Source organism: Aegilops tauschii, chromosome 2 (genome assembly GCF_002575655.3).
Source record: "Aegilops tauschii subsp. strangulata cultivar AL8/78 chromosome 2, Aet v6.0, whole genome shotgun sequence".
In the NCBI taxonomy this organism is placed as follows: Eukaryota; Viridiplantae; Streptophyta; class Magnoliopsida; order Poales; family Poaceae; genus Aegilops; species Aegilops tauschii.
Window position 1 is genome coordinate 118,610,791 of NC_053036.3, and position 71,827 is coordinate 118,682,617.

Consider the following 71,827-nt stretch of genomic DNA (forward strand, 5'->3'; position numbering starts at 1 on the left):
GCACAATGTGGCGACTAAACTCATCTAAGTAGTGGATGCAAGGCTCACCTATGTTAAATTGTATAAAGCTATATCTTTTAGCAGTTGTCGTGAGAGTTGTTGGAATGAGAGGAGTAATGTGGCCCTTAACACGGAGAATGTACTTTCCTGCCTTTAGATGGATTTTTTGCCTTTCAATCCTGCCCAATGAGGCGCACTCGATCCCACATATATTCAAACCTGCATGAACTCTAGATGAACCGCTAGCTGCATTCCACTCCACTCCATTCCACCCCCACCCTCTCTACTTCCCCTCCGCCCCCAAACTCCTTTCGGGCGATCTCCGGCATGGGGGTCAGCGGATCCGAGTCCTACGCATCTTGATCTGTTGACTGGAAACTCGTCCCACGCAGCCTCTAGGAGAAGAGATGGTTGTCCGCATTGTGCTCCGTCGATCTCGGGAGGAGTCTGCCCAACATCGATCGTACTCCATCTAGCGGGAACCCATTGCGTCCACCCAAATGACGCATGGATCCAGTGCGACGCGCGTCGCCACTGCCTCGCTGGAGGCGGTGTGATCCGTCTGGTGTCTGAACGCTATGGCGGATGCTCAACCGCTTCATTAGTGCACCGAGGCGGAGGTGCACATCCGCTTCATGTCAAACGCAAATATGGCGTTGTGTTCCCACCATGCGAGGCAGTGGGTGTGGGAGCCGACGATAGCCCTCGCGACAGACATGGGCGTGACGGAGTCGCACTCTTCGACGCTGCAGCGGGTGATCGGTGACCCCTGACGCCACAACCGCGTCGTGATGGACGTGTCGGCCTTCGACCCCGATGGATCCATCGTCAAGCTCATTTCCACCAGCGACATGCAGGCTCCAGGCTCTGACAAGAGTAGGTCATGGGATACATCAGCACCTCGAGTCCCATGAGCTGATGCGTGTCCCATGTCCTACTCTACCTCGTCGGTGACCGCACTTCCACTTCAAGGGGCACAACCAGCCGTTGGACATGGACACTGCCAGAACAATAATGACGGTCACCGGCGAAATTTTAGAATAGTTTCATGTTACATGTAATTGTATAAATTTGATGATTTGCAAATGGGACATCCGATTGTGGAAACAATTTTTATGTGTTGATCAATCACTGTCTGCAGACACATCCGGACACGTCCATGGACCTTTAGATAAGGATTTTGATACTTGTGGTTGCAGATGCTCTTATATTAAGATAAGTGGGAATAAATTTGACGAAACAATACAGATTATACCAGTTACATAAAGTACAAATTAGCACCAAAGATAAAAATACAACCGTGACATTGTGAGAAAGAACCACACACTCTGGAGTCTGGACACCTATACACACGGGTTGCACATATGACGCCAGAGATAACCACGTGGTGGACTGTTAGCCTTGATTCCATCGATCAGTTCATCCTCTTCCTCTCCCCACTGTATTGGAGAAAACACCTGGTGAAGGCGATTCACGCTGGGCTCCATCTTCACGGTGGATCACGCTGCAGCTTCACGGGGGAGCGGAACACGCTGCAGCTCGAAGGCACTGCGGCTCCAACTGCATCTCGGCGGCCCGCCAGCTCGAAGGCGCAGCACCGCAGCTGCTCCATCTGCATCTGGGCAGCCTGGCAGCTCCCGCTACAGCTCGGAGCTGCGGAATCTGCACATGGCGCCGCTGTCACTCGTATCGGCGAGCCAAATCCTCACGGTTGCTGTTGTCGCTCCCTGCCGAAGGTTGCGTCTCTTCTGGCAGCCTGGCACTCCCTGAAGCTGGTGACTTTCCATGGCTAGGGAGGCTCCAGCAAGCCCACGGCAGTCGCCGTTGCCGCTCAGGTAAAAACTAACCTCCTTCGGTGTTTTATGAATATGTAGAATTTTTGTGATTCAATTCCACTGTAGCACGAGGGGCATCATGATCTACTATTTTGCTCAGATTAGTGGCACGGCAAAGTACATATTCATTTTCTGAAAAATAGAACAAGATGCAGGGACTGATCACTCGTAGAAGTAAACTCCAAAAGGAGAAGCTTATAACTTCACTAAATAACTATACCAGGAGCAACATTACTGTCTGCATCCTCATGGTCTCGTCATTTATAACAGGCCCAGTTGGAAAATGGCCTGTCAGGCCATTGACGTTCCTGACGTGGTGCATCGGCCCACATCGGTGAACCATCGCCGGAGTTGAACTTGTTGATGGACAGTGACGGAATGCATCCACTGAACAAAGTAAGCACTTTCCTGTTTGTTTATCTAATCTCTCATTCTTACCTTAGACATACAAATGAAAAAAAAGAGGTACGGGAGACTAAACAAAGAGAAACCAAGATACCGAATGAATACATAGTGATATGAAAATAGAAAACGAAATGTGAATAGAGACCAAAGACTCGGAAAACAGAGAGTAAGAACGAACACCGAGGACCTAGCACTACTATGTCAATAGGCAAGTCGTGTTGATACTTAGATGAGTGATTCAATGTTGAGTACTAATTAGTGGCTGGGACTGCTCTAGTCACTGAGCTGGGTATATTGTATATAATACATGGTTGAGTGATGGCCTTTAGATGTTTCAGATGCTAAAGAGTATTTTCTAATTAACATATACATTATGCTATGCATCCTGACATATGCCCTGTTCATCATTTAGTGTATCTAAGAAAATTCATTGTTGGTTTATCTAAAAAACACTACATACCAAGAGATGAAAGGGCCAAACTGCGCCAATTAAGATTGCAATATTTGTTATCTTCTTTTATGAAACAAATGAGTTACGTGCTGACCAAGTTAAACCAAAGTTTGTCATCCTTGTTCTATGCAAACGCAAGGGAGGTGTGGCTATTCTCTAAAATGCAACAAACTCACATACATTCTCATATATACAGTCTTTGATTCACTCGCACGTTTTTCATAATATTTAGAAGCACGAGATAATAGTAGTAAAGGACTAAAAGAGAAAATAATACCAGAGGTAATGAGCATTGAGCAACACCAAAAAACCTTGTGAAAAAAGGCTTATTGTATTTTTGGCATCTTCCAGATGCTACAGATAGATACCACAGCCCGACAAAAATCAATAAATCTACCGCAATAGTTAATCTATTGTACTGTATCAATTTCTTGTGCTAACCAAAATTCATTGTTGGTGTATCTAAGAAATACTATATACCAAGTGATGAAAGGGCCAAACTGTGCCAATTAAGATTGCAATATTTCTTATCTTTTTTTTAAGAAACAAATGAGTTCTTTGAATGCAAAGAACAGATAAGTGCTAACCAAGAATTAAACCAAAGTATGTTCTGATGTAGATTTCTTACCAGCATCTCTAGCATAAAGGAAATCAATGTCAATAACAGCCTCTAAAATCTCAGTACATAAAAATTAAGATGCTTCTTAAGTGTTTTTCTGTTTCCATAGTAAATCATCGAGCTTATTATAGCAGCATGAACAGTCAATACACTTCGTTAGTACGCAGACTGAAATACATACCACATATTCTTGCCATCTCTTACACTTGATGATCACATATTGTACTTCTGATTGCACAGTCCTCTCTTTCTCGAAGAAAATACATCACTATGAATCAGTGGGTTCCACATAGTCCGTGCAACGTCATGGAATTCAAAGCTGGTGCATAAATTTGTCCTGTAGATCCACCATCCATATGGTAAAGTAGACATGCTTGTGTACTGGCCTTTACATGAACATTCTCCAGGCTGAACATTGACACATCTTCAGAAAAACTCGCTGAAAGAAAATATAAAATATATAGAAAGCTCTAAATATGCCAATGTTCAGTGGAAATATATGTTGACCCAACCATGATCTCTACTGGAAAATGCTACTTTATCTAAAATATACGTACTTCAGTACTTAGAAAGTGCAAACAATATGTACATTGAGGAATCTACCTTGGCCTTCAGTTTTTTTTCGAGAAAATGCAAATGGCTTTTGCGTTTCATTGCATTGGAAAGAGAGGGAATTTACATCCTCCTAGGAGGCAGATTTACACAGCCAGCTTTGACAAACTTTTACACATTGCTAATGTAACTTGTCAAGGAAAAAAAACAGGCCACCATTTTTCATTGCTGGGAAACATCTAATGCTAAATATAACCAAACTTAGCTAATTATTTATGTACACTAAATCCAAATAAAACTAATGAACATTCTCTCTCTTGGATCATTATAAGTGAAAGTGTAACGCGGTTGTGTGAGGCTAGGACTGAATATCAACAAAAGAAAGAGCAAGAAAGAACAAATAACATCTACCTCTTGGCTGAACTTGTTCTAGCTAATTAGTAGGCTTAACGAACTCAGTATGTCTCCAAGCAAAATGACCAATGAGCATATGATGTAGTTCTACTATTTAGTTTCAGGCATAAGCAGTTTCTGCTACCTATGAACTTCATATAAGCATTTTATCTTAGAATTTTGTACGGTCTCAAAGAATATGCAGCAGTAATTAATATTCACAGCCATTCTTACCTCAAAAATGGTATCTACTGGATCCAAACAAGCTTAGATGATCCTCATAACGTAGCTTCAGTTGCTTTCAGTAGCATGAAAACTCCTACTGAAAACTCCGAAAGCATAATCTATTCTCAATCCTGTATAAGAGTCTCGTTTAAAGCCTCCTGGTGCATCCGATTTTGATTCCTTGCAGTCAAAATAGAAATGTCACTCTGCACCAAAGTTATTCTTCCACTAAGCGACCTGAGCGAATAAACACTCCTGACCAAGACCAAGGCCTCGACCACTGAGACACGGTCATCTTTTGAATATGTCTTCAACTTAAGTGCCTTTGTGGGAGAAAATATGTAGAATCTCTTGTCATCGGACTTACTATCCCGAAATGAAGACACCTAGAGACATAAGAACAAATTAGGACCACTATGTTAATGACGGAGAAACCTTTCGATGAAATTTCATCTAAACCACCAAATTTTATCTGAATAACATAGGATTTTAAACAAACTGTTAGTGCACAACAAGATGATGGCGGCATGGAAGGAAAATCATAATTAGAGGTCTACCTTTGAGTGGTACCATAGATGTACTGAAAAGAGTTGTGGCATAGATTTTGTTGTTCGCATATACCCTGCAACGATACTCGGCCTCTGGAATTCCTAGACTTGTCAGCATCAGATGCAGTTTTATTTATCCTACAAGGAATTCTGCCTTTTGTTGGGATATTCTGCAACTTTCAGTAATATAAAACAACAGTTTCAGCTGAGGGTTCAAATAACTAATGATTGTAGATACAGTAAGCAGGGTAAAGGGACTATACTCACGAAAATATGGATGTCTCTTATACATACGAACACACCTGGTTTATACACAATTGGCTACTATGCCTATATAGGATCACAGGTACACAATCTATCTACTTTGGATGAGACAAACTTACTCTTTATTTACCAACTAAACAAAATAGCTAGAGTACCAAGGTATATCGTGTAAACTATCTACTCCAGTATTTTTCATATGGAATGTGCTATTTGTTAACCAAGCTGATTATACTATCTTTACCTGGGAAAGGAGAGCAATTGTAAAATGGGTTAGTTACAGAAGGAGAGCTAACCTGAGTAATCGTTTGGAGTTGGCTGTTAGTTGATGATGCAGGACCTGCCGAGCCTTGTTCATATAGTCCTCCGGTAGCCATGGTCTTCTTCTGTAACAGCAACATAGAATGGTGGTCAAAGTCACCTCTAATTACCAGTGTTAATCTTCTATTAAACTCCATATGGGCACCAAACGTTGACGATGACAAACTTATAACAACATATACTCTGAAATCACAGAAGGAGAGCTGGCTAGAGAAGTAAATCATTCTCAGATGCTACAACAACTATGATTATAAGACAAACTATCAACCATTGCACTATATCTCAAGAATTTATAGTGTAATCACCAAACAAAGTGGTAACCAAGGCAATATCAATCTGACAAATTCAACAACTGCCGACCGATGATGTTTTAGTCCTTTTGGTTTACTAACTCAGAGGAACCGTAACAAAATCGCTTTTTGGTCAATAGCATCAAGTGATTCTTTGAACTCAGAATTAAGAAAGAATGCCAGAACGCAAAAATCAGAACACCGTGCAACATCACAAAAGAACTCTTAACATTGTCGCCGTTTCTTTTGAACTAAAAGTTCATAGAATTCATCACACTGTAAGCAACTAATTTTGAAAAATACATGTTGTACAAACATAAGCAATTCAATAGGAAGGTGAGGTCCTTGACAGTAATGCTAGCCTAAAGACCATGCTCTCCTGAGTCGAGATTCATTTAAAAAAAGAAAAGAGATGGAAGCAGAGCACATTGCACAAGATTCCAGAGTTGCACAAAGAGAGAGGGAGGGGAAGAAGGATTGGTTGAAGCCCACCTTGACATGTTGAAATCAGCCAAACTCGCCGGCCAGTTGCAGTTGCCTCGGGTGCCCCGCTGGGACACACGACGGGCACCTGCGCCGCAAGCGGCCCTACCCCTCGAGTGCCTCATCATGCACCCGGCAGCGGAGGTCGTGCCCGCCACCACGGATGTAGAGCCGGTCCAGTGCAGCAAAGATGTTGGCCTGCTTTGCTCTGAACTCTTCTTACACCCAGAAATAAGTTTAAATAGCATACAAGTGCGAGCTGAAAGAAGGCTTCAAGAAATAGTTTAAACCAGAAAATGAATAATATTAAGCTAAGCTTCGAGGGTGGGACGTGAATTCCGAATTAGATGACCGTGAGGTTGCCAAACTCGCTACTGCTTGAACATCAACTATAATTATTAAGATCAAAATCAGCATCTTTTGCAACTAATGCAGAGTGTGAATTTCTCTGCACACAAAAAGGCTTTGTAGATTCAGTATAGTCGACACAATCATAATGTATTAACTGCTTTCCTCAAGATCCCATGACTAAAAGCTATGGAAACCAAATTGTAAAAACATGAGCATTAGTACTTCTTAGGTAGCAGAAGAAATCGGTGGCACTTCAACAAGAGCCAAACGGAGGGGAGGACACGAGCACAAAAATTCAGAGGATGGAGGCGAGGACGCAGGAACAAACCTCTAGGATGGTCGGACGGCGGCGTGAGGGCTGGACAGATCCGGACGTCTCTACGGCCCACGCTCCTCCTGCTGTGACGGCGATGGCGCCATGGACCCGCTGCAGCTCGAGCTTCTCCCTTCAATCAGCAGAAAGTTAGCACATATTAGAAAGGTAATGCCCCAAACAGATATCACATAATAAAGTGCCAAGAAAATATGCAATTGATTACAACTTTCATCAGACAGAAATATTAAAAAGATCCATCTCACACAAGGATCATCACACAAAAATATTAGAAATATTAGTTATTGTTAGAGAGAAATGGGCAGAGGCCATGTGCCGCGGCAAGGTGACACAAGGAGGGGCAGGAGACATAATTAGCACAGTCAGGTATGCACTCATCAAGGAACCGAAGAATCAACCAGTAAAAACTGGGAGAAAAAGATGGTGGGGACGCAAATGTGCAGCCGAGATCGGAGAGGAGTGAGAAACGAAGGGGAGGAGGGGAGAAGCGAAGGGAAGGCAGGGAGATTACCTGTCGATGTGTGCGGCTCCATAGGGTCGCTCGCCTCCGCCCCTCGCGTGCACTGCCATGGCCCTCTCCAGATCAAGCGAAGAAACTCGGGCGACCGCCATCCCAATCCACGAGGCCCCCAAGCCTCTCCCGCTTGTATGCGTCTGCCGGTCCCTTCCCCTCCATCGGGGTCGCTGCCGGTCTGGTCGACGCGCCGTTGACGCCCGCCAGACCCCCGTCGGCCGCCAACACCCAGCCCCTGCTTCCGCCGACTCTCAGGCTCTACGGCGCCCCCACTGATATTCTCTCACGGTCGTCCCGCTCGCCGTGGATGGGAGCGAGGCCGACGGGCGTCGGCAGAGCACGGGCCGGCCGAGGCCGAGGCGACGGCGGCGGCAGGAGAGGAGGCGGACGAGGCCGAGGCGGCGGCGGCAGGAGAGGAGGCGGCTGCGGGGGCGCGGGCTAGGTCTGGCTGCCTCTTCTCTTTTCTCTCGCTGTCGCTTCCCCTTTTCTTTTCTATCGTGCCCGCTCGCCCAGGCCGCCCGCTCGCTCGCTAGCCGCGCACTCACGAGACCGACAGATGGGTCCGCCGCGGCTGAAGCGGAGGCGTCGCCGCTGGGTGCAAACGAGGACGGTAAAAAAACGCCCTGCCAACCCACGACACTGGCAACCCACGATCAATCGCCAATGCTTTCACCCCGACAAAGGCACGCACACGCCCTGTCGCTGCTAGGCTGGCCCGTGCGCAAGGATGGCCCATGCGTCAGTCGCTCTAGCCCGATTACGCAACTTACACAAAAACAAGCGCCCAGATGTTTACCACGGCGATGAAAAGTACGATGCCAATGGACAGCAGTGCAAATCGAGCGTACAGGATGAATTTCAGACAGAGATGACGCTAGAATGGCGGGTACTCTAGCAGCATTTATATGTTCAATGCACAACATGTGCCCGGGTTTGCTGTTATTATGCACCGAAGCCTACGCCAAAAGCTCCTAAAATTATTATCATTCTGAACAAAGGATTGATGGTCGCTGTCAGGATACCCTACATTCATCCCGATGCACTGCCTGAGAAGCGTGAAAAGCTTACTATGGCTGCCTGCACTCGTGCCTTTGCCGCTCCGTGCCTTGCCCTTGTTATTTACTTCAAGACCCTAGCTTTGAGTCCCTTCTCCAATCGCTAGATATGTCGTCTGACCACCCCTAGATTGCATTCATGTCTGTTGTTCGCCATCACAATGGTTGGCTCCGTGGTTTGTCCGTGGACACATGGTGCTAGGCCCACATTTGATGCGGGCACCTTCGAGCTCGGTGAGTAGAAAGGGCAACCCCATGACCATGGTGGAGGTCACGGAACCAGAACAGCCTGCAGCGAAGGAGGCGATGGCTATTGCCGGGGCGTCGGTGTTTGAGTTCAGATGGCTGTTGGTGGAGGCTCGGCTTGCATTGCCATCATGACCATGGTGGAAGCGGTCCCCAGGCATTGTCGACGTGAACCGGGCGTTTCTCGCCTCCATACAAAGCGCACATATGGTCCGCCATGAGGTAGCACCACAAAATGTGGACTGTCTGGCTCTTCGAGTAGATGAAGAATGAGGATAAGGAGGCATTGAAGCAGCACGACGACGATGCAAACCACGCCGGCCACCAACGATGACGAGGCTGGACCGTCTGGCGTGATGGTCTTCGTCCTCACCTCCGACAAAGAGTAAATCCAAAATTCAATGAAAATAAAATGCCTGCGGTCTTTGAGTAAATCTTTACGGCTGGCTGTCCACGGACATTTGGAGATGTCCATTTGGTAAACCATACTAGAGAAGCCTTAGTGCTACATTATACATATTTTGTCGAATTATGGGAGCATCTGCCCTCCTGAACAAATCCATCACCTCTGGCACCCCGAACCCACTAGAATGTGAGCGAGAATGGGGGATGCCGCTAAGGCATCTTTTGCTTTTCAGACAAAGGATGTCGGTGGGCATTTTCGGTAGAAGTGAAAAATGTTCATAAGTGGACCTCTCAAAGGTATAAATAAGTAGACATTAGTCTTACTGGTTCGGTCTTTTTTTTTATGATGCCCACATTTCATACTTCTCAATTCTTATTTATTCAAGGGTTTCGTATGTACTCAGTGACTCTCTATTCAGATGCAGCGTCAAGAGAGCTTTATTCGGCCTTTGTATGTCCGTCTTCCCTTCCTGTCCATCTCCTTCGGTCAGGCAGTTCTGCTTCTGATGCCAGAGGAGCAGGGTGGTATAGAAGGGTAGTTATGTCTGAGCTTGGAGGTTCCGCACAAATTCAGAGGTGTCCACATGCAGTCCAGAATTATGTGACCTGTTCTGTGCAGTCATCTCTGCCTGTTGCTCACCGTGACAACATGTATACGATGTTGCCAGGTAGCTCTGTACGCGCAAACCCGAAATATGCCTGTGTATCCGAAATATACACATGTCCAAGTATACAAACAGGCAACAAGCACTCGTCAATGAGCAAAGTAGCCCATATAGCACAATCAAACCAAATTAGCGCATGTTCTTTCCCAGAATTTTCAGTTGTGCATCAAATGAGCATCACTACAAAGTTGTCATACATTATTACACTTCAGAAATATACATAAATCATGGAGTGTAGGTTCTTTTCATAGCGCCGCCATCACCACATGATCTAAGTCAGCATTCGCGTGATCACATCTACAGGGAGCAGGCCTTGGAGCTGACATAATTCAGTCTGCAATTGAAAACACCTACCACACCTTCTATTGCGAAAGGATGTTAAGAGTTGTAAAGTTTTTTTTAAAAGACGTACAACAGTCATAATATGAAGAAAAGAAATCCCACAAACTGGTTACAAGCCAAGATGCTACCACATGCTTACAGTGACCGTAAACTTGGAACATCAACTGCCAAACATGCTGAACTCTATAAACCACACAAAATCCTAAGATACTAAAAATTGACTTGGTCAGCACATTAAGAGTATTTGCATCGCTATGTAGTCTGTACATAATAGCTTTCTAAATGGTTTAGAAAGGTATTGTACTGACTTTTAAGTTCCACTTATCTTTCAAGACTGTATCATCACATCAGAATTTATTTAGGCCTGAACTAAAAACAAAGAACACCCAAATGTCTGTTGCTACCACACTTTTGTAAAGATATGTTGTGGTTGAATAACATAAATCATGGGCAAAGACTCAACTAAAAAAACATTCTTTTTTCAGATCCTAGCATGCAGAAACATGGACCGGAGTAGTTTAATATTTTATTATTGATTAACAGCTTAAGCAGTGAACCTCAGCTGGATCATTTGAACCTTACTTGTCAGCATAACAAGAGTGCATGCAGCAAAATGATCACCAGCGTCATCAACCCCCACCAGCATCACCATCATCATCTCCATCACCAGCACCATCATCATCATTAAGGGATACAGCACAAACAATATCAACGGCAACAGCAAGCAACTTGTGTGTTCACCCTTTATCAACCAGCACCTCTTCACCACATCATGTAACTAGAAAGGTGCAAATTACCATTTATAGTAAGTGCCCAACACTGGAAAGGAAATAGTAATACTTAGTGCTAATAGACAAGATTGAATGGGAAGAAGGTGAAGTAGTACATATAGTTCTAACAAGTATCCAGACATCCACAAAGCAGCATCTGTAGCTTGAAGTAGTCACTGATGTCAAGCACCATAACATTTTTAATTTGTAACTGCAGATTGTTCATGATAAAGCAACTGAACAGCCTCCGATATGAGCAGCTATGTTCCATTGATCCTGTAGACAGAAGCACAAGTCATGTTATCGCATGCTAGGGTATCAACTGTGATGACGTATATAATTTGAACAGTTTAGAGACCTCAGTTGTTTGACATTCAGCTCATGTTGAAGGGCTACGAGAGTCTGGAGACCGGTCATCATTGCGCCTAACAGGAGAACGGTCATCATTGCGCCTAACAGGAGAACGGTCATCATTGCGCCTAACAGGAGAACGGTCATCATTGCGCTTAGCAGGAGATCGATCATCATTGCGCTTAGCAGGAGACCCCTCGCGAGGAGGTGGTGTCTTGCGAGGGGAGCGACTAGTGCTTCTGCGTGCAGGCGACAAACTGCAATAATAAAGGGCATCAGGTAAATTCAGTAAAACGGAACAAAAGAGATGATTCCTGGATGTGCATACCTGTCTCTGCCACCCTTCCTGTCATCATCAGGGCTGTAGCTGCGGCTCCTGCTACGACTAGGACTTCTATGTGCAGCCAAAAAATATATAATTAAAGATGAATGTATGGTATATAACCCAGCATAAAACAACAATGATTATCTGGATCTGTATACCTGTCTCTGCCACGCCTCTTGTAATCATCAGGGCTAGTGCTACGACTCCTGCTACGACGATGATGATCCCTCTCTCTGTACCTGTCACGTCCATATCTATCTCCACTCCGACTCCGACTTCGCCTTCTAGAATCTCTGCCCCGATGATCATCACGGTACCTGCAGATGAGGTATGCACGTGATTTTTTGGCATTGTGAAAAAAAAAAGCAACAAGAATGGAGGAAATCCGAATAGAATCCCACTTTGATAGATAATCTTATCATTAGGAACATGGCTTCGTCCATCGACGTGATCAATAGACATGGTAGCAGTCAGCAAAGCCGACAACCATGGCATGTCCATAGTTTCATGCTGAAGAACTTACTGGAACCTCCGTTACTTACACAACTACTGAACTACAGCCCTATTTCTCTTGCTTTCTTTCTTTCTTTATAATGTGCTTCAATTGAATCCCAAACCAGATAAGCCGCCCACGTGAAATACGGCACATGGGGCTTGTGCACAAGCCAAAGTTCCCTCCGAAAGGGCTATACACATGTGCATGGTAAATGAAATGTACAATATACTACAGTGGGAAAACGACAACGAAGAAATATATGATAACATGTATATATATCTAGGAAAAAAATACCCCCGTCTTGGACTGCGGCTTCTGGAACGACCCCTTGGCTTCGGGACCGTTTCCATGATTCGCCCTTTCTGACTGCAAAGTTCAGGCAAAAGAATATTAGGCCATTGGCTTCAACACTAACAAACAGAACAGCTTTATGATAGGTGCTAGTTCATTCTTTTACATAGAGCAATTTTCATGAACTTCTTGGAATAATCAATTCTGACTACATAGTGTATATGCTGACAAAATATGCATAGCTTACTTTTCTCACTATAGAGAAAACAATGTATGAGAAATAAACTTTATCAGGTAGTATTATGGTTAGCGCATGCCCACTTCTTGCTGATTACCATTGCCAACAGAAAATTACAAGAAAATGATTCCTAGACAGAGTACCACATATTCACACAAGTTGTAAGTTGTAACCTGGTACATAATAAGAGTTAATATGTTGAGATCAGCAAATTGTGTAATTAAAACAACATCATAATTGCTCTAGTATTGAGTAACCTAATATTGCACCATACTGATGTAACCTAACACTTTGGGAATGATGGTTCATAATCAAAGATAATTCATGGCATCCAAATGTAGCAAAATCTTCAAAACCATCGATCCCTTTGCTCTAGTGTCTAGTACCGAGTAATCTAACTGTTGCACTAGACATAGGGTATGTAGTGTCTAACACATCCAACCAGGAAGTTTACATCTAGCAAATGACCGGTTCATGCCTAAATATCAAGACATCGGCATTGGCTAAAAAATAGTCCCTCCGTACACAAATATAAGATTTTGTAACTTTTTTTCTGGATGGGATGTATATAGACACATTTTAGCATGTTTATTCACTCATTTCAGTTCCTATGTAGTCCATATTGAAATATCCAAAACACCTTATATTTGTGAACCGAGTAAGTGTCAATATCAAGATTTCCTCAATAATTATGCCAGTAGTCAGGAAAGACGTTGAATCTTACATCCGCTCAGCATTTGGGCCGTACTTGGCAAACTGCACCATCATCTCCCTCCCGTCCACCAACCTCCCTGGAAGATAACCAACAAAATGAAGTTGAATCCAATCCTAAAACATGTATCACAGAAATTTCAAATTCGCATGGAGGAGAGGAACCCACCGTCCAGGCGATCAACTGCCTTCTGGGCCTCGTCCTCATACTTGTACCTCACAAAGGCAAACCCTCGCGAGTCGCCAGTCCTGCAGAAAATAGATGCGCCAACAACATGAATCAACTCCCAAAAACCTAAAAATTCCGTGTGCAGATGTACAAACAACATGAATCAAATCCCACAACCCTAAAATTTCCGTGTGCACACTCCGCAGCCCTACAGGACACCCACCCAATCTACACACGAACACAGACCAACTGCCAAACCAGCATACGAAGAACCTAGGGTTTTATTTGTCTTTTTTTGCCTACCTGCGGTCCCTGGGGATGTAGATGTCGACGACCTCGCCGTACTTGTCGAAGAGCGGGAAAAGGTCATCGGCCGTCGTACCTGCGAGACACGCACGGGGAGGATTAGAGCAGCCGCCTATTGGAGGCGTACCTCGGAGAGAAGGGAAGAGCGCGGTGGAGATGCGAAGGGGTCACTTACGGAAGGTGATGTTGAGGACGAGGAGGGAGTAGGTGTCGCGGATCGGCGGCGGGCCGGAGCGCCCGAAGCGAGACATCTCGCCGGAGCCGGAGCAGGAGGCGGCGCGGGGGGCGGAGCGGCGGTTGAGGAGAGGCGAGGCGAGCGGATTGGGGGAAACGACGAGCGACGAGATGTGGGGGGAACGCGAGGGTGGGTTGGGTGGCCACAAGAAGGTGCCGATCCTTCTAGGGCTCACACGCACGCGGCACGGCGGAGGGTACGTGGGCCTAACCGTTCGGCCTGTTTTAAAGCGATCGATCTTGATACCAGGCCGGACTATTATCTAAAAAAGGAAAACAGGCCGGCCCGATCCTCTTTTGTTTGCGACTAGCAAAAATACCTGTGCGTTGCAACGGGAGAAATAAATCCTTGCATACCCATTTGCCTCCGAACATAAAATTGGTAGGACAAAGTATTCGGCAATGTGGTCATAGAAAAGAGTAGACTTGTGGACAGATAGGAGGAGGCAGTGGTGGTTTTAAGATCGAACAATATGTGTTAGAATAATGGGGCACAACATCCTCATTACCTTGCTCCCCCTCTCCCATTCTTCTTCCTCGCGTAGCCTTTCTTCCTCCTCTTCCTCTTGGGCCATCCAAAGGTCCCAGACCCTCCCACCTCCGCCTCCACCTCCACCTCCGCCACTTGCATCTCATCTGCATCTGATCATGCTCTCGGGCCTCCATCTTTACATCTACTTGTTGCTTCGGATCCTCTTCGATCTACAATAGCTGGGCCGACATCCCTGCCACTCAAGACCCCTTGGTCCTTCCGTTCCTTCACATCTCGTAATCCGTCATTATCGCCCCAAAGTTTGGATCAATAAAATTATTGGCAATCATAATAAATTACTAACATGTGAGCAACGGCCTATCTCAGTGTGTCAATGCGGAAGCAACATTTATGTATGGTCAACTTCACCTCCACCGTCGCAATCAACTCTTCCTTGTATGCTCCAACACCATTCTTCTTGGCTAGCTTTGCATTTTTGTTTCATCCAGCAGGACTTGAGGAGTGGATGATTCTTTACAAAGTCATCATCGTCATTAACTCGGGTGTTGAGCCTTTGCCTCCCGGGTGTTGTTTTAAAGTTCCTTCTTGCCCACTTATCATTTCCAACAAGCTCATTGTAGCAATAATGCAAAGTAAAGGCCTTGGAGCATTTCTCTTGTCCAATTACTTTTAAAGAGGTTGTATGATGAGCTCATACTCATACTTGGGGATTCCACTTGGCGGCGCAAGGTTGACTAGCTAAACACATCTTGCATTGATCTTGGATCACATTCCAACGATGGGTGATAAACCCAATTGTGCGGTTGGAGGGGACGAACACATTGCTATTGTAGTACTCTTCGATGCCCCACCAAAGTCGCTCCTTTTTTTTTATCAGCCCCGACAGTGTCATCAAGAGAGATGTCAATATGAGCTTCACACAAGCTTTATCTTCCTCGGTGTTGTAGTTGCACGACCTACTCCTCCTTTTCAATGTTCCGTGCCCAACCCATTCACCTCCTCAACCTCCTCCGCCATCTCGGCATTTCTTGCCATCGCTTGCCTATGTGGCATGGTCATTACAATGTCGTCGAGGCTGAGTGTGTGGCTTGCATTCAATTGTTCCATGAAATCGTTCGCATCATCATTCAATTGCTCAAATACAGTACCAAATTAAAACCTAGCAATCAATATCAAATCATGCATCATTCAATTGAGCAATTGCAGATCAACAATATTTTTTACCTTGCGAGCATATCCTCAGAGCACGCCGGCCTCACTCCTTGTCTCACTTGAATCCGTCTCCTCTTTAGCCAACGGGGTTGAGAAAGGGCAGCTCGGTTGTAGGAGGTCGAGGAGTAGTCGTCGACTTTAGGGGACGCAGATGGGGTGACTACAACCTTCTTCCTCTTCTTCTTCGCCAATGTAATCATGTTGTCCGCTGCCTTGGCTGATGGTACTGGTTGCCTGCCGGAAGGGCCAAGAGCGATAGGGTGGTGGCGGCGGAGCGACCGGTAACCAAAAGACGTTGATCCCTTGGTGTCGTTGCGGCTCCAAATTCACAACCGATGATGGGTCTCCTGGATGAGGGTGGACAAGGGTGCGACTATCCATTCCAGCGATTCAGGGCCGACGTCTGTCGTTAGCGGTGCGAGCGATGGTGGTGTTGGGGTTGGGCAGGAAAGCTGCAGACAAGTGGTAAGCAGCATGACGTGTCCCTATTTTTTTCGAGAAGTGGGCGGGGTGGGGGGGTGGGGGTGTTAGGGAGATGGTTATACTTGAGGAGTTGTGGGGGATATGCTAGATGACGCTTAATCCCCTAAGGAAAACACAAATCTCCTCAAATATAGCTTTTAGCAAATCTACTAGAGTTGAGAGTTAAGAAGATTAAAAGTCCACTGATTGATTAGAGGGAATGTCACTCATAAATGAAGTAGGAAAGGAAAGGATGCTTTTTCTTTGAAGGAATGAGAGTTGGCTCCCTCAACTCACACTGATTTTTTCCTTCCCACGAGGGACCTGGTAATTCATGAGCAGGGCTCCATCCTGGATGCGTCTAATCCCTCCACAAATCCCTTTATGCAACTCTCATTCCCCTATCCCAAATGTTAACAAACAGGCTGTCATGAATTTGTTAACAAAAAAGGTCTGAATGAAAACATTCAACTAAGACGTTGTATTTTTCTGGAAACTTTACCAATATACATAATGTTGTGACATGTAAATTTGCGAAAAATTCTCCCCATGATCAGACCGAAGAAGCACATATCTCTCCAATTGCAGTAAAATTAACAAAGAGACGATGAAGTTATACTATGACTGAAATCATGCCCCACAAACTCTTATCGCCACACTATGATGACTTCTCAACAACATATACAACCTTTTGAAGTAAAAAAAATGTACATTTCCATTAAACACACCATAGAGAGTAACAAATAATATGATGCCGTCTGCTAAGCAACTCAAAATTTTCAATTGTAATATCTTCATGACGTTACACACTTCATTCTAAGTTCAGCTGGACATACCATGAATTCAAAAATTCGTCAAACTGCTTGGTTTATACTCCCTCTGTTCACAATGTAAGCTGTTTTTGATATTACAATATGGACTACATACCATACGGACTGAAATTAATGAGCAAACACACCAAAACTGTCTAATATACATCAGATTCAGAAAAATGTAAAAAACATCTTATATTTGTGAATGGAGGGAGTAGTAATGACCCTTGCAATTTGTTTGATGGAATGTTCCAGTTGAAGTTCACGAGCAAGGCAAGCTACATTGCGTACACACTAGAGATAAGAACATGAACATAATAATCTGCACTTCCAGAACTCTAGAGGACAACTTTCACAGAGACGCTCACACTGAGTCACACAAATCTGGAGCATCAGGTGCCCTCTGCTGGTTAACATCATGGGCTTATAGCTCATCTGCGGCAGCAGTTAAGACTCAGAGTTGACTTTATCGGGCTTCACCTTACCCTGTGATAGAAACTAAATTTTAGTTCAGTGGATAACTGTGATTTCAGAAAGCTGGAGATATAATGGTGCATTAACAATGTTGATATGAACATGCTCAAGGACATTCCATAGCGAGTTTGGTCCTGGTTGATGTGTATACAGCCTATATTTAGAGGCAGTCCATTCCTGTAAGGATGATCAGAATTTTCATTATTGTAGTACTGAATTAGGATACTTCTGCACCAATTTGGTACATTACCGACCAAATGTTTACATGAGATACGCATGATAAAATTTTGACGTGCTTCTGTGTCTGGACGATAATTCATAAGCAGACAAGGAATAGATCTTTATTTCTTCTAGATTTCCATATTTTCTGGAGCAGGTCACACAATAACTCGAGCAATTAGTTTACCTTGTGGGCGAGACTCAAATCCACAAGTACCAAGATGACTTGCAAGTTTCTCTCCACATTGTTTCTGCCAATCTTCTGCCACCTTGACCTCAGGAGTTGTCCACACGACAGCCCTTGCTTCCTTATAATCAACTGTAGCAGAAGTAACCTCAGGCTGAAGAAGGGATTAAGAGTGGCCCATGGTGAGCAGCAGCAAAGGATCAAAGAAGAAATAAATAGTAGAAACAGAAAGGGTTTCAAGAATCTGGAATGATAGGAAGAAAACATCTAGACAGGTCAATATAGTTAACATCCGTATACAGATAATTGCTTTACCAAAATGCCACATCAACCATACATTTCCTTGCTGAGCAAGATGACAGCGGTTGCTTTCAGCATATGGGCAGCTGCCTTCTCTACCCAGTCATTGCAAAAATGAAGAGACAATTTCTTTCTCCCATCAATTCATTACTTTCTGATCAGGCGTCCCCCTCCACCACTGGCAGAAATTTCAAATATACAAAGACTAGCAACTAAAACTTTTATGGTCTTTTATGATGAAAACTTAGGGCCCATATGGTTTCAGGTCATGTTCGGATTGAAGGCAGGCAAATGAGGACACCTATCTGGGCAATCCCTATTCTCTAACCTCTAGTTTATTACTTAAGCTTCATCAATGAATTGCTCCTCTTACATTCTATGCACAAACCCAGTACGATGTTGTGTTCTGCGTTCTTTTTGTTTCAGTTTCATCCATTCCCGTTTTATCTTCAATAAAATTTATATGAGCATAGATATCAATTATTGCCATGAACAAAAGAAAATTAACCGTAGTTCAGTCACTGCCCATTGGTTTCGTCAGACATAATTTCCCAAGAGAAATGAAGCAAATTTGCGATAGTGAGTAAGTGAAAGAGAGACAACTACCTGACTCTCGAGAATCCGCTTCACACTGGCAGCGCACCCGTCGCACATCATGCCCTGCAAGTAAGAGCCAGACAGCAGCGCATCATGCCTGAGTCCTAACCCTCTCGGCCTGTCGCGCAAATCGAAGATAATAACAGAATGGAGAGCCGGAGTGTTCCAAATTCAGACTAGTGGTCGGGGCGAGAAGAGCACCTGAACACTGAGCAAGATGGCCTCAGACCCGGGCTCTGCCGCCTCGCCGAGCGCCGCTGCTGCGGCGGTGACCGACGAGGTAACGCCGCCGCTGGGACGCAAGACGCCACACATGCTGACGGAAGAGAAGGAAATGGAGGCGATGCGGCGAGCTCCGGCGAGGGGCGATGAGGAGAGGGGCCTGGCCTTGGGGGGAGCGGGGAGAAGGGGGTATAATCTCGTGATTAGGGTAGACTCCATTGCCTGCTCTGATTTCTCCGTCTCCCCCGTCGTCAGAGATAGAGATAGGAGAGCTTATCCGATCACTGTGCGTACAGTATATCCGCTGTTTGAGCGGAAGGGCCGCCACGGCGATGATGACATGGAGTCGTAGGCAGCATACAAGAACCATTTCCAGGGCTTTGGGCGTTTGCGCCTGCGGTTTTTTCGGTTTGGATGGATCGAGCTTTCAGCCCACGCCCCAGGTTTCTGCTCTCAAACGCAACAAAATTTAAAGTTCTTTTTCCCGCTACTAAAAAAGACACAAGTTCGGCGATCATCATGCCACAAGTTGATGATTATCATGCCACATGTTAACGATCGAACATAGCCAAAGTCTCGCGATCAAAAGGATAGGAACCATAGACATGGAACTCAAACGGCACGCTCCTCTGCCGTAGGGCTGGGAGAGGTCGGCGTTGGCATCGGCGTTGTGGGCACAACTTCAATGCTCGGCGTCGGCCTTGGCGTAGGCGTAGTCGCGGGTGTGGGCGTAGGGGCAGTGGTCGCCGCCGGTCCTGACATCTGGTTCAAGATGAGGCCACGCTCCGCCAGGTACCACGCCTTCACCTGCTCGTCCATCGTCGACATGTCTACCCCCATAAGGAACACCAGGTCGGTGTTCCTCTTCTTCGGGCGACGTTGGTCTTGAGAAGGTCGAGCTTGACGTCCTGCTTCGTCATCAACACCGAGCACCTCGCCTCGGGTTTCTCCTCCCTCTTGGCGGCGTTGCTCTTGGCGTCAGCAATGCACTGTTCTATCGACGATTGCAGCCGTTCGGCAGTGGGTGCCGCGTCCCTCGCCACCTTGCCTATTTTGTTGCCATCAGGACGCCCTTCTACCGCCGCTGAGGCAGGCGCGTCCGGGTTGTAGACACTGTCCTTCGCCTTGGCGAGAGCAAGCCAACACTCTGTCCATTTCTTGCATGACTCGATCTTGGTGAACACATGAAGGAACTTGAACTCTTGGTCCCTGTTGTCCTGGCGAAACATGTCGGACATCCGAACCATCCGCACAGTCGAAGAACAAGTGTCGGCAAAGTGCACGGTGAAGAACTGGGCCGGCGAGCGATGGCTATACCTGACGCTCGAAGTTGGCGCCGCTTTCCGGGCGAGCCATGACCTCCTCTTGAATCTCATGCCACTTGTTGCATGCCTGCTGGATGGTCGTTGTCGGTGTCAAAACCGGCGGATCTCGGGTAGGGGGTCTCGAACTGTGCGTCTAAGGTCGATGGTAACAGAAAACAGGGGACACGATATTTACCCAGGTTCGGGCCCTCTCTATGGAGGTAATACCCTACCTCCTGTTTGATTGATCTTGATGAATATGAGTATTACAAGAGTTGATCTACCATGAGGTCGTAATGGCTAAAACCCTAGAAGTCTAGCCTGTATGATTATGATTGCCTCTACGGACTAAACCCTCCGGTTTATATAGACACGGAGGGGACTAGGGTTGTACAAAGTCGGTTACAGAGAAAGGAATCTTCATATCCGAACGCCAAGCTTGCCATCCACGCCAAGGAGAGTCCCATCCGGACACGGGTGAGAGTCTTCGGTCTTGTATCTTCATAGCCCATTAGTCCGGCCCATGTCCAACAGGCCGGACGCCCGAGGACCCCTTAATCCAGGACTCCCTCAGTAGCCCCCGAACCAGGCTTCAATGACGAGGTGTCTGGCGCGCAGATTGTCTTCGGCATTGTAAGGCGGGTTCCTCCTCCGATGACTTCAAAGAGCTGTATTCGGCCTTCCATTTAATATCGTACCCATCGGCTTCTGTGCATCCATAGCTTCAGCTTCCACGTGTCGAGCGAATACGAGAGGTCAGGGTATTTTTTGTACATAACACCCCGGACATTGTAAAAAAGGTGTCTATTTAAAGAGATTGGATCTCAGATCCATTCCACACCAAGCGGAAAATCCTCAGAGCTTGTTAGGAGAAACCACTCCAACATGGCTAGCGCTCCCAGTTCTTCCTCCCGCCCCCATGGCTCCGAAAAAGGTGATTGGGAAAGATGCTCCGTATCTCATGATCAGCTGGTGAAGCTGCAAACGCAGGGATTTCTTCCCCCCTCGGATCTAGTCCCCATGCGGGCAGGATTGACCTCCTTCAACGGCGGGGCTCAGGCGGAGAATTTCCCCAATCCATCCAGGGAGGAACGAGTGTGCTTCGTTCCCTACTTGTTAAGAGGTGTCGGATTTCCAATCCATCCTTTCCTCCGAGGACTTCTGGAGTATTACGGCCTCCAACTGCACAATCTTACTCCTGCCTCCATCCTTCACATCACGGGTTATGTTGCTCTTTGTGAGCTATTCCTAGGTTGTGAGGCCCATTTTGAGTTATGGAGGAAACTATTCTGCCTCGTCCCTCGCAACCAAGAGGGATCGATATTCGAAGTGGGCGGTGCCGAGGTATGGCGCATCATCGGGACCGGATACCTGTCCAACACGCCGAAGAAGGCGTCCAAGGAGTGGCCTTCCGAATGGTTTTATATTGAGGACGTCGCTCTTCCTGACCTAGTCCGAATGGGTCCTCCCGGATTTTCAAGCGTTCCGTTGAAGAAATGCCACAGCTGGCGCCCTCGGAGCCTCGAGGAGGAAGATAGCGCGGAAGTCCGTCAATTGATGGGCAAGATAAAGACGTTCGCCTAGTCCGAATTATCAATAATCGAGGTAATGGCGACTTCCATAGTGCGGGGGGTGCAGCCACTCCAATACAGAGGGCTTCCCATCTGGCACTACAATGGGGAAGACGACGCCTCACGCTGCGGTCGGAAGGGTCCGGACACCCCCGCCGCGTTGGCCAAAATATTGGCCGAACTGTACAAAGGGGAGAAACAGGAGTTCACTCGTCTTAAACATCGAGATGGATTTTCCATGTACAGTCCTCCTAGCTGGGTGAGTTCTAATCCCACCACTTTACTCAATCCTCTCCCTGAGTCACTTTCAATGGACATTAACCCATCTATTCGCAACAGGAATGGCGGAAGGTTACCGAGGGGATCCATAGCCCCATCCCACAGCCAGAGGATCACAACCGGGACCTTGACCCCGGATTCGAAGAGGATCCGGACATATTTGTGGAGCTTGAGGATGGAGTGTTCTACCAGGCGAGCTGTGACGGCACGGAAGTGGCCATCATCGCCGACTATCCCGGCCTCTGAGGGAGTCCTGGACTAAGGGGTCCTCGGGCGTCCGGCCTATTATCCATGGGCTGGACTGATGGGATGTGAAGACATGAAGGCCGAAGACTGCACCCGTGTCCGGATTGGACTCTACTTGGCGTGGAAGGCAAGCTTGGCGACCAATTATGAAGATTCCTTCTTATGTAACCGACTCCATGTAAACCCTAGATCCCCCCGGTGTCTATATAAACCGGAGGGGTTAGTCTGGAAAGGACAGAGGTACACATTACCATAGTCATACAGGCTAGACTTCTAGGGTTTAGCCATTACGATCTCGTGGTAGATCAACTCTTGTAATACTCATATTCATCAAGATCAATCAAGCAGGAAGTAGGGTATTACCTCCATAGAGAGGACCCGAACCTGGGTAAACATCGTGTCCCCCGTCTCCTGTTACCATCGATCCTAGACGCACAGTTCGGGACCCCCTGCCCGAGATCCGCCGGTTTTGACACCGACATTGGTGCTTTAATTGAGAGTTCCACTGTGCCGTCGGCAAAGGGCTCGATGGCCCCTTCGATCGTCAGTAATGACGTTGTTAGGGAGAAACCTTCCTCCCCGGACAGATCTTCGTATTCGGCGGCTTCGTACTGCGGGCCAACTCGCTTGGCCATCTGGAGCAGATCGACAGCTACGCCCTTGGCCATCAGGTCAGATTCGGAAGCTTGAACTACGTCGCGGATATCCGTGGAGACTTGATCTTCGAGGGATTTGAGCCCGCGGCGATCGCTCCCCCTCACCCCGATGAACGTGACTTAAATCTGTCATCGGATCACACCCAGGAGATGGTTCCTGCTGCTGCAACGGCCTTAGAGCCAAAGCAGATCATGCCATCCGAGGCCGCAGAGTCCGCGGCGTTGGAGCCGCACACGGACTCAACGCCCTGCAATGTTCACTTTAACGGAACTTCGGACTTGTCTCCGGCTATAAGTTCTGGACTGTGTACGCCTGCGGATACCGAGCTAGATCGGTTATCGATCTTCGAGTTCAGCGCCGCTGACGTTTTCCAGCACTCGCCTTTGGGTGACGTGCTAAAATCTTTAAAATTTGTCCTTGGAGAAGGACTCACAGCCGAACTATGTCCGGTTCAAGCTAGAGACAGATGACGAGGAATTTTGCTTCCCACCCGCCACCCACTTCATAGCCACTGTCGATGACTTAACCGACGTGCTTGACTATGGCTCCGAAGACATCGACGGTATGGACGACGATGCCGATAAGGAGCAAGGCCAAGACCCGCCATTCACTGGACGTTGAACGGCTACCTCTTCGTACGACGTGTATATGGTTGATACACCCAAAGGATCTGGCGACGACAAAGAAGAGCTAGATGCGAATAAAACCTCTGAGACGCAGTCCAAGCGCCGACGCCCCAAGCGCTGTTCTAAGCCTCGTCACTCAAAAGATGGCAACACTGGCACCGGAGAAAATAGCACTCTGGGCGACGCCGAAAACAATGAAGAGCCTGTCGGAGCTGCATCCGAACAGGAGGAACACGGCAACAGGCAAGACAACCCTGATGAATAGGCCATAGAAGATGACTTGGAGGACGACAGTTACCGTCCACCCTCCGAGGAGGAAACAAGCCTCGGCAACGAAGACTTCATCGTGCCTGAGGATCCTCTGGAGCAGGGGCGCTTTAAGCTTCAGCTCATAGCCACTGCAAGGAGCCTGAAAAAGAAACAACATCAGCTTCAAGTTGAACAAGATCTGCTCGTCGATAGATGGACTGATGTCCTGACAGCCGAGGAATACGGCCTCAAGCGCCCAGCCAAGAGCTACCCAAAACACAGACTGCTACCTCAATTCGATGAGGAGGCACCGGAGCACATATCACCCTCGCGTAATGCGGAACGACCACCACGTGCCCGAGACAGGGCGGCCGAACGGCCACCCCGCGGCTGGGATAAAGCGGCAACTCAGGCCGAACAGCAGTCGGCCCCACCGCCCCGTAAAAATAGAGACAAAAGAGTTCGGGGTCACATGTACGACCTCCGGCAGACCCTGGACAGTAGAGCAGGACATACAAGATCGATCTACGGATCACGAGGACGTGCCTCGAGGCATGACGACGGCTACCTATTCGGACATGACAAACCTAACTACGGCCGGGCCGAATGCCGCAGACGGACTCCATCAGAGCTACGCCGCGATGTGGCCCGATACAGAGGTGCCGCACACCCTCTCTGCTTCATAGATGAAGTACTGGATCACAAATTCCCCGAGGGGTTCAAGCCCGTCAATATCGAATCATACGACGGCACAACCGATCCCGCAGTGTGGATCCAAGATTTTATTCTCCACATCCATATGGCCAGAGGAGATGACCTCCACGCCATCAAATACCTCCCATTAAAGCTCAAAGGGCCAGCTCAACACTAGCTAAATAATCTGCCTGAGAACTCCATCGGCAGCTGGGAGGACTTGGAAGAAGCCTTCCTCGACAACTTCCAAGGTACATATGTCCGGCCACCCGATGCCGATGACTTAAGCCACATAGTTCAACAATCTGGAAATCAGCCAGAAAATTCTGGACTAGGTTCCTAACCAAAAAGAACCAGATCATCGACTGTCCGGATGCTGAAGCCCTAGCGGCCTTTAAACACAGCATCCGTGACGAATGGCTCGCCCGCCACATCGGCCAAGAAAAGCCGAAATCCATGGCAGCCCTCACAGCACTCATGACCCGCTTTTGTGCGGGTGAAGACAGCTGGCTGGCCCGAAGCAAAAACACAGCCAGCGAGGCAGGCCCCTCGGAGGCCAAGAACAGCACCGGCAAGCTCCGGCGCAATAGACACAAACGCCAAAGCAATGGCGATAACACCGATGACACAACAGTAAACGCCAGATTCAGCGGCTCCAAGTCCGGCCAACGGAAGAAGCCCAACAAGAGGAACAATGAGGGACCTTCCAGCCTGGACCGCATACTCGACCGTCCGTGCCAGATACAGGGCACCCCAGACAAACAAGCCAATCACACCAACAAAGATTGTTGGCTCTTCAAACAGGCTGGCAAGTTAAATGCCGAGAACAAAGAAAAGGGATCACAAAGTGAGGACGAGGACGAAGAGCCCCGGCAGCCGAACGCCGGGGGGCAGAAGAAATCCCCCCCCCAAGTCAAAATGGTGAACATGATATACGCCACGCACAACCCCAGAAAGGAGCGCAAACGGGCACTCAGGGACGTCTACGCGGTAGAGCCAGTCGCCCCAAAATTCAATCAGTGGTCGTCATTCCCGATCACGTTCGATCGACGAGATCATCCAACTAGTATCCGCCATGGCGGTTCGGCCGCACTGGTCCTTGACCCAATCATCGATGGATTCCACCTAACACGAGTCCTGATGGATGGTGGAAGCAGCCTCAACCTGCTCTACCAGGATACAGTACGGAAGATGGGCATTAACCCCTCACGAATCAAACCCACAAAGACTACCTTTAAAGGAGTCATACCAGGCGTAGAGGCCCGCTGTACGGGCTCAATCATGCTGGAGGTGGTCTTCGGTTCTCCGGACAACTTCCGAAGCGAAGAGTTAATCTTTGATATCGTCCCCTTCCGCAGCGGCTACCACGCACTGCTCGGACGAACCGCGTTTGCTAGATTCAATGCAGTGCCACACTATGCTTATCTCAAGCTCAAGATGCCCGGTCCACGCGGCGTCATAACAGTCAATGGCAATACGGAACGCTCCCTCCGAACAGAGGAGCACACCGCCGCCCTAGCAGCAGAGGTACAGAGCGGCCTTCTCAAACAGCACCATAGTACGGCTATCGAGCCCCTGGACATCATTAAGAGGGTCCGGACTACACTGCAACAGGATAGCGCGGCTCGTCAAGAGCTCGATTAGCAATTCGGCCTCCGTCCCAGCCCCGATGAAGTAGTGGCATTCGCACCACGCATACATAATTATGCACTCAAAATCCCATGGACATCGACGGAGGCACAAGCTAACCCGGGATCTATAGTTCGGCTAGACCAATCCCGGACACGCATACTTTCACCTTTTTCTTTTTGTTTCAGGTTCCTTTTCCCACGGGCCTGATCACCAGTCCCTTTGAAGGATCGGCATACAAAGGAGGCAAGCAGCATAGGTGTGTAGGGTAACCTCTATACGTTCTTCTTGACGGTATTTCCACTTATTTCTTAGGACCCGCATGCTGCGCCTTCTTGTTCCCGGCATGTTAAATAGTCCGGATGTTTACCACAGTATTTGTACAAGATACGCCTTAACATATCCATCCAATTATAATAAAAATGGTTTGCGGCCCAGTTTATGTGGTTTGCGTTTCTTACCTCATTTTTATTTCGATTTGCTTATTGATCGCATCCGTACAATCTGGTACGTCTCATATTCGCCAGGGGCTCCCTGTCGTCCCATAATACGGCAGTAAAGTCCGAACATTTCTTATAGATAAGTTCGGCACCCGAATTTAGCATTATATGCATTGGCTCCGAATCATGTCTTTGGTCAATAGTTGGGTTGCCCGGCTCATGTGCTTGCTACCCTACGTTCCGCTAAATCGGCTAGGGTAGTAAAGGGAGAACTACTGCGATTGTGCCCTGGCCTTGTGTTGGGGAACGTAGTAATTTCAAAAAAATCCTACGCACACGCAAGATCATGATGATGCATAGCAACGAGAGGGGAGAGTGTTGTCCACGTACCCTCGTAGACTGAAAGCGGAAGCGTTAGCACAACGCGGTTGATGTAGTCGTACGTCTTCACGATCCGACCGATCAAGTACCGAACGCACGACACCTCCGAGTTCAGCACACGTTCAGTCCGATGACGTCCCTCGAACTCCGATCCATCCGAGTGTTGAGGGAGAGTTTCGTCAGCACGACGGCGTGGTGACGATGATGATGTTCTACCGACGCAGGGCTTCGCCTAAGCACTGCTACAGTATTATCGAGGTGGACTATGGTGGAGGGGGTTACCGCACACGGCTAAAAGATCAAACGATCAATTGTTGTGTCTCTAGGGTGCCCCCTGCCCCCGTATATAAAGGAGCAAGGGGGGAGGTGCGGCCGGCCAGGAGGAGGCGCGCCAGGAGGAGTCCTACTCCCACCGGGAGTAGGACTCCCTCCCTTCCTTGTTGGAATAGGAGAAGGGGGAAAAGAAGTGGAGGAGAAGAAGGAAAGGGGGGGGCGCCGCCCCCCACTCCTTGTCCTATTCGGACTAGGGGGGCGGCCCTTGCCCTGGCCGCCTCTCCTCTTCTCCACTAAGGCCCACTATGGCCCATTAAGCCCCCGGGGGGTTCCGGTAACCCCTCGGTACTCCGGTAAAATCCCGATTTCACCCGGAACACTTCCGATATCCAAATATAGGCTTCCAATATATCAATCTTCATGTCTCGACCATTTCGAGACTCCTCGTCATGTCCGTGATCACATCCGGGACTCTGAACAACCTTCGGTACATCAAAACTCATAAACTCATAATATAACTGTCATCGAAACTTTAAGCGTGCGGACCCTATGGGTTCGAGAACTATGTAGACATGACCGAGACACGTCTCCGGTCAATAACAGATAGCGGAACCTGGATGCTCATATTGGCTCCCACATATTCTACGAAGATCTTTATCGGTCAGACCGCATAACAACATACGTTGTTCCCTTTGTCATCGGTATGTTACTTGCCCGAGATTCGATCGTCGGTATCTCAATACTCTAACGCCCACGATGCGGCTATATCTCCCACGTGTCGAGGCACGACTTAGAGGCATAACCGCATAGTGGTTTTGTCGCAAGAAGGGTCATCTTCACACAATCCCATGTAATGAACAAGAATGGGATAAAGAGTTGGCTTACAATCGCCACTTCACACAATACATAAATATCATCATACATCATCCATAATACAAACATATAGACCGACTACGGTCAAATCCAGATGAAAATAAGACAACCCCAAATGCTAGATCCCCGATCGTCCCCAACTGGGCTCCACTACTGATCATCAGGAAAAGACACATAGTAACGACCACGTTCCTCGTCGAACTCCCACTTGAGATCGACGCCATCATCTGCACTGGCATCGTCAGCACCTGCAACTGTTTTGGTAGAATCTGTGAGTCACGGGGACTCAGCAATCTCACACCTGCGAGATCAAGACTATTTAAGCTTAAAGAAAGGATGGTGTAGTGGGGTGGAGCTGCAGCGGCAAAAGCATATATGGTGGCTAACTTGCGCAAATGAGAGCGAGAAGAGAAGCAACGGAATGGACGTCATCTAGCAATGACCAAGAAGAGGTCCTGAACACCTACTTACGTCATACATAACACTGACCGTGTTCACTTCCCGGACTCCGCCGAGAAGAGACCATCACGGCTACACACGCACTTGGTGTATTTTAATTGGGTCAAGTGACAAGTTATCTACAACTGGACATTAACAAATTCCCATCTGCCTCATAACCGTGGGCACGACTTTCAAAAGATAATACCCTGCAGGGGTGTCCCAACTTAGCCCATCATAAGCTCTCACGGTCAACGAAGGATAAACCTTCTCCCGGAAAGACCCGATCAGTCTCGGAATCCCGGTTTACAAGACATCTCGACAATGGTAAAACAAGACCAGCAAAGCCACCCGAATGTGCCGACAAATCCCGATAGGAGCTACACATATCTCGTTCTCAGGGCACACCGGATGAGACATCCTACGAGTAAAACCAGACCTCGAGTTTCCAGGAGGGGGCCCCACAGTCTGCTCAGTTCGGACCAACACTCGAAGGAGCACTGGCCCGGGGGGGGGGGGGGGTTAAAATAAGATGACCCTCGGGCTCGCGAAAACCCGGGGGAAAAGGCTTAAGTAGCAAATGGTAAAACCAAGGTTGGGCCTTGCTGGAGGAGTTTTATTCAAGGCGAACTGTCAAGGGGGTCCCATAAATCACCCGACCGTGTAAGGAACGCAAACTCAAGGAACATAATCCCGGTATAACAGTAACTAGGGCGGCAAGAGTGGAACAAAACACCAGGCATAAGGCCGAGCCTTCCACCCTTTACCAAATATATAGATGCATTAATTAAATAAGAGATATTGTGATATCCCAACATATCCATGTTCCGACATGGAACAAACTTCAACTTCACCTGCAACTAGCAACGCTATAAGAGGGGCTGAGCAAAAGCGGTAACTTAGCCAAACAACGGTTTGCTAGGAGAGGATGGTTAGAGGCTGACATGGCTAAAATGGGAGACATGATATAGCAAAAGATAGGTAGCGAGCATGGCAATAGAGCGAACAACTAGCATAGCAAAGATAGAAGTGATTTCGAGGGGGTGGTCATCTTGCCTGCAAGATTCTCAGAGTTGTCGAAAGCTTGATCCTCGTAAGCGTACTCGACAGGTTCCTCGTTCACGAACTCGTCTCCCGGCTCTACCCAAGACAAGAACACAAGCAAACGGAACCACAATCAACAACGAGAAATGCGCAAACACCATGATGCAAAACATGTATGATATGCAAGATATGATATGCGATGCATATGCGTGCTCCGGAAGGAAAATGATGAACATGGCAGTAACTTGGCAAACCAAGCATGCCACTGGAAAGATGAGATGATTTCGGTCGAAATCGATATAAAGATCACCGGAATCGGATGCACGGTTTGCAAATGGCAAGCAAAACAAGGATGACACTAATCTGCGATAAACAGCAAGATAGCACTTAAAATGCAACAAGCAACAATGCTACAGCACCCCAACATAGCAACAAAGCACATTGCAGTAATCTACAGGAGATGCTTGACAAAAGATGAACACTGAGCTACGGCTAGTTAACAACATATCAAGCTCAAACAAGCATGGCAAAAGTGCAAAAGATTACAGGTTCACAGACTTGGTGAAAAACTGGACATGGCAGAAATCAGCATCAGGTAGCTATGTTCAGAGCACGAAATCAACATGCTACAGGAACTTAACATAGCAAAACAAGGCATGGTAGTGTTCTACTCAAAGCACATGACAAAAGTCCCTTACTGACCATAAGCCAAAAAGGACCAGAAGATATGATAGCAGGCATGTAAACATAGCAAGTTTCGTTATCAGGTTTCAGACTTGGCAGAAAACAGAGAATGACAGAAACAATAATATGAAGGCATCTTGGTGAGCTTGATACACTCATCACAAAGCAATGCATGATAAAACAAGCATACCTACAGCAAGATGGCATGTTTATGAAGCTAACCATGGCAAGAACAAATACATAGCATGTATGGATCAACTACAATAAGCTTGGCAAAAATGCATGTCATGTTAAGAATATGCCAGAAATATTTTATAGCAAAATTAGAGCAAGATTGAGTCATGATATGGCACTCCATAATTGCAAACAATTACATAAATGGATCAATTACAACTATAGCTACAAAACATCCTTAATGAACATCTCCAAAATATGCATGGATCTCTCTGTAGCATCAAGTTTAAATGGCAACAAAATTACAGCAGACAAAGACTTAAGAGAAATCACCAAGTCCCTGAAATCAGAAATATTACGGGGCCTACTTTGCATGCTTGTGGTAGTCACCACAGAGATCACAAAAATACATGGGCTATACCACTGGAAATATGGCATGGCATACTTCAAAACACATGTAGAGCTCATGCTCAAAAGATGCACAGAATAAATGATACAAAAATGACAAATCTCCAAGTTCTGATAAGAACCAGAGATTAACAGCAACTAGCCCTCTTCCAACGAAGATTTGGGCATCAAGATGACCTCTAATGAACATGGTGCAATTGAACAAAATGAAGAGCATCACGAGATAAACAATTTGACATATTACACGCGCGAATCGGAGCTACATGCAAGAAGTTATCGCATCGGGAACAGGAGCATATGCTGAGAAAAATTAGGACTTAGAAAAAAAACGAAGGCTAGGAAAGTCAACGGGGGGGAGCTGTACCAGATCGGATCGAGCGAACTCGCTCGAGCTGCCGACGGCGACAGCGAGGCAGGGGCCGGCGGGCCTGGCCGGAGGAGGAGAAGGGCGAGGCGGCGGAGGAGGGGCGCCGGAGGAGGGGCGCCGGCGGCGGGGCCGGAGGAGGCGGCCCGGGGCGGCGGGCACGGCGGCGGCGGCGGAGATGGCGAGCCGGCCGGCGGCGATGGCGGCGGCGGCGGGGCCGGCCGTCGGTGGCGGCGCGCGGCGGGGCCGGCGGCGCGGGCACAGGAGGAGGCGGCGACGGGCTCGGGCGGGCCCGCTGCGGGCTTCGCGGGCCGGCGGCGGGGCGGTTGGACGGCGGCGCGGTGGGAAAAACTCTAGGGTTCGTCTGCGAATCCGTTTTCGGGATGCCCACTTATAAATAGGTAGAGGGAGCTAGGAGACTCCAAATGAGGTGCGGTTTTCGCCCACACGATCGTGATCGAACGACCTAGAGCATGGAAGAGAGTTTGGTGGGTTTTGGGCTGGTTTTGGAGGGGTTTTTTGCTGGACACTCAAATGGACTTTGCGGATGCCCGGTTAACCGATGGAGTACCAAACGACCTCCGAATGGAACGAAACTTGACCGGTAGTCTCCGGGTGGTATATTAAGACCACTTGACAAGCCTCGGTCCATTCCGAGAAAGTTTGACACACGCACACGAAAGAAAACAAGAGGGGTGCACCGGAGGAGATAGGAGCGCCGGATTGCAAAACGGACAACGGGGAAAATGCTCGGATGCATGAGACGAACACGTATGCAAATGCAATGCACATGATGACATGATAAGAAAATTCATGACATGACAAAATACAAAACGAAAGACAAAACCCGACAACGGAGGGAAAAACATATCACATAGCCGAAAATGGCAAGAGTCGGAGTTACAAATATGGCAAGTTACATGCGGGGTGTTACAACACTCCACCACTACGAGAGGATCTCGTCCCGAGATCTAGGACTGAAAGAACTCCAGATATTTGGAACGGAGATGGTCCTCGCGTTCCCAGGTGGCTTCCCGGTCGAAATGGTGCGACCACTTCACTTTCAGGAATTTGATAGACTTGTTGCGAGTCTTGCGCTCAGTTTCTTCAAGAATAGCAACTGGGTGCTCATGATAAGACAAATCTTCTTGGAGGTCAATCTCTTCGAAGTCGATAGTGCGCTTAGGCGTCTTGAAGCACTTGCGGAGCTGTGACACGTGGTTGAAGTTCGGAAGAAGGGGAACCCGCGGTTGTGTGTGGTATGTAACAGGTCCGGATACTATCGTCGCATCTGGAGACTATCTTGGAGTTCGGAAGAAGGGGAACCCGCCTTGCAATGCCGAAGACAATCTGCGCGCCGGACTCCTCGTCATTGAAGCCAGGTTCAGGGGCTACTGAGGGAGTCTTGGCTAAGGGGTCCTCGGGCGTCCGACCTATTATCCATGGGCCGGACTGATGGGCTGTGAAGACATGAAGGCCAAAGACTGCACCCGTGTCCGGATTGGACTCTACTTGGCGTGGAAGGCAAGCTTGGCGACCAATTATGAAGATTCCTTCTTATGTAACCGACTCCATGTAAACCCTAGATCCCCCCAGTGTCTATATAAATCGGAGGGGTTAGTCCGGAAAGGACAGAGGTACACATTACCATAGTCATACATGCTAGACTTCTAGGGTTTAGCCATTACGATCTCGTGGTAGATCAACTCTTGTTATACTCATATTCATCAAGATCAATCAAGCGGGAAGTAGGGTATTACCTCCATAGAGAGGGCCCGAACCTGGGTAAACATCGTGTCCCCCGTCTCCTGTTACCATCGATCCTAGACGCACAGTTCGGGACCCCCTACCCGAGATCCACCGGTTTGACACCGACAGCCTCCTCCCCGCCTCGCATGTAAGTGATCAAGAGACACCTTCTTCGGAAGAGCTTCCTCATTAAGCCTCACCCACCGCACTATTTTGTGCTCCAAAGGGGAGGCGCCCGACGTTTCAACGTACGCCAGAGGCATCTCATAAGAGAGCGGCGCCCGCGCCGAGAAAATCTTCGAAGAGGAAGGCGAGCGACAACATAGCAGAGCTTCATCAAAGAGGTATGGTTTTTTAATCATGCCCCCTGGCAGTCACATCAAACCGTGACATTATCCGCCGTGTCTTATCAGGAAAAGCGTTCGCCGGACTATGTCCGGGGATCCTGCCGGCCGCGCCTCCACAAGGCAGGTTCCCGACCCTGCCTTAAAGGCGAGGGCTGATACGGGAGTGACACCGGATTGTCCTTCGGCAAAGGATTCAGATGATGTATCCATCACAAACTCTGAAGTGGAAAGCGCCATGAATCATCGGCGTCGGCGGGCCGCTCTTCGCGACCCCGGTTTTACAAAAGAGGCATTCAACGCCTTCAGCTCGGCTGATGCATACATTCGAGCTACTCGAGACGGGCTTACAAGAGCGACAGACCAGCATTTGAAAGATATGCGGGTAAGTACACATTTGTATAAATCTGATAATTATATACCAGTAGCCCCCGAGGCTTGAAGCAGTTGATACAACTGATTTAAGGATCATTGTATAACCAGGTGCTCACAAAGAAGAACGACCTGTTGCCTCAAGAGCTGGAAAAGTGTCGGACCCAGCTAGCTGCTGCTACCGCCGAACTGGAGAAATCCAAGAAGGCATCGCCTGGTAATGTTCCCCTCCATCGAGAAAATATAATCATATACCAGCAATATTAATACTTTTTGTATTTCCCATGGCAGGATTGTTGGATCAACTGAAGGAGGCCCTGAAAGTCGTGCAAGCGGGTGAACAAGAGGCCAAAAGGCAACTAGCCATAGGCGAGCGTGTGCTGACATGGGTCAGGGATGAGAAAAATAAGCTACTGGATTCCAACACCCTGCTAGGCGAGGAACTAAAAGACATGCGAGCCCAGCTGGCCGACTCCGTGAAGGAGAATAAGAGACTACGAGGCGGCATATTCAGTATGCTTTTCAAACTTGCCTCCCTATAATTCGGCGAGGGCGGGAACTGACAGATTTATGTCTGCAGGTATGCTGACTGGCCGTCCCAAAGAGGAAATGTCCGGATCTCAAGGCGACCTGCTACAAGAGCATTCCCAAATGCACGAGCGAGTTCGGCAAGCAATGCAGAGTGTTTCCAAGGCTTTATGGCCATCCGCCTCCCCTCCAGGAAGTATGGCGGAGCTCGTGGAGCTATTCAAAGGAGCCCTGCGGCGTATTCGATTATGGAAGATATCAGCCTGCCGAGAAGGTGCGCGAGAGGCCTGGGCCATGGTGAAGACACGGTACACCAAGCTTGATCCGAATCATATGGCCCGGGTCGGGCCTAAAGGGTCAGATGGAAAAGAAATTCCAGTTAGTTTAGTATATGACCAAGTAAAGGTAGCCGCCAAATATTCCCAACAGGATTGTAAGCTAGACAGTCTGTTAGACGGTATAGAGGAAGAAGTTTTTGAGTCCAAGTGACTATGTACTTCAATTGACATAATTGTCCCTAGCCGGATTGTAAAACGATTGTCATGGCAGACCTTTTCGCTTCGACCTCTAGACCCGAAGGTGCGGAGTGTTTCCGAATACCAAAGCAACAATGTAGACCGGAGTATACATGGAAACCAGGCGTAGGGGTCATAGTTGCTTAAACAGACAAGTTGTATCTGGCTAGCTATGATATATTACATTGTAATTGTAAGAAACATCTTCCAGAGAGAATAGTTCCATTAAGGGTTCCTTTCCCTAGGTGGACATGCATTAGTGTGCATGCCTGAACTGTGATTGAAAAAAATCGCAGTGTACGTGACGTCTGGGGGTTCATACTGTAATGAGTATAGCACATCTTTAGTCTGCTGACCGAATATTCCCTTAAGAACGCTAGCTTTTGGCTTCACCCAGTCTGAGGTACAAGTCCGGATGACCCGGCAGTAACAATCGCAGAGATGCTCCCTTTATGCCCTAGCCGAACAAACGGGAACGTAGGGCATAAGCCCAGGAGCCAGGCAACCCAGCTTGGCCAAAACTTAAGTCATAAAAATGCATATAATGGCGAAGAAAAGGTACACATGAGGAAAAAGACACATGTGTGGTGAGTTTGATGCTCGAATAATAATAATAATAATAATAAGCTTCTGTACAAGAAGCCCCCAGGTATTATGGGCGTACATATTTAAGGATGTGTACGTCATAGGTGTGTGGTTTAGCCGCACAAGAGCTTAAAGCTAGAAGAAAAATTAAAGAGAGGGAAAAAATAATGGAAACAAAGGGAGAAGAAGACGAACAAAGAGTTCGGCTCTAGGCGTAGAAACTTCGGAGTCTGGCGGCATTCCACGGGTTCGGCTTTAAGCGGTTGTCCGATGCGCCATGCAGGTGGTATGCTCCTCCAGTGAGAACTTCATCTATGATGAAGGGACCCTCCCACTTGGGCTTGAGTTTGTCCTTTTTCTTCTCTGGTAAGCGCAGAATGAGTTTGCCAACGTTATAAGTCTTGGCCCGCACTTCTCTGCTTTGATACCTGCGAGTGTGCCATCGATAAAATGCGGAATGGACTTTTGTGACGTCGCGCTCCTCCTCCAGGGCATCTAAGTTGTCCTGCCGATCAAGCTCGGCCTCTCTATCTTCATACATGCGCACTCGAGGTGAGTCATGAATAATGTCGCAGGGCAACACAACCTCTGTGCCGTACACCATGAAGAAAGGTGTATACCTGGTAGTGCGATTGGGCGTGGTCCGCAGCCCCCAGAGTACGGAGTCGAGCTCCTCAACCCAGTGCTTGTCTGATTCTTTCAAAGACCGCACTAGTCTAGGCTTAATACCGCTCATAATAAGACCATTAGCTCATTCGACTTGACCGTTTGTTTGTGGATGATAGACGGAGGCGTAATCGAGCTTAATGCCCAAATTAGCACGCCAAGCTTTTACCTCATCCGCTGTAAAATTGGAGCCATTATCGATGATGATAGTGTGTGGGACACCATAACGGTGCACAACACCGGATATGAAGTCTATCACTGGTCCGGCTTCACCCATTTTAACTGGTTTGGCCTCTATCCACTTGGTGAATTTATCTACCATAACCAGCAGGTATTTTTTCTTGTGGCTTCCTCCTTTAAGGGGTCCGACCATATCAAGCCCCCAGACCGCAAAAGGCCAAGTAATGGGGATTGTTTGTAAAGCGGTGGGTGGCATATGGCTTTGGTTAGTGAAAAGCTGGCATCCGACACAACGTTGGACAAGGTCCTGTGCGTTTGCTCGGGCCATCGGCCAATAGAAACCTGTACGGAAGGCCTTACTTACAAGGGCCCGAGCCGCGGTGTGGTGACCACCGAGACCGGCATGAATTTCGGCCAAGAGCTGCCATCCCTCTTCTTCGGAGATGCATCTTTGAAGTACTCCGGTAGCGCTTTTCTTGTAGAGCTCTCCGTCATGGACCGTGTAGGCTTTCGAGCGCCGAACAATGCAGCGAGCCTCATTCTGATCCTCGGGGAGCTCTCACCTATTAAGGTAGGCCAAGAAGGGCTCGGTCCATGGGGCGATTACTGCCATTATTGGTCGATGGTGTTATCTCGGTGGTTGAGCCCCCGATGATATTGGTATTGTGTTCGGAATCTGGGGGTGTCATCGGATCCGGACTAGTATTGCCGCTCTCATCCTGCCACACCACGGATGGCTTGAAGAGCCTTTCCAAAAAGATGTTAGGCGGGACGGGGTCACGTTTGGCGCCCATGCAAGCAAGGACGTCCGCCGCTTGATTGCTTTCTCGAGCCAGATGATGAAACTCAAGTCCCTCGAACCGAGCTGATATTTTGAGTACGGCGTTACGATAGGCCGCCATCTTCGGATCCTTGGCGTCGAAGTCTCCATTTATTTGGGATATTGCAAGATTTGAATCCCCGCGCACCTCCAGGCGTTGTATGCCCATGGAGGTAGCCATCCGAAGACCATGCAATAAGGCCTCGTATTCGGCTGCGTTGTTGGAGTCTGTGTATAATATTTGGAGTATGTATTGGACTGTGTCTCCAGTGGGGGACGTTAAAACGACACCTGCTCCTAAACCGGCCAGCATTTTAGAGCCATCGAAGTACATGACCCAGTTGGAATATGTGCCGTACTCTTTAGGGAGTTCGGCCTCTGTCCATTCGGTGATGAAGTCGGCCAATACTTGGGATTTAATGGCCCGGCGTGGTTTGTATGTTATATCAAATGTCAAGAGCTCAATGGCCCACTTAGAAATCTGGCCCATAGCGTCGCGGTTGTTTATTATGTCATTGAGTGGAACCTCGGAAGCCACCGTGATAGAGCACTCTTGGAAGTAGTGCCGCAACTTCCGGGATGCCATGAAGACCGCATATGCTATCTTTTGGTAATGAGGGGACCAGGATTTGCATGATGTGAGGACAGTGGATACGTAGTATACCGGTTTCTGGAGTGGGAGTTTGTGTCCGTCCGCCTCTCGTTCAACGACGAGCACCGCGCTCACCACTTAGTGTGTCGCAGAGATGTACAATAACATTGGTTTGCCGACGCTTGGTGCGGCCAGGATTGGGTTACTCGCTAAAAGATCCTTTATTTCTTCCAGTCCGGCCGTTGCCGCATCCGTCCACTCGAAGTGATCGGTGCGTCGGAGAAGGCGATACAGTGGCAATGCCTTTTCTCCTAATCTGGAGATAAAGCGGCTTAAAGCTGCCACGCATCCGACTAATTTTTGGACCTGTTTAAGGTCTGTTGGTATAGCCAATTGTGACAAAGCCCGGATTTTGGCTAGATTGGCCTCAATTCCTCTATTGGAAACGATGAAGCCCAGCAGTTTTCCGGCGGGAATGCCGAAAACACACTTTTCTGGATTGAGCTTGATGTCATATGTATGGAGGTTGTCGAATGTGAGACGCAGGTCGTCTATTAGTGACTCGACGTGTCTAGTCTTGATGACTACGTCATCCACATATGCTTCAACTGTCTTGCCGATTTGTTTCTCCAGACATGTTTGAATCATGCGTTGGTAGGTGGCACCAGCGTTTTTGAGCCCGAAGGGCATGGTGTTGAAGCAGAAAGGCCCGTATGGGGTAATGAATGTTGTTGCGGCTTGGACTCCTTCATTTTGATTTGATGGTATACGGAGTATGCGTCGAGGAAACACAGTGAGTCGTGTCCTGTAGTGGCATCAATAATCTGATCGATGCGAGGGAGGGGGAAGGTATCCTTAGGGCAGGCCTTGTTGAGATCTTTGAAATTGACGCATAGGCACCAGGATTTATCCTTCTTTGGTACCATCACCAGGTTTGCTAGCCAGTCCTGGTGTTTTATTTCTCTGATGAATCTGGCCTTGAGTAACTTGGCTAGCTTCTCCCCCATAGCTTGTCTTTTGGGTTCGGAAAAGCGCCGCAGTGTTTGCTTGACCGGTTTATATCCCTTTATATTGAGGCTATGTTCGGCCAACCTGTGTGGGATTCCTGGCATGTCAGAAGGGTGCCAGGCGAATATGTCCCAGTTTTTGCGCAGGAACTCTCGTAGCGCGGCATCGACTGTGGGTCCAGCTGTGCCCCGATGGATGCTGTCTTCTTGGTGTCCGTCGGGTGGACCTTAAATTTGAATATTTCATCTACTGGTTTAAAGGAGGTGGATTTGGGTCGCTTGTCCAGGATTACGTCGTCCCTATCCACCATGGAGCGTAGTGCGGTTAACTCCTCGGCCGCGAGGGCTTCAGACAGTGCCTCGAGGGCTAGGGATGCGGTTTTGTTTTCGGCGCGGAGTGCTATGTCCGGATCACTGGCAATAGTGATAATACCATTGGGCCTGGGCATCTTGAGCTTCATGTACCCGTAATGAGGTATAGCTTGGAAGCGTGTAAATGCATCTTGCCCCAATAGGGCGTGATATCCATTGTTGAAAGGGGCCACTTGAAAGGTTATCTCTTCGGACAGATAATTTTCCGGCGTGCCGAATACCACGTCGAGCGTGATTTTTCCCGCGCATCGCGCCTCCCGACTGGGAATGATTCCTCGGAAGGTCGTGCTACTTTGCTCGATGCGGCTCCTATCTATTTCCATTTTGTTGAGTGTGTCCTCGTAGATGAGGTTTAGTCCGCTGCCGCCGTCCATGAGCACTTTGGTGAGCCGAAAACCGTCCACAATTGGATTAAGGACCAAGGCGGCTTGTGCCCGGACTGTCCGGAATTTTGGTTCGTCACTGGCATTGAAAGTTATGGCCGTGTCGTTCCAGGGGTTTTTTGCTGCAACGTGGCAGACTTCGGCGAGGTCGCGGAGGGCCTTTTGCGCCGATTGTTTGAAGCGAAAGTCTCAAAGACCGTCAATACCCTAAGGTCATCATCCTCCGGGGGGTGTTGCTCTGAGGTATTTTTGGTGAGGATATCCTCGCCGCTCTTGGCCACTTGCCGGAGTATCCAACATGCTCTAAGGCTGTGGTTTGGTATGGTATCCGGTTTTGTGTGTATTTTGCATGGCCTATCGAGCCATCCCTCCAGAATGGTTCCGCGCCCCGTAATGGGCTTAGATTTCTTTACCACTGAGTCGGGCGTCCCGCGAGGGTGCATCCTTTTTGCCCGGACGAGGGGTTGAGTGAAAACCGGTGGTTCCCAGTGAGCTGCCTGAGTTTTCCAGGCGCTTTCCATTGCGCAGTACTTCTGTACTATGGTTGCCAAGTCGGTGAAGTGTAATACGCGACGACGGTTGTTGGCGTTGAGGATTCCTTCGTCCGTGCAATTATTGCAGAATACTGAGATCGCGTCTTCGTCGCGGCAATCTTTAATCTTGTCTTTGACAAGGAGGAATCTAGCCCAAAAGTGATGGACTGTTTCCTGAGACTGCTGTCATATGTATGTGAGATCGCATATATCTGGGTGGGTGGGTGGCTTTAAATCCGAACCCTGACCCAATTTAGGATCCGCAGTTTGAGGAACTTCCGAGCTTAGTAGTTCGGGCTCCGGGATATCAGCTGATTTTTCAGGTCCACTATCCGATTCTAGGTTCGGAGGACAGGGCGTGTCGTTTCGCGGACAGATACGGATCTTCGAGCTCGGAAATCCGAACATAGTTCGTCCTCAATATAGAGGAAGAGTTTTTGTTTTGCTCCTCTACTACTGCTATCTGATGGGTGATCGGTGGAGATTTGATTTCTCTCTGATCGGGTTTAAGCCCAATCCGATTGTAGTCTGTAGCGACCCCCAAGGCAGCGATGCGATCCAAGAGTTCGTTTAAAGCAGACAACTCCGTCGGATCCATCCGTTTGGAGTATTCGGAGTCGACACGGAGGTGATTTTCGGGGACGCGAGAAGTCATCGTCGTCTTAACGGCCGGACGGGCGGTCATGGCAAAGCCTCCCAGCCGGAGGGTTTGGCCTGAGGCCAGGGCTCCTCCGGAAGTGATACTGTCCTTGGTAACAAGGCGAGCCATCAATCCTGTCTTCGACATCACAGCGGAACTCTCAATGAAAGCACCAATGTCGGTGTCAAAACCGGCGGATCTCGGGTAGGGGTCCCGAACTGTGCATCTAAGGTCGATGGTAACAGGAAACAGGGGACACGATGTTTACCCAGGTTTGGGCCCTCTCTATGGAGGTAATACCCTACTTCCTGCTTGGTTGATCTTGATGAATATGAGTATTACAAGAGTTGATCTACCACAAGATCGTAATGGCTAAAACCCTAGAAGTCTAGCCTATATGATTATGATTGCCTCTACGGACTAAACCCTCCGGTTTATATAGACACCGGAGGGGACTAGGGTTGTACAAAGTCGGTTACAGAGAAAGGAATCTTCATATCCGAACGCCAAGCTTGCCATCCACGCCAAGGAGAGTCCCATCCGGACACGGGTGAGAGTCTTCGGTCTTGTATCTTCATAGCCCATTAGTCCAGCCCATGTCCAACAGGCTGGACGCCCGAGGACCCCTTAATCCAGGACTCCCTCAGTCGCCCAATGATTCGCCATGGCCTTCTCGCCGCGATCCATGTGGATGTTGGCGAAGTAGGGGTCGACCAACTTGAGCTCGTCGAACGCCGTCTTAATCCTTCTCCAGTACATGTCGGGTTTTGATTCGTGCCGGTGATCGGGTCGATGCTGACGGTCTTCCAAGCTTCGGTGAGGCAATCGTCTTCCTTAGGCGTCCACTTGACGCGAGGCTCGCCCGGCCTGGCGTTGGCCGCCCACTTCTTCTTTCTCCCTTTGGGCGCTGGCTCCACTGGTTCTTCCTCCTCCACCTCCTCCTCGGCGTCGTCGTGCTTGTCCTCCATGTCAACGGCAGTGTCCAACATTTCGTCTTGTGTGCGGAACCCGGGGCACGAAGCAGCGGCGACCGAGCCGTTCGTGATGATCTCGTCCATGTCGGCACCGGTGCTGTTGAACTGTGGCGCCGAGCCGTGTGCGAAGGGTAGGGCCCCACGGTGCAGGCGAGCCGGAGTACGTCGGTGGCGAGTAGCTATACTGGGTGTTGAGTCCGGCGGTGAACGCGGGGGAGGGAGTGCACGGGTCGGGGTTAAAGACGGGCGGACGCGCGGCGCCACTCCATGCATGAAGGTGATGTTGGGGTTGAAGCTCCCATGCGCGTCGCCGTCGACGTACCCAGGCGAGGCCGCGTACCCCCACAATGGAGGCGAGAAGTTGGCCGGCGACGCGACGCTCTGCTGGCTCCCCCACGCGCCTTGTGGGCACTGGCTGGCCTGTTGAGGCGGAAGGTTCGCCATCCCCGCATGAGATGCCTCCTCCTGCTCCGCCGCCGCGTCCCCGGCCTTCTTCATGTTGAGCCTGTTCCGTCGATCGGTGGTGACCACTGCCCGACGATCAATGTCGGCCTTCCACTGGCCATTCGTCAAGCCCCGGGGCCTTGGCATCAGCGCCCTCGGCTACCTCTGCTTTGGCTGGACGAAATTGGTGGCTAGGCGAGGGGGCGCATACTTCTTCGGCGGCATGGCGGGCGGATCTGGGGAGAATGGCGGGAGCGGCAGGGGAGAAGGGGGTCGGTAATGGAAAATGGAGGGAAAGGGGGGAAACGGCGGGAAAATCGGCCGGTCTCATTGACAGCGCGGGCCCATGCTCCTTTTCGCTTTAGCCGGTGCCCCCAGGCGACCCCCGGTGCGCTGGGTTCGGCTTGGGTTTGCCGGTTGTAATTTCGGCCCAAACCGGCGAAAAACGAGGATCTGGGGGCACGGCTGGATCATTTTTTCGGCGTTGACGGTAAAAAAGGTGCCCTGGGGGCCTGTTGGGGGGCGACTGGAGATGCACTAAGACTTCCCATGGTGGGGGGTAAGAGCAACTCTAGCGCACTGACTCAAACAGACGCCGATTTTGTCCGCTTTTTGTCTGTTTGGGTTGGCCGACGGACATCCTTGTCCGCTTTTTCATTTGGGTCAGCCGGTGTGCCCAACACAGGACAGACGCATTTTGGGCATGTCCATCCCAGCATTTCGTCAAACACCTGATGGGCTGCCGCCCTGGGCTACTCGTCGACACTAGCCCCGAGCTCCTGCCGCCGCGCCCACGTCCTACCGATCCTTCCGCGTCCGCCATCGCACCGTGATACATCTCCATCGTATCTACTTTTCCAAACTTTTTGCCCTTGTTTTGGACTCTAATTTGCATGATTTGAATGGAACTAACCCGGACTGACGTTGTTTTCAGCAGAATTGCCATGGTGTTATTTTTGTGCAGAAATAAAAGTTCTTGGGTTGACCTGAAAATTTGCGGAGAATATTTTTGGAATATATAAAAAATACTGGCGAAAGAATCAACCAGAGGGGACCCACCAGGAGACCACAAGGGTGGAGGGCGCGCTCTACCCCCTGGGCGCGCCCCCAGCCTTGTGGGTCCCCTGGACCTCCTCCGAACCTACTCCAACTCTACATATTCACATCCGGAGAGAAATAACCAGAGAGAAGGATTCATCATGTTTTATGATACGGAGCCGCCGCCGCCTCCCGTTCTTCATCGGGAGGGCTGGTCTGGAGTCTATTCGAGGCTCCAGAGAGGGGGATTCGTTTCCATCATCATCACCAACCTTCCTCCATCACCAATTTCATGATGCTCACCGCCGTGCGTGAGTAATTCCATCGTAGGCTTGCTGGACAGTGGTGGGTTGGATGAGATTTATCATGCAATCGAGTTAGTTTTGTTAGGGTTTGATCCCTAGTATCCACTTTCTTCTGAGATTGATGTTGCTATGACTTTGCTATGCTTAATGCTTGTCACTAGGGCCCGAGTGCAATGATTTCAGATCTGAACCTATTATGTTTTCATCAATATATTTGTGTTCTTGATCCTATCTTGCAAGTTGTAGACACCTATTACGAGTTATGATCCGCATACCCCAAGGTGACAATAATTGGGATTCTTTCCGGTGATTACCGTAGTTTGAGGAGTTCATGTATTCACTAAGTGCTAATGCTTTGGTCCGGTTCTCTATTAAAAGGAGGCCTTAATATCCCTTAGTTTCCACTAGGACCCCGCTGCCACGGGAGGGTAGGACAAAAGATGTCATGAAAGTTCTTTTCCATAAGCACGTATGACTATATACGGAATACATGCCTACATTATATTGATGAATTGGAGCTAGTTTTGTGTCACCCTAGGTTATGACTGCTGAAAGAACATGCGGTGCCCCCATGTTTGGTTTTGGTAATTGATGACAATCTCTATGGACTAATGGTTGCCTTGAGTTATATTTGAAGGTTTTGTCCATAGGCTTTTCTTGGAGTACATTTGTTGGTTTCAAGGAGAGTTTGTGATGACCAAGGTGCTATTCAAGGAAATACCTAAAGATTGGTCTTGTGAGAGGTTGATCAAGACTAAGTAAAAGAGTGAATCAAGTTGATCAACACACAAAGCGTAGAAGATGTACCGAGAGGGATCAAGCGATCCCATGGTATGGTAAGCATTGTCAATTACGCTTTGTGTACTAACCCATGATCTTCGTGAGATTTGTTTGTGGGGTTAGGTTGCGGTGTGCAAGTTCAAGGAAGCATCACGAAGAGATCAAATGCTTGAAGCGTGTCGTCCATTTTGGTGACAATGGACTTGTGAAGATGTGCGGAAGAGTGGCTCACCCATAGTGGAGTATGGGGGAGCAATCAACTAGTCTTCATCGAGCCAACGCAATCAAGAAAGGTGGTCCAACTTGAGGGAGTCAAGATCGTCTTCATCTAGCTCAAGTGGACCATGCGCAAGGCAAAGGTTTGCCCTTGATAGGTTTTCTATTTTACCGGTCTCATGATGGTAGTTGGGAGACCGGGTTATAGGATCGATTGCCGTACTATCAAGGGGGGCTCTCGATGAGTAGCTTGATCGTATCATTCGTAGAGAGCTCAAACCATTGCATCCTTGCATCATCTTTCTTGGTTCTGGTTTGCTTCTCTTTGTGAGTTTTGGAGCTTTTGGTCACCTTGTTGACAAGGTCGAGTTCATCGAAAACGGAGTTCACTTGCATCTTCTATGATGTTTTCGATGTTGGAGGTTATGCTGGTTCTTCTCTGTTGGAGGTTTCACTCCTCTATGTGTTAGGCATACCTCCCCTGCCTCTTCTTACTATAACCCGGAGCTCATTTCTCTGTTGATGACACTCGTTGATGCCACTCGTTGTCTTGTATCCAACAAGCTTGAGTTTGCTCAATTCGGAGCTCATTTGCAGAAGCTATGGCAGTTCTGGTTTTATTGGATCCATCTGTTGTCTTTAGCTGCGTTTTGAAGGCATCCAAGTGCTAAAGCCTCTGTGGCGTGCGGTAGTACTGCTCAAGGGAGCGGTAGTACCGCAGGGGCCAGCGGTAGTACCGCTCCTGTGAGCGGTAGTACCGCTGCCTCTAGCCCAGAACGCTAGCGCGCATGAAAGTAGGCGCGGAAGTAATTTTTTACTTCCGCGTCCTACGCGATAGTACCGCTCCTGGTGAGCCGTAGTACCGCTGCCTCGCATCCTGTCGCTGATTGCGTGCGGTAGTAGGCGCGGATGTAATTTTTTACATCCGCCCTTGCGCGGTAGTACCGCTCCCTGTGAGCGGTAGTACCGTGCCGCCTTTTTCTCGTAGCTAGCTCCAGCGGTTGTAGGCGCGGCAGTTATTTTTCCTTCCATGGTCGCGCGGTAGTTCCGCAAGGGCAGGCGGTAGTACCGCTCCTGCAGTAGTACCGCCCTGTTGCCCGTTTGCAGTGTTGTTTCATTGGGCTTCTGCCGCCCTAGCGGTAGTACCGCTCGGTGCGGGCTGTGAGCATAACGGTTGGATTTTCCCCCTCCTATAAAAGGGGGTCTTCTTCCCCAATGAACCTTATCCTTTGAGCTCGTGTTCTTCCCCCATTGTTGACCTTCTTCGAGCTTGCTAACTCTCAATCCCTCCATGGATTCTTGCTAGTTTTTGAGGGAAAAGAGAGAGGAGATCTAGATCCACATTTCCACTAATCACTTTCTCCTCTATGTGAGGGGAACCCCTTGGATCTAGATCTTGGAGTTCTTGGTGTTCTCCTTCTTGTTCTTCCTCTCATTTTCCTCCCTAGCATTATTTGCTTCAGTGGGATTTGAGAGAGAAGGACTTGGGCACTCCGTGTGCCCTTGCCATTGCATTTGGTGCATCGGTTTGAGTTCTCCACAGTGATACGTGGAAGTTACAAGTTGAGAAGCTTATTACTCTTGGGTGCTTGGTACCCTTGAGCTTGTTCCTCTTGGGTGCTTGGGCGCCCTAGACGGTTGATGGTGTTCGGAGCTCAATCATTGTGGTGTAAAGCTCCGGGCAAGCGTCGGGGTCTCCAATTAGGTTGTGGAGATCGCCCCGAGCAATTTGACGGGTTCCGGTGACCGCCCCCAAGGGTTGCCAAAGTGTACGGGTTCGGTGACCGCCCCCAAGGGTTGCCATTTGTACGGGTTCGGTGACCACCCTCAAGGGTCCCTTAGTGGAATCACGACATCTTGCATTGTGCGAGGGCGTGAGGAGATTACGGTGGCCCTAGTGGCTTCTTGGGGAGCATTGTGCCTCCACACCGCTCCAAACGGAGATTAGCATCCGCAAGGGTGTGAACTTCGGGATACATCATCGTCTCCGCATGCCTCGGTTATCTCTTACCCGAGCCCTTTACTTATGCACTTTACTTTGTGATAGCCATATTGTTTCTTCTCATATATCTTGCTATCACCTAAGTAGTTTTTCTTGCTTAGCATAAGTTGTTGGTGCACATAGGTGAGCCTAGTTGTTGTAGGTTTTGTGCTTGACAAATTAACCGCTAGGTTTATTCCGCATTTGTTCAAGCCTCAACCGTAATTATTTTAAAGCGCCTATTCACCCCCCTCTAGGCGACATCCACGATCTTTCAACTGCTACATGATGAATATCATCCGACAAAATTATCATTGCCAATCCATTGCCTATGAGCTTTTCACATATTGATCTTTGCTAAGTTACTTTCGTTGCTACTGCTGTTACAATCACTACAAAACTACTACTGTTATTTGTGCCACCGTTACCGTTACTTCCATATTACTTTGCTACTAAATACTTTGCTGCAGATATTAATTCTTTCAGGTGTGGTTGAATTGATAACTCAACTGCTAATACTTGAGAATATTCTTTGGCTCCCCTTGTGTCGAACCAATAAATTTGGCTTGAATACTCTACCCTCAAAAACTGTTGCGATCCCCTATACTTGTGGGCTATCAAGACCTTTTTCTGGCGCTGTTGCCGGGGAGCATAGCTCTATTCTCAGGTCACTTGGGATTTATATCTGTTGATCACTATGAGGAATCTGAAAGATACTAGAACCAAGATTTTTTTCCTCTACTACGAGGGGAGGTAAGGAACTGCCATCTAGCTCTGCACTTGATTCACCTTCTGTTTTGAGTAAGCTTGCAACACCTACACCTCCTATTGATTCCGATATGTCGCATGTTATTGATGATGCTACTTCTGCTATGAATGATGCTACTACTTTGCTTGATAAAACTATGCCACTGGGTGAATTACTTGATGAACACCTTGCTAGAGTTAGAACTATTGATTATGCTGAAGATGATGATATTTCTGAAACGGAACACTTTGAGACACCTGTTAGACCTAGCTCTCCTAGATATGAATTGCCTGTTATGCCTGAGGGTTATGTTATGGATGGAGAGGTAGCTAGGGTCTTTCTTGCTTTGTAAGGATAGAGATGATCTTAAGAAATTATTATGCAAGTGGAAAGAAAAAAATTTGAATGCTAGAATGCAATATGATCCTAAGTTTGCTACTTCACCTATCTTTGTTACTGATAAGGATTATGAATTCTCTGTCGATCCTGAGTTAATTACTTTGGTTGAATCTGATCCTTTCCATGCTTATGAATCTGAAACTGTTGTGGCACACCTTACTAAACTGAATGATATAGCCACCCTATTTGCTCATGAGGAAAAAATTCGCTATTACTATATTCTTAAGTTGTTTCCTTTCTCGTTAAAGGGTGATGCTAAGTTATGGTTTAATTCTCTTGCTCCTGGTTGTGTGCGTGGTCCCTAGGATATGATTTACTACTTCTCTGAAAAATATTTCCCTGCTCATAAAAAACAAGCTACTTTAAAGGAAATATTTAACTTTGTGCAAATTGAAGAAGAGAGTCTCCCATAAGCTTGGGGGAGGCTTCTCCAATTACTTAATGCTTTGCCTAATCATCCTCTCAAGAAAAATGAAATACTTGATATCTTTTATAATGGACTAACCGTTGCTTCCAGGGACCACCTAGATAGTTGTGCTGGTTGTGTTTTCAGGGAACAAAGTGTTGAGCAAGCTAAACTGCTTTTGAATAATATATTGAGTAATGATAATGATTGGACTCTTCCTGAACCAACTCCTAAGCCAACTCCGAAGGAAAGAGGTATTCTATTTCTCAGTCCTGAAGATATTCAAGAGGCAAAGAAATCTATGAAAGAGAAAGGTATTAAAGTTGAAGATATTAATAATTTACCACCTATTGAAGAAATACATGGTCTTAATGCCCCGACACAGGTAGTAGAGGTAAATTCTCTCTATGGATTTGATGAAGGTGATATTCCGCATAATAAGTCTGCTAGTCAATGCTTGGATGAGTTTGATAATTTTATTGTTAAAGAAGAAAATTTCAATGCTTATGTCGTAATGCTTATATGCTTGACTGCTTGGGTGATTATATGAGTAGAACTGTTAATGATCTCAAGATCATTAGTAAGCATGCTTCCATGGTGAAAACTCAAGTAGAACAAGTTCTTAAAGCTCAGAATGAATTGTTGAATGAGTTGAATAGTAAGAACAATGATAATGCTGTTAGGGTCATGACTAGAGGAGGTAAAATGACCCAGGAACCTTTGTATCCTGAGGGCCATCGTAAGATAATTGAGCAAGATTCTCAGAGAATTAATATTGATGCACCTAGTCCTTCAAAAAGGAAAAAGAAAGGTGATAGGACTTTGCATGCTTCTAGTGAACCTGTTATAGACACACATGAGAATCCAAATGACATTTCTATTTCTGATGCTGAGACACAACCTAGTGATGAACATGAACCTAGTGCTAATGTTAATGATGATGTTCATGTTGATGTTCAACCTAGTAATGATAATGATGTGGAGGTAGAACCTGATGTTGATCTTGATAACCCACAATCTAAGAATCAACGTTATGATAAGAGAGACTTCATTGCTAGGAAACATGGTAAAGAAAGAGAACCATGGGTTCAGAAACCCATGCCCTTTCGTCCTAAACCATCTAAGCAAAAGGATGATAAGGATTTTTAGCGCTTTGTTGGAATGCTTAGACCTGTCTTTTTGCGTATGTGTTTGACTGATATTCTGAAAATGTCTCCTTATGCTAAGTATATGAAAGATATTGTTACAAATAAAAGAAAGATACCGGAAGCTGAAATTTCCACCATGCTTGCTAATTATACTTTTAAGGGTGGGATACCAAAGAAACTTGGAGATCTACGAATACCAACTATACCATGATCTATTAAAAGAAACTATGTTAAACCTGCTTTATGTGATCTTGGAGCCGGTGTTAGTGTTATGCCTTTCTCTTTATATCGTAGACTTGAATTGAATAAGTTGACGCCTACTGAAATCTCTTTGCAAATGGCTGATGAATCAACTGCTATACCCATCAGTATAGGCTAGGATGTGCCTGTTGTGGTTGCAAATGTTAATTTCTTAACGGACTTTGTTATTCTTGATATTCTCGAGGACGACAGTATGTCGATCATCCTTGGTAGACCTTTTTTGAATACTGCAGGGGCTGCTATTGATTGCAACAAGGGCAATGTCACTTTTCATGTTAATGGTAATGAGCATATGGTACACTTTCCGAGGAAACAACATCAAATGAATAGTATCAATTCTATTGGAAAATTTTCAATAATCACTATTGGAGGTTTTGAATTCCCTCTTCCTACTTTCAAAAAGAAATATGATATTCTTATTGTTGGGGACATGCATATCCCCGTTGAGGTAACCCAATGTTATTCGAAAATTCTCTTGTTTCATGTCATTCGGAAGAATTTTGTTAATAAGACTTGATCAACCTTGTTAATGGATTCCTTTTGATGGGCATGAGATGGATGAATTTAGAAAACATAACTTTCCGTACCCGCTTTTTACTTTCTGTAATCTAGAGTAAATAAAGCAAAAATAGTATTATTCGTCTGTTTTCTGAATTATTCATGCAAATAAAAAATGTCCCGAAAATAAAAGTTCTCCAAATGTCCTGAAAATTTAGTATGATTTTTTATAGAATATTTGAGAATTTTTGGCACTGAGAACACACCAGGGGGCTACGCCAGTGAGCCACAAGGGTGGAGGGCGCGCCCCCTGTCTTATGGACCCTACGTGGCTCCCCCTCACTTATTCCAGTACCCATCCACTTCGTCTTCCTCCAGAAAAATTCATCCCATTGCTCAAACCCGTGTTGTTGCTCATCTTGCTGCCATTTTCGATCTCCTTGTGCAAAGCTCCATTTGCAAAAATGTTTTGAGGGATTGTGAAGGAAATATGCCCTAGAGGCAATAATAAAGTTGTTATTTATATTTCCTTATATCATGATAAATGTTTATTATTCATGCTAGAATTGTATTAACCGGAAACTTAGTACATGTGTGAATACATAGACAAACAGAGTGTCCCTAGTATGCCTCTACTAGACTAGCTCATTAATCAAAGATGGTTAAAGTTTCCTAGCCATAGACATGTGTTGTCATTTGATAAACGGGATCACATCATTAGAGAATGATGTGATGGACAAGACCCATCCGTTAGCTTAGCACTATGATCGTTTAGTTTATTGCTATTGCTTTCTTCATGACTTGTACATGTTCCTATGACTATGAGATTATGCAACTCCCGAATATCGGAGGAACACTTCGTGTGCTATCAAACGTCACAACGTAACTGGGTGATTATAAAGATGCTCTACAGGTGTCTCTGAAGGTGTTTGTTGAGTTGGCATAGATCGAGATTAGGATTTGTCACTCCGATTGTCGGAGAGGTATCTCTGGGCCCTCTCGGTAATGCACATCACTATAAGCCTTGCAAGCAATGTGACTAATGAGTTAGTTGCGGGGTGATGCACTACGGAACGAGTAAAGAGACTTGCCGGTTACGAGATTGAACTAGGTTTGGTGATACCGACGATCGAATCTCGGGCAAGTAACATACCGATGACAAAGGGAACAACGTATGTTGTTATGCGGTTTGACCGATAAAGATCTTCGTAGAATATGTAGGAGCCAATATGAGCATACATGTTCCGCTATTGGTTATTGACCGGAGATGTGTCTCGGTCATGTCTACATAATTCTCGAACCCGTAGGGTCCACACGCTTAACGTTTGATGACGATTTGTATTATGAGTTTATGTGATTTGATGACCGAAGGTTGTTCGGAGTCCCGGATGAGATGACGAACGTGACAAGGAGTCTCGAAATGGTCGAGACAGAAAGATTGATATATTGCACCATGTTATTCGGACACCGGAAGTGTTCAGGATGGTTTCGGGTAAAACCGGAGTGCCGGAGGGGTTATCGGAAACCCCGGGGGAACTAATGGGCCACCATGGGCCTTAGTGGAGAGAGAGGAGGGCAGCCAGGGCAGGCCGCGCCCCCCTTGTAGTCCGAATTGGACAAGGGAAGTACGAGGGACGTCATTGAGCTGAACGTGTGCTGAACACAGAGGTGCCGTACGTTCGGTGCTAGGATCGGTCGGATCGTGAAGACGTATGACTATATCAATCGCGTTGATAAACGCTTCCGCTTTCGGTCTACGAGGGTACGTGGACACACTCTCCCCGCTCGTTGCTATGCTTCTCTCCTAGATAGATCTTGCGTGATCGTAGGATTTTTTTTTGAAATACTACGTTCCCCAACAGTGGCATCCGAGCCAGGTCTATGCGTAGATGTTATATGCACGAGTAGAAGACAAAGAGTTGTGGGCGATAATAGTCATACTGCTTACCAGCATGTCATACTTTGATTCGGCGGTATTGTTGGATGAAGCGGCCCAGACCGACATTACATGACCGTGTTCATGAGACTGGTTCTACCGCCGTGCTTCGCACACAGGTGGCTAGTGGGTGTCTGTTTCTCCAGCTTTAGTTGAATCGAGTTTGACTACGCCCGGTCCTTGTTGAAGGTTAAAACAACACACTTGACGAAAAATCGTTGTGGTTTTGATGCGTAGGTAAGAACGGTTCTTGCTAGAAGCCCGTAGCAGCCACGTAAAACTTGCAACAACAAAGTAGAGGACGTCCAACTTGTTTTTGCAGGGCTTGCTGTGATGTGATATGGTCAAGACGTGATGATATATAAATTGTTGTATGAGATGATCATGTTTTGTAGCAGTTATCGGCAACTGGTAGGAGCCATATGGTTGTCGCTTTATTGTATGAAATGCAATCGCCATGTAATTGCTTTACTTTATCACTAAGCGGTAGCGATAGTTGTAGAAGAAATAATTGGCGAGACGACAACGATGCTACGATGGAGATCAAGGTGTCAAACTGGTGACGATGGTGATCATGATGGTGCTTTGGAGATGGAGATCAAAGGCACAAGATGATGATGGCCATATCATATCACTTATATTGATTGCATGTGATGTTTATCCTTTATGCATCTTATTTTTCTTAGTACGGCGGTAGCATTATAAGATGATCTCTCACTAAATTTCAAGGTATAAGTGTTCTCCCTGAGTATGCACCGTTGCGACAGTTCGTCGTGCCGAGACACCACATTATGATCGGGTGTGATAAGCTCTAAGTTCACATACAACGGGTGCAAGCCAGTTTTGCGCACGCAGAGTACTCGGGTTAAACTTGACGAGCCTAGCATACGCAGATATGGCCTCGGAACACTGAGACCGAAAGGTCGAGCGTGAATCATATAGTAGATATGATCAACATAGTGATGTTTACCATTGAAAACTACTCCATCTCACATGATGATCGGACATAGTTTAGTTGATATGGATCACGTGATCACTTAGATGATTAGAGTGATGTCTATCTAAGTGGGAGTTCTTAAGTAATATGATTAACTGAACTTTAATTTATCATGAACTTAGTACCTGATAGTATTTTGCATGTCTATGTTGTTGTAGATAAATGGCTCGTGCTACTGTTCCATTGATTTTTAATGCGTTCCTAGAGAAAGCTAAGTTGAAAGATGATGGTAGCAACTACACGGACTGGGTCCATAACTTGAGGATTATCCTCATTGCTGCACAAAAGAATTACGTCCTGGAAGCACCACTAGGTGCAAGACCCGCTGCAGGAGCAACGCCGAGCATTATGAACGCCTGGCAGAGCAAAGCTGATGACTACTGGATAGTTCAGTGTGCCATGCTTTACGGCTTGGAACCGAGACTTCAAGGACGTTTTGAATGTCATGGAGCATATGAGATGTTCCAGGAGTTTAAGTTAATATTTCAAGCAAATTCCCGGATTGAGAGATATGAAGTCTCCAATAAGTTCTACAACTGCAAAATGGAGGAGAATAGTTCTGTCAGTGAGCATATACTCAGAATGTCTGGGTACCACAATCACTTGACTCAACTGGGAGTTAATTGATACGTCTCCAAGGTATCTATAATTTTTGATTGTTCCATGCTATTATATATTCTGTTTTGGATGTTTAACGGGCTTATTTATACACTTCTATATTATTTTTGGGACTAACCTATTAACCGGAGGCCTAGCCCAAATTGCTGTTTTTTTGCCTATTTCAGTGTTTCGCACAAAAGGAATATCAAACGGAGTCCAAACGGAATGAAACCTTCGGGAGAGTTATTTTTGGAACAAACGTGATCCAGAGGACTTGGAGTGGACGTCAAGCAACCGACGAGGAGGCCACGAGGCAGGGGGCACACCTACCCCCGGGCGCGCCCTCCACCCTCGTGGCTCCGCCGAGCTACTTCTTCCTCCTATATATACCTACATACCCCCAAACCATCGAGGAGCACCACGAAAACCTAATTCCACCGCCGCAACCTTCTGTACCCGTGAGATCCCATCTTGGGGCCTTTTCCGGCGTCCTGCCGGAGGGGGCATTGATCACGGAGGGCTTCTACATCAACACCATAGCCTCTCCGATGATGTGTGAGTAGTTTACCTCAGACCTTCGGGTCCATAGTTATTAGCTAGATGGCTTCTTCTCTCTATTTGGATCTCAATACAAAGTTCTCCTCGATTCTCTTGGAGATCTATTCGATGTGATCTTCTTTTGCGGTGTGTTTGTCGAGATCCGATGAATTGTGGGTTTATGATCCAGATTATCTATGAACAATATTTGAATCTTCTCTGAATTCTTTTATGTATGATTGGTTATCTTTGCAAGTCTCTTCGAATTATCAGTTTGGTCTGGCCTACTAGATTGATCTTTCTTGCAATGGGAGAAGTGCTTAGCTTTGGGTTCAATCTTGCGGTGCTCGATCCCAGTGACAGTAGGGGAAACGACACGTATTGTATTGTTGCCACTGAGGATAAAAAGATGGGGTTTATATCATATTGCATGAGTTTATCCCTCTACATCATGTCATCTTGCTTAAAGCGTTACTCCGTTCTTATGAACTTAATACTCTAGATGCATGCTGGATAGCGGTCGATGTGTGGAGTAATAGTAGTAGATGCAGGCAAGAGTCGGTCTACTTGTCACGGGCGTGATGCCTATATACATGATCATACCTAGATATTCTCATAACTATGCTCAATTCTAGCAATTGCTCGACAGTAATTTGTTCACCCACCGTAATACTTATGCTATCTTGAGAGAAGCCACTAGTGAAACCTATGGCCCCCGGGTCTATTTTCCATCATATTAATCTTCCGTCAACAAGCTATTTCTATCTTTGTTTACTTTGCAATCTTTACTTTTAATCTTTATCATAAAAATACCAAAAATATTATCTTATCATCTCTATCAGATCTCACTTTTGCAAGTGGCCGTGAAGGGATTGGCAACCCCTTTATCGCGTTGGTTGCAAGGTTCTTATTTGTTTGTGTAGGTGCGAGGGACTCGAGCGTGGCCTCCTACTGGATTGATACCTTGGTTCTCAAAAACTGAGGGAAATACTTACGCTACTTTGCTGCATCACCCTTTCCTCTTCAAGGGAAAACCAACACAGTGCTCGAGAGGTAGCAAGAAGGATTTCTGTCGCCGTTGCCGGGGAGGCTTACACCAAGTCAAGTAAAGATTTGACCCCCGCCAACGTGCGATTTCTGGCGCCGTTGCCGGGGAGTCTACGCACAAGTCAACATACCAAGTACCCATCACAAACTCTTATCCCTCGCATTACATTATTTGCCATTTGCCTCTCGTTTTCCTCTCCCCCACTTCACCCTTGCCGTTTTATTCGTCCTCTTTTCCGCTCGACCTTCTATCGCCATGTCTGAATCAAAAAGGGTTAAGGGTTCCCTCCCGGGTTTTAGTACCTTGGATAATCCCTCTGTCCTGTCTAAGCTCATAAACAATGATGCTATAGAAAGACCTACCGGGGTCATCAATGAGAGTCTGAATAATTTTGATGAAGATGATTCCGGAATATTTCGTTATTTACTTGGTGAGTCTTTGAAAGATGCTTGGGATAGGTTACTAAGAATCCGGGCTAGCTATGTACCCCAATACCAAATTAAAATATACTTGAAAAGCTTTTATGTTGCCTTACCTTCGTCGTTTAAGCATGTCTTAGACTCTATTTTTGAAGAAGGTTTTCTTGAAGGGGATGCCATAGATACCTATGAAAAGATGAAAACCATATTTGGGCACACCATGAATGAGAAGGTCGATTCTACCTCTCTTTCGCTCTCTTATCAAAACGAAACTATCAAAGAGATAAAGGCTAGCTTAGATGCAAATTTTCGTAATGTGCTTAATCTTTCTTCCAAGATTAATGGCCATGTGCTCTATCAGAATAGAAAGATTAATGCTATATATAATAAGTTTTCCCTTTTCTTCCCTAGTACCAAAGATGGCAATACCTAGATCTATCCTCGCTTTTATGCCTAGCTAGGGGCGTTAAACAATAGCGCTTGTTGGGAGGCAACCCAATTTATTTTTATTTTTTTTGCTTTTTTGTTCTGTTTAGGAATAAATAATCCATCTAGATTCTGTTTAGATGTGGTTTTGTGTTTTAATTAGTGTTTGTGCCAAGTTAAACCTATAGGATCTTCTTGGATGATAGTTATTTGATCTTGCTGAAAATTCCAGAAACTTTCTGTTCACTAAAACAATTGTTAAAAATCACCAGAACGTGATAAAATACTGATTCTAATTGCATTAGATCAATAAACAAATTATCTAGGTCGTCCTATTTTGGTAGAATTTTTGGAGTTCCAGAAGTTTGCGTTAGTTACAGATTACTACAGACTGTTCTGTTTTTGACAGATTCTGTTTTTCGTGTGTTGTTTGCTTATTTTTGATGAATCTATGGCTAGTAAAAGAGTTTATGAACCATAGAAAAGTTGGAATACAGTAGGTTTAACACCAATACAAATAAAGAATGAGTTCATTACAGTACCTTGAAGTGGTGTTTTGTTTTCTTTCGCTAACGGAGCTCACGAGATTTTCTGTTAAGTTTTGTGTTGTGAAGTTTCAAGTTTGGGTAAAGATTTGATGGATTATGGAACAAGGATTGGCAAGAGCCTAAGCTTGGGGATGCCCAAGGCACCCGAAGGTAAAATTAAAGGAAAACCAAAAGCTTAAGCTTGGGGATGCCCCGGAAGGCATCCCCTCTTTCGTCTTCGTCTATCAGTAACTTTACTTGGAGCTATATTTTTATTCACCACATGATATGTGTTTTGCTTGGAGCGTCTTGTATGATTTGAGTCTTTGCTTTTTAGTTTGTCACAATCATCCTCGCTGTACACACCTTTTGAGAGAGACACACATGATTCGGAATTTGTTAGAATACTCTATGTGCTTCACTTATATTTTTTGAGCTATATAGTTTTTGCTCTAGTGCTTCACTTATATCTTTTAGAGCACGGTGGTGGTTGTATTTTATAGAAATTATTGATCTCCCATGCTTCAGTTATATTATTTTGAGAGTCTTAAACAGCATGGTAATTTGCTTTAATTGAGAAATTAATCTTCCATATTGAGTTCATTGAATATCATGAGAAGTTAGATACTTGATAAGTGTTTTGGGATATAAAGGTGGTAATATTAGAGTGTGCTAGTTGAGTAATTGTGAAATTGAGAAATACTTGTGTTAAAGTTGGCAAGTCCCATAGCATGCACGTATGGTAAAAGTTGTGTGACAATTTTGACACATAAGGTGTTCTTTTATTGCTTTCCTTATGAGTGGCGGTCGGGGACGAGCGATGGTCTTTTCCTACCAATCTATCCCTCTAGGGGCATGCGTAGTAGTACTTTGCTTCGAGGGGTAATAAACTTTTGCAATAAGTATATGAGTTATTTATGACTAATGTGAGTCCATGGATTATACGCACTCTCAACCTTCCACAATTTTCTATCCTCTACGGTACCGTGCATTGCCCTTTCTCGCCTTGAGAGTTGGTGCAAACTTCGCCGGTGCATCCAAACCCCGTGATACGATACGCTCTATCACACATAAACCTCCTTATATCTTCCTCAAAACAGCCACCATACCTACCTATCATGGCATTTCCATAGCCATTCTGAGATATATTGCCATGCAACTTTCCACCGTTCCGTTTATTATGACACGCTCCATCATTGTCATATTGCTTTGCATGATCATGTAGTTGACATCGTATTTGTGGCAATGCCACCTTTCATAATTTTTCATACATGTCACTCTTGATTCATTGCATATCCCGGTACACTGCCGGAGGCATTCACATAGAGTCATATTTTGTTCTAAGTATTGAGTTGTAATTCTTGAGTTGTAAGTAATAAAAGTGTGATGATCATCATTATTAGAGCATTGTCCCATGTGAGGAAAGGATGATGGAGACTATGATTCCCCCACAAGTTGGGATGAGATTCCGGACTAAATAAAAAAATGGATAAAGAGGCCAAAAGAAAAAGGGAGAAGGCCCAAGAAAAAAATGAGAGAAAAAGAGAGAAGGGACAATGTTACTATCCTTTTTCCACACTTGTGCTTCAAAGTAGCACCGTGATCTTCATGATAGAGAGTCTCCTATGTTGTCACTTTCATATACTAGTGGGAATTTTTCATTATAGAACTTGGTTTGTATATTCCAATGATGGGCTTCCTCAAAATGCCCTAGGTCTTCGTGAGCAAGCGAGTTGGATGCACACCCACTTAGTTTCTTTTGTTGAGCTTTCATACATTTATAGCTCTAGTGCATCCGTTGCATGGCAATCCCTACTCCTCTCATTGACATCAATCGATGGGCATATCCATAGCCTATTGATTAGCCGCGTCGATGTGAGACTTTCTACCTTTTTGTCTTCTCTCATAACCCCCATCATTATACTTTACTCCACCCATAGTGCTATATCCAAGGCTTGCGATCATGTATTGCGTAAGAGTTGAAACGGCTGAAGCGCGTTAAAAAAGTATGAACCAATTGCTCGGCTTGTCATCGGGGTTATGCATGATGAGAACGTTTGTGTGACGATATTGAAACATGGCCTAACTATATGATTTTGTAGGGATAAGCTTTCTTTGGCTATGTTATTTTGATAAGACATAATTGCTTGGTTAGCATGTTTGAAGTATTATTGTTTTTATGTCAACATTAAACTTTTATCTTGAATCTTTCGGATCTAAATATTCATGCCACAATAAAAAGAATTACATTGAAAATTATGCTAAGAAGCATTCCACATCAAAAATTCTGTTTTTATCATTTACCTACTCGAGGACGAGCAGGAATTAAGCTTGGGGACGCTTGATACGTCTCCAACGTATCTATATTTTTTGATTGCTCCATGCTATTATATATTCTATTTTGGATGCTTAATGGGCTTATTCATACACTTTTATATTATTTTTGGGACTAACCTATTAACCGGAGCCCAGCCCAAATTGCTGTTTTTTTGCCTATTTCAGTGTTTCGCAGAAAAGGAATATCAAACGGAATCCAAACAGAATGAAACCTTCGGGAGAGTTATTTTTGGAACAAACGTGATCCAGAGGACTTGGAGTGGACGTCAAGCAACCGACGAGGAGGCCACGAGGCAGGGGGCGCGCCTACCCCCCTGGGCGCGCCCTCCACCCTCGTGGGCCCCTCGTGGCTCCACCGACCTACTTCTTCCTCCTATATATACCTACGCACCCCCAAACCATCGAGGAGCACCACGAAAACCTAATTCCACCGTCGCAACCTTCTGTACCCGTGAGATCCCATCTTGGGGCCTTTTCCGGCGTCCTGACGGAGGGGCATTGATCACGGAGGGCTTCTACATCAACACCATAGCCTCTCCGATGATGTGTGAGTAGTTTACCTCAGACCTTCGGGTCCATAGTTATTAGCTAGATGGCTTCTTCTCTCTCTTTGGATCGCAATACAAAGTTCTCCCCGATTCTCTTGGAGATCTATTCGATGTAATCTTCTTTTGCGGTGTGTTTGTCGAGATCCAATGAATTGTGGGTTTATGATCCAGATTATCTATGAACAATATTTGAATCTTCTCTGAATTCTTTTATGTATGATTGGTTATCTTTGCAAGTCTCTTCGAATTATCAGTTTGGTCTGGCCTACTAGATTGATATTTCTTGCAATGGGAGAAGTGCTTAGCTTTGGGTTCAATCTTGCGGTGCCCGATCCCAGTGACAGTAGGGGAAACGACACGTATTTTATTGTTGCCATCGAGGATAAAAAGATGGGGTTTATATCATATTGCATGAGTTTATCCCTCTACATCATGTCATCTTGCTTAAAGCGTTACTCCGTTCTTATGAACTTAATACTCTAGATGCATGCTGGATAGTGGTCGATGTGTGGAGTAATAGTAGTAGATGCAGGCAGGAGTCGGTCTACTTGTCACGGACGTGATGCCTATATACATGATCATACCTAGATATTCTCATAACTATGCTCAATTCTATCAATTGCTCGACAGTAATTTGTTCACCCACCGTAATACTTATGCTATCTTGAGAGAAGCCACTAGTGAAACCTATGGCCCCCGGGTCTATTTTCCATCATATTAATCTTCTGTCAACAAGCTATTTCTATCTTTGTTTACTTTGCAATCTTTACTTTTAATCTTTATCATAAAAATACCAAAAATATTATCTTATCATCTCTATCAGATCTCACTTTTGCAAGTGGCCGTGAAGGGATTGACAACCCCTTTTATCGTGTTGGTTGCAAGGTTCTTATTTGTTTGTGTAGGTGCGAGGGACTCGAGTGTGGCCTCCTACTGGATTGATACCTTGGTTCTCAAAAACTGAGGGAAATACTTACTTTACTTTGTTGCATCACCCTTTCCTCTTCAAGGGAAAACCAATGCAGTGCTCGAGAGGTAGCATTAATCTTCCGGTTGATAGTGTCATTGACAGAGTTCTTCAATCACTTCCACCAAGCTACAAAAGCTTCGTGATGAACTATAATATGCAAGGGATGGATAAGACAATTCCCGAGCTCTTCATGATGCTAAAGGCTGCGGAGGTAGAAATCAAGAAGGAGCATCAAGTGTTGATGGTTAACAAGACCACTAGTTTCAAGAAGAAGGGCAAAGGGAAGAAGGGGAACTTCAAAAAGAACGACAAGCAAGTTGCTGCTCAAGTGAAGAAGCCCAAGTCTGGACCTAAGCCTGAGACTGAGTGCTTCTACTGCAAAGGGACTGGTCACTAGAAGCGGAACTGCCCCAAGTATTTGGCGGATAAGAAGGATGGAAAAGTGAAAGGTATACTTGATATACATGTTATTGATGTGTACCTTACTAATGCTCGTAGTAGCGCCTGGGTATTTGATATTGGTTCTGTTGCTCATATTTGCAACTCGAAACAGGGGCTACGGATTAAGCGAAGATTGGCTAAGGACGAGGTGACGATGCGCGTGGGAAATGGTTCCAAAGTCGATGTGATCGCCGTCGGCACGGTACCTCTACATCTACCTTCGGGATTAGTTTTAGACCTGAATAATTGTTATTTGGTGCCAGCGTTAAGCATGAACATTATATCTGGATCTTGTTTGATGCGAGATGGTTATTCATTTAAATCAGAGAATAATGGTTGTTATATTTATATGAGTAATATCTTTTATGGTCATGCACCCTTGATGAGTGGTCTATTTTTATTGAATCTCGATAGTAGTGATACACATATTCATAGTATTGAAGCCAAAAGATATAAGTTTAATAATGATAGTGCAACTTATTTGTGGCACTGCCGTTTAGGTCATATTGGTGTAAAGCGCATGAAGAAACTCCATGCTGATGGGCTTTTAGAATCACTTGATTATGAATCACTTGATGCTTGCGAACCATGCCTCATGGGCAAGATGACTAAGACTCCGTTCTCCGGAACAATGGAGCGAGCAACAGACTTACTGGAAATAATACATATTGATGTATGCGGTCCGATGAGTGTTGATGCTCGCGGCGGTTATCATTATTTTCTAACCTTCATAGATGATTTGAGCAGATATGGGTATATCTACTTGATGAAACATAAATCTGAAACATTTGAAAAGTTCGAAGAATTTCAGAGTGAGGTGGAAAATCATCGTAACAAGAAAATAAAGTTTCTACGATCTGATCGTGGAGGTGAATATTTGAGTTACGAGTTTGGTCTTCATTTGTAACAATGCGGAATAGTTTCGCAACTTACGCCACCTGGAACACCATAGCGTAATGGTGTGTCAGAATGTCGTAATCGAACTTTATTAGATATGGTGCGATCTATGATTTCTCTTACTGATTTACCGCTATCGTTTTGGGGTTATGCTTTAGAGACGGTTGCATTCACGTTAAATAGGGCACCATCTAAATCCGTTGAGACGACACCATATGAACTGTGGTTTGGCAAAAACCCAAGTTGTCGTTTCTTAAAGTTTGGGGCTGCGATGCTTATGTGAAAAAGCTTCAACCTGATAGCCTCGAACCCAAATCGGAGAAATGTGTCCTCATAGGATACCCAAAAGAAATTGTTGGGTACACCTTCTATCATAGATCTGAGGCAAGATATTCGTTGCTAAGAATGGATCCTGTCTAGAGAAGGAGTTTCTCTCGAAAGAAGTGAGTGGGAGGAAAGTATAACTTGATGAGGTAATTGTACCTTCTCTCGAATTGGAAAGTAGTTCATCACAGAAATCAGTTCCAGTGATTCCTACACCAATTAGTGAGGAAGATAATGATGATGATCATGAAACTTCTGATCAAGTTACTACCAAACCTCGTAGGTCAACCAGAGTAAGATCCGCACCAGAGTGGTACGGCAATTCCTGTTCTGGAGGTCATGTTACTTGACCATGACGAACCTACGAACTATGAGGAAGCGATGATGAGCTCAGATTCTGGAAAATGGCTTGAGGCCATGAAATCAGAGATGGGATCCATGTATGAGAACAAAGTGTGGACTTCGGTTGACTTGCCCGATGATCGGCAAGCCATAGAGAATAAATGGATCTCAAGAAGAAGACTGACACTAATGGTAATGTTACTGTCTACAAAGGTCGACTTGTTGCGAAAGGTTTTCAACAAGTTCAAGGAGTTGACTACGATGAGACTTTCTCACCCGTAGCGATGCTTAAGTCCGTCCGAATCATGTTAGCAATTGCCGCATTTTATGACTATGAAATTTGGCAAATGGATGTCAAAACTGCATTCCTTAATGGATATCTTAAAGAAGAGAGTTGTATATGATACAACCAGAAGGTTTTGTCGATCCAAAAGGTGCTAAGAAAGTGTGCAAGCTCCAACGATCCATTTATGGACTGGTGCAATGATACGTCTCCAACGTATCTATAATTTTTGATTGTTCCATGCTATTATATATTCTGTTTTGGATGTTTAATGGGCTTATTTATACACTTTTATATTATTTTTTGGACTAACCTATTAACCGGAGGCCCAACCCAAATTGAAGTTTTTTTGCCTATTTCAGTGTTTCGCACAAAAGGAATATCAAACGTAGTCCAAATGGAATGAAACCTTCGGGAGAGTTATTTTTGGAACAAATGTGATCCAGAGGACTTGGAGTGGACGTCAAGCAACCGACGAGGAGGCCACGAGGCAGGGGGCACGCCTACCCCCTGGGCGCGCCCTCCACCCTCGTGGGCCCCTCGTGGCTCCACCGACCTACTTCTTCCTCCTATATATACCTACGTACCCCAAACCATCGAGGAGCACCACGAAAACCTAATTCCACCGCCGCAACCTTCTGTACCCGTGAGATCCCATCTTGGGGCCTTTTCCGGTGTCCTGCCGGAGGGGGCATTGATCACGGAGGACTTCTACATCAACACCGTAGCCTCTCCGATGATGTGTGAGTAGTTTACCTCAGACCTTCGGGTCCATAGTTATTAGCTAGATGGCTTCTTCTCGCTCTTTGGATCTCAATACAAAGTTTTCCTCGATTCTCTTGGAGATCTATTCGATGTAATCTTCTTTTGCGGTGTGTTTGTCGAGATCCAATGAATTGTGGGTTTATGATCCAGATTATCTATGAACAATATTTGAATCTTCTCTGAATTCTTTTATGTATGATTGGTTATCTTTGCAAGTCTCTTCAAATTATCAGTTTGGTTTGGCCTACTTGATTGATCTTTCTTGCAATGGGAGAAGTGCTTAGCTTTGGGTTCAATCTTGTGGTGCTCGATCCCAGTGACAGTAGGGGAAACGACACGTATTGTATTGTTGCCATCGACGATAAAAAGATGGGGTTTATATCATATTGCATGAGTTTATCCCTCTACATCATGTCATCTTGCTTAAAGCGTTACTCCGTTCTTATGAACTTAATACTCTAGATGCATGCTGGATAGCGGTCGATGTGTGGAGTAATAGTAGTAGATGCAGGCAAGAGTCGGTCTACTTGTCACGGACGTGATTCCTATATACATGATCATACCTAGATATTCCCATAACTATGCTCAATTCTATCAATTGCTTGACAGTAATTGGTTCACCCACCATAATACTTATGCTATCTTGAGAGAAGCCACTAGTGAAACCTATGGCCCCGGGGTCTATTTTCCATCATATTAATCTTCCGTCGACAAGCTATTTCTATCTTTGTTTACTTTGCAATCTTTACTTTTAATCTTTATCATAAAAATACCAAAAATATTATCTTATCATCTCTATCAGATCCCACTTTTGCAAGTGGTCGTGAAGGGATTGACAACCCCTTTATCGCGTTGGTTGCAAGGTTCTTAATTGTTTGTGTAGGTGCGAGGGACTCGAGCGTGGCCTCCTACTGGATTGATACCTTGGTTCTCAAAAACTGAGGGAAATACTTATGCTACTTTGCTACATCACCCTTTCCTCTTCAAGGGAAAACCAACGCAGTGCTCGAGAGGTAGCAAGAAGGATTACTAGACAGAGAGAAAATGAAAGTCATTCCCTATGCCTCAGCCATAGGTTCTATCATGTGTGGAATGCTGTGTACCAGACCTGATGTGTGCCTTGCTATTAGTTTAGCAGGGAGGTACCAAAGTAATCCAGGAGTGGATCACTGGACAGCGGTCAAGAACATCCCGAAATACCTGAAAAGGACTAAGGATATGTTTCTCATTTATGGAGGTGACAAAGAGCTTGTCGTAAACGGTTACGTCGATGCAAGCTTTGACACGGATCCGGATGACTCTAAGTCACAAACCAGATACGTATTTATATTGAATGGTGGAGCTATAAGTTGGTGCAGTTCCAAGCAGCGCGTCGTGGTGGGATCTACATGTGAAGCGGAGTACATAGCTGCTTCGGAAGCAGCAAATGAAGGAGTCTGGATGAAGGAGTTCATATCCAATCTAGGTGTCATACCTAGTGCATCGCGTCCAATGAAAATCTTTTGTGACAATACTGGTGCAATTGCCTTGGCAAAGGAATCCAGATTTCACAAGAGAACCAAGCACATCAAGAGACGCTTCAATTCCATCCGCGATCAAGTCAAGGAGGGAGACATAGAGATTTGCAAGATACATACAGATCTAAATGTTGTAGACCCGTTGACTAAGCCTCTCTCACGAGCAAAACATGATCAACACCAAGACTCCATGGGTGTTAGAATCATTACTGTGTAATCTAGATTACTGACTCTAGTGCAAGTGGGAGACTGAAGGAAATATTCCCTAGAGGCAATAATAAAGTTGTTATTTATATTTCCTTATATCATGATAAATGTTTATTATTCATGCTAGAATTGTATTAACCGGAAACTTAGTACATGTGTTTATACATAGACAAACAGAGTGTCCCTAGTATGCCTCTACTAGACTAGCTCGTTAATCAAAGATGGTTAAAGTTTCCTAGCCATAGATATGTGTTGTCATTTGATAAACGGGATCACATCATTAGAGAATGATGTGATGGACAAGACCCATCTGTTAGCTTAGCACTATGATCGTTTAGTTTATTGCTATTGCTTTCTTCATGACTTATACATGTTCCTATCACTATGATATTATGCAACTCCCGAATACCGGAGGAACAGTTAGTGTTGGGGATATAGCTACTGGGTATGACCCACCCAGGAGGGGCCGGGTCATACCACTGGCGGTTCATCATTAACAAAGCCCGTGAAGATGTTGAAGATGGCGGTCCATGGATCAGGCTTACTGAAGGTCGGAGCCCAATGGCGGCTTACGGTCCACAGGTGTAAACCGCCATATATGTGTGACTTGTATTGTAAGGCATGAGTAGTTAGTCACCGAGCCGGACACGTTGTATAAGCCGGCCGGGACTCCATGAGCTGCTGGGCGTCAACCTGTGAATATAGAGGGACGACCAGGTGGCGGTTTAGGGACAAGAAACAACAGATCGAGAACTAGGTCAAGCGTATTCGCTCCCTGGTAATCGAAACCCAAGCAATACCACCTCAAGCTGGACTAGGCCTTTACCTTCATAGCAAGGGGCCGAACCAGTATAAACTCATGTGTCCTTTGTCCCGTTTAACCCCTTTAAGCTAACCTAGTTGCGATGGCTCCACGACTAAGTCCTTCTGCTAGGACATCTGCCGTGACAATTCCACGACAGTTGGCGCCCATCATGGGGCTAGTGCACGATGGTTTCGAGTTCTTACAGGGCAGCTTTGAAGGGATCAAGGGATACACTGTGGGTCGGATGACCAAGAGTCGTTGCGGCAAGCTCTACATTAACGATGCAGGCTGGGGCCCCAAGGCCGGCTCAATCGAGTACAGGTACCGGGTCCCCTTCGGCGGAATCCACGTCTTCACTGGCAAGATCGGCGAACCGGGCCCTGAGCCGGACATCTGCACCGACATCGTCAAGACGGCTTAGCGTGCATGACCCGCCCGAGTTCAACCCGCCGCGAAGCGTGCCTACGTCGGTTTCATCCATGGGGTGCAGATTGAAGATGGATCTGTGTCTGGTGGTGAGATGGCCATCTACTCTGATGGTCAGTCGTCCACGGGCGAGACTGCTTCCTTGTATCAACTGCAAGACGGCCGGCTTGGGGGCTATTTCGATGGTGACAACATTCCAGACCCCTATAAGCTGCCTAACAGGGTTGCGATCTTCATGGCCGGTACACAACCGGTGCTTGGTTCAACAACCGCCGCGGCTATGACCTCGAGTTCAATGGCTGGAATGGCGGCTGGTGCTAGCGGCTCTGCACGCCCGCCGGCTCAAGTTCTCAGCGAATTGTTGGAGGCTCTGGCGACCCTGATGGAGGTGGAAGTAACCCCAGACAATCAGGAACATCACAAGGTAGATATGGCTAAGCTGCGAGGTGAGATAGCTCAAGCCAAGGAAGAGCTGGTGGCTGAGAATGCTAGGATGGGCGCAGAGCGGGCTGTTTTGGAGGCTCAGGCATAGTGGATCCAAGCTGATTCCTTCCGGCTCATGTTGGATCAGAACGCTTCAATCGAAGTCATGAGGAGGAGACGCGGAGTCGTCTGCCTCCGGTTTATGAGGCGAGGAACCTATTCAACACGCCTGACGTAGGGACCAGTGACCCACCGGTGGTAAACCGGACGGTTGAAGCGCCTGGGTGTGGAGCGCCGGTTCAGTCACGAGTGATGGGATCTCCTCGTGTGAACAATACCCCGCCTCAGCATGTTTTGATGTCGCCGGGTCATTATTCCAACCCCTTGGACAATATGATTGTTGCGGCAACATGATTGGCGGCTCTGCCAGTTGAAGGCGAGTCTCCGACGGCGGTTGAAACACGGAGGGCCAGAGAACTTCTTCAGACGGCATTGGAGCAGCAAGCGGCTTATTCTTATAGTCGTGAGCGGATTCACTCAACCCCTCGTCCAAGCCGGAGTTACAGCCGGCACATTGATTAACAGCGGTTTCAAGTACTGAACAGCGCCGTAACCAGCCCCGTGGACATGACCCGACGCATGGTGGGGCCAATGCCCAGACTTTGGTGGATCAAGGCAGAGCGCGTAGGGAGGCCGAGCTAGCGGCTCAGCTAGCGGCTCATCAACACGCCCCGGCTTACCCGATGAATTCGGTGGAGGCAGGCATGACCTCCAGAACCTTGGTTGTGCCGTGTTTAGTGTCGGCTCTATGTAACGAGCGTCTGCCCAAGGATTTCAAGGGTCCTCGTAAGGTGCCTAATTACACAGCAGATCAGCCCCCTGAAGCTTGGGTGGAGAGTTATGAGATGGCCATGGAGATGCTAGATGTTAGTGAAGCTGCGTGCGCTAAGTATTTCACCATGATGTTGGAAGGGCAAGCTCGTACTTGGTTGAAGGGGCTGCCCGCCAACTCCATTGGGTCGTGGGCGGAGCTGAAAGCCCGTTTTATTCAAAATTTCAAAGATACGTGCAAGTAGCCTATGTCAATCATGGATCTAGTCTCTTGTATTCAAGGCGAGGGAGAGTCAACAACCAGCTGGGCGCGTCAGGTCTCAACTATGATACACTCATCAGATAGTATCAACGTCGGCTCAGCAGTTTTAATGTTGGAGAAAAATTGCCATTTCCTCCCTCTCAAACAGAAACTTGGGCGGCATAAGCGCCATTGCAGTGACATGGGGGAGCTCATGGCGGCCCTTGTCAAGTATGCCGACTCTGATGGTACCAAGGACCCCGAGTCTGATGATGAAAGGACGGGCAAGGGAAAGAAGAGTAGCGGCATGAAAGGGCAGCAACACAACCCGGCCAGTCAGGGTGGCAATGGTAAACACAGAGCTGAAGGGAATTTAGACTTCATGGCCAACACCGGTATGTGGAATAATAACCAGCGTCGCAAAGGGAGGCCAGCTCAGTCTGGAGGCTCAAAATTCGACCTTGAGGCAATGATGAATCAGCCGTGTCTGAAACACAGAACACGTGAGCGGCCATCTGCCCATTTGTGGAAAGATTGTTTTATCATGAGAGAGTTCAAGGATTCTCATCTTTTCCAGCATAACCATGGCCCGAATGGCGGTTCAGGGTCCGACCCTCATGGTCCGGGTCATGGAGGGGGCGGTTCAAGTTCCGGTTTTCAAGGTCAAGGTAATCAGGGTGGTTACAACCAATAGAATAATCAGGGGAATCAGCAGCAGCAGTCTGGTTATCAGAGTAACCCGAAGCAGTTGAATAGTGGGCAGTACCACGTCTTCACCACAAGTTTATGTAAGCAGGATCAGAAGCTTCATAAAAGGGCAGTGAACACTGTTGAGCCGGCGGTGCCCCGTTATTTGCGATGGTCTGAACACCCCATTCTCTGGAGCCGTGAGGATCACCCGCCCCGGGTTGATAATCCGGGTCACTTGGCGCTGGTGGTGGCGCCTCAGGTCGGAGGATACACATTCACTAAGGTGCTCATGGATGGAGGCAGCAGCATCAATATCCTTTACTATGAAACTTTCTGTCGCATGGAATTGACCGACAAAAACCTTAAGCCGGCGAACACTGTTTTTCACGGTATGGTGCCTGGTAAGTCGGCATATCCAGTTGGTAAAATATCTTTGGAGGTTGCTTTTGGAGATGAGTATGATTCCAGATCTGAGACATTGACCTTTGAAGTGGTTAACATGAAGAGCCCTTATCATGCTCTGTTTGGGCGGACGGCTTATGCTAAGTTCATGGCAAGGCCTTGTTATGTTTATTTGCAGCTGAAGATGCCGGGTCACAAGGGCACTATACCAGTGCATGGGAGTCGCAAGATAGCCTTCGAGTGTGAAGAAGGCGATGCTACTTACGCTGAGTCTATTTGTGCAACAGAGGAGTTAGAATTTTACAAGGATAATGTTGACCCGGCGGATATGACATCTTTGAAGAAGCCAACCACCGAGCATGACCCCTTGTTGAAGTTTAAGTCGGCAGACGACACTAAGCTAGCTGACTTCGTTCCTGGCAACTCATCCAAGCAGTTCAGTATCAGTGCTAATTTGGATCTGAAATAGGAAAGCGCGCTCATCGGGTTCATCCGTGAGAACCAGGACATCTTTGCATGAAAGCCTTCAGACATGCCAGGTGTACCGAGGGAACTCGCTGAGCACACTCTCAATATTGATCCAAAGTTTAAGCCGGTCAAACAATTCCTTCGTCGTTTCAATGAAGAGAGGCGCAAGGCTATTGGTGAGGAGGTAGCCTGGCTCTTGGCGGCTGGGTTCATTGTTGAAGTTTTTCACCCTGAGTAGCTGGCTAACCCAGTGCTGGTACTTAAGAAAAACGGCACCTCGCGCATGTGTGTGGATTATACGGACTTAAACAAGGCTTGTCCGGCCGATCCCTTTGCTCTCCCCCGTATTGATCCAATTATTGATGCTACAGCGGGTTGTGAGCGTTTAAGTTTTTTGGGTGCTTATTCTGGTTATCATCATATCAGATGGCAGTTAAGGACGAGGAGAAAACGGCCTTCATCACTCCCTTTGGAGCCTTCTGTTATGTTTCTATACCTTTTGGGCTCAAGAGTGCCCAGGCGACTTACCAGCGGTGTGTGCAGAATTGTCTTCATGATCAGATTGGGCGCAATGTTCATGCCTATGTGGATAATATTGTGGTGAAATCCAGAAAGAAGGAAACATTGATAGATGATTTAAAGGAGACCTTTGAAAATCTCCGGATTTATAAGATGATGCTTAACCCGGCCAAGTGTGTTTTTGGTGTGCCAGCAGGCAAGCTCTTGGGGTTTCTGGTTTCAGAATGGGGCATTGAAGCTAACCCGGAGAAGATAAAGGCTATCACCTCTCTGGCTAAGCCGGCGTGTATTAATGATGTTCAGCGTTCGGCGGGTCGTATTGCAGCCTTGAGCCGGTTCGTAAGCCGATTGGGTGAGAGGGCTATCCCTCTGTACCAGATGATGAAGAAGACAGATCACTTTGTGTGGAGTGATGCTCCTGATCAGGCATTTGAGGCCTTGAAGAAACAATTGGTTGACCCGCTGGTTCTTGCAGTGCTCCCATTGATAAGGAGCCTTTGTTGTTATATGTGGCTGCCAATAGCCGAGCTGTTAGTGTAGCCATTGTGGTGGAAAGGAAGGAATCACGCAAGGAGCATCCAGTTCAACGACCGGTTTGTTATATCAGTAAGGTGCTTATTGAGTCCAAGCAGAGGTATCCGCATTGGCAGAAGCTTGTGTATGGGGTGTTCAAGGCTAGTCGAGAGCTCAAGCAATATTTTCTGGGTCATCCCATCACTGTGGTTAGTTCTGCTCCTTTAGGGGATATTATTCAGAACAGAGAAGCCACAGGTCGCGTAGCCAAGTGGGCAATTGAGCTTGGACCTCATGGTTTGAAATATATGCCTCGAACAGCTATTAAGTCTCAAGCGCTTGTGGATTTCATAAATGATTGGACAGAGCTGCAGATGCCTGAGGAGAAGCCGGATAACACTTATTGGACTATTCACTTTGATGGATCTAGGCAGTTGGAGGGCTCGGGGGCTGGAGTTGTCTTCACTTCCCCACGAGGTGAATTTTTTTCTTATGTTCCCCGGTTGATGTTCCCTTGTACTAACAATGCAGCTGAGTATGAGGCCTTGCTCCATGTCTTCGGATGGCTAAGGAGATGAACTTAAGCTGGGTGAGGTGTTTTGGCGACTAAGATCTGGTGGCTCAGCAAGTTTCTGGTACTTGGGATTCCAAGGATCCACTCATGGCGGCTTATCGTCGAGAGGTTGATGCTATCGCGGGTCATTTCAAAGGTTATCAAGTTGAACATGTTGATCGCAAGAAAAATGAGGCGCTGATGCTTTAAGCCGTTTAGGGTCCCAGCATAAGCCGGTGCCACCTAACACTTTCCTGGATATCCTGCATAACCCTTCGGTCAAATTGCCCACAGAGGAAGATCTTGCTATTCCTGACCCGGAAGCACAACTGGTGGCAGCTCTTCATGCTATTCCTGATTGGACAGTTCCTTATTTGGCTTATATGACCCGGGGCGAGTTACCTGAGGATGAAACTTTGGCCAGGCAGATAACCCGGCGGTCTAAGTCAATGTCTATTGTCAATGGAGAGTTGCATCATCGCAGTGTCACAGGAGCGTTTCAACGTTGCGTTTCTCCTGAAGAAGGATGCGAAATTTTACGAGATCCACGAAGGAGATTGTGGTCATCATGCCGGCTCTAAGTCTCTCGTAGCCAAGGCATTTCATCACGGATTTTATTGGCTGACGGCTCATGCTGATGCAGAAGATCTGGTCAGTAAATGTGATGGTTGTTAGCAGTTTGCACGATGAGCTCATGTGCCGGCTCAAGAGTTGAGGATGATTCCAATTGCTTGGCCATTTGCAGTCTGGGGGCTTGATATGGTTGGGCCATTCAAAAGGTCCAAGGATAAAAAGACCCACCTTCTGGTGGCAGTTCACAAGTTTACAAAGTGGGTTGAAGCAGAGCCGGTTAG

General features: G+C 46.7%; 2 protein-coding genes, 1 long non-coding RNA gene and 1 pseudogene across 14 annotated transcripts; all 4 read right to left on the minus strand.

Moving 5' to 3' along the window:
• Positions 1-1,178: 1,178 nt before the first annotated feature.
• LOC109740919 (uncharacterized) lies at positions 1,179-8,051 on the minus strand. 11 transcript variants are annotated; one of them, XR_012202029.1, is made up of 9 exons: positions 7,580-8,049; positions 7,063-7,180; positions 6,393-6,598; positions 5,586-5,675; positions 5,038-5,198; positions 4,490-4,866; positions 3,492-3,749; positions 2,056-2,243; positions 1,179-1,967 (listed from the first exon to the last, which is right to left on the minus strand). It is a non-coding gene; the product is annotated as an uncharacterized lncRNA (long non-coding RNA). The 11 variants fall into 11 exon arrangements; XR_012202025.1 differs by having other exon boundaries at positions 3,492-3,718; positions 5,038-5,204; XR_012202024.1 differs by having other exon boundaries at positions 5,038-5,204.
• A 2,928-nt stretch (positions 8,052-10,979) lies between these two features.
• LOC109740922 (uncharacterized) lies at positions 10,980-16,732 on the minus strand. 2 transcript variants are annotated; one of them, XM_073508139.1, is made up of 10 exons: positions 14,128-14,378; positions 13,950-14,028; positions 13,647-13,726; positions 13,491-13,557; positions 12,532-12,603; positions 11,900-12,058; positions 11,745-11,810; positions 11,424-11,673; positions 11,182-11,341; positions 10,980-11,073 (listed from the first exon to the last, which is right to left on the minus strand). In XM_073508139.1, the coding sequence occupies exons 1-8, from the start codon at positions 14,201-14,203 to the stop codon at positions 11,445-11,447; spliced, it is 828 nt and encodes a 275-aa protein (XP_073364240.1). In that variant the 5' UTR covers positions 14,204-14,378; the 3' UTR covers positions 10,980-11,073; positions 11,182-11,341; positions 11,424-11,444. The 2 variants fall into 2 exon arrangements, with proteins under 2 accessions (XP_073364240.1, XP_020155574.1); XM_020299985.4 differs by having other exon boundaries at positions 11,071-11,341; positions 14,128-16,732.
• A 467-nt stretch (positions 16,733-17,199) lies between these two features.
• On the minus strand, positions 17,200-19,497 carry LOC109740930 (copper-transporting ATPase PAA1, chloroplastic). The gene is made up of 4 exons (XM_020299994.4): positions 19,144-19,497; positions 18,952-19,005; positions 18,046-18,199; positions 17,200-17,651 (listed from the first exon to the last, which is right to left on the minus strand). The coding sequence occupies exons 1-4, from the start codon at positions 19,381-19,383 to the stop codon at positions 17,647-17,649; spliced, it is 453 nt and encodes a 150-aa protein (XP_020155583.1). The 5' UTR covers positions 19,384-19,497; the 3' UTR covers positions 17,200-17,646.
• A 279-nt stretch (positions 19,498-19,776) lies between these two features.
• On the minus strand, positions 19,777-42,348 carry LOC141040807 (uncharacterized; annotated as a pseudogene).
• Positions 42,349-71,827: the final 29,479 nt, after the last annotated feature.

Bases quoted from the DNA above. Each gene is read 5' to 3' on its own strand.
- LOC109740922 (XM_073508139.1), bottom strand. From the start codon at position 14,203: ATGTCTCGCTTCGGGCGCTCCGGCCCGCCGCCGATCCGCGACACCTAC. The intron at 13,558-13,646 runs GTGGGTTCCTCT...GTTATCTTCCAG, and splicing joins GGCAGTTGATCGCCTGGACG to GGAGGTTGGTGGACGGGAGG. The intron at 12,059-12,531 runs GTATTTTTTTCC...CCTCATCTGCAG, and splicing joins AGCCGCAGTCCAAGACGGGG to GTACCGTGATGATCATCGGG.
- LOC109740930 (XM_020299994.4), bottom strand. From the start codon at position 19,383: ATGGAGTCTACCCTAATCACGAGATTATACCCCCTTCTCCCCGCTCCC. The intron at 19,006-19,143 runs GTGCTCTTCTCG...TCTTACTTGCAG, and splicing joins CCATCTTGCTCAGTGTTCAG to GGCATGATGTGCGACGGGTG. The intron at 18,200-18,951 runs GTAGTTGTCTCT...TCCCTTCTTCAG, and splicing joins AGCGGATTCTCGAGAGTCAG to CCTGAGGTTACTTCTGCTAC.